The 60,948-nt window shown below is 34.9% G+C and overlaps 6 protein-coding genes across 6 annotated transcripts; 3 read left to right on the top strand and 3 right to left on the bottom strand.

The window, feature by feature from the left end:
* Nucleotides 1-11,206: 11,206 nt before the first annotated feature.
* On the top strand, nucleotides 11,207-15,698 carry LOC114268788 (cysteine protease RD19A). Its single transcript, XM_028210015.2, has 4 exons — nucleotides 11,207-11,865; nucleotides 12,031-12,150; nucleotides 14,320-14,566; nucleotides 15,314-15,698. Exons 1-4 carry the CDS (start codon nucleotides 11,413-11,415, stop codon nucleotides 15,592-15,594), a joined length of 1,101 nt encoding a protein of 366 aa, XP_028065816.2. The 5' UTR covers nucleotides 11,207-11,412; the 3' UTR covers nucleotides 15,595-15,698.
* Nucleotides 15,699-17,815: 2,117 nt separating this feature from the next.
* LOC145812066 (uncharacterized) lies at nucleotides 17,816-18,295 on the bottom strand. The gene has a single exon (XM_082907588.1). It carries the CDS (start codon nucleotides 18,293-18,295, stop codon nucleotides 17,816-17,818), a length of 480 nt encoding a protein of 159 aa, XP_082763714.1.
* Nucleotides 18,296-19,072: 777 nt separating this feature from the next.
* On the bottom strand, nucleotides 19,073-20,038 carry LOC145812053 (uncharacterized). Its single transcript, XM_082907587.1, has one exon. It carries the CDS (start codon nucleotides 20,036-20,038, stop codon nucleotides 19,073-19,075), a length of 966 nt encoding a protein of 321 aa, XP_082763713.1.
* A 10,414-nt stretch (nucleotides 20,039-30,452) lies between these two features.
* On the bottom strand, nucleotides 30,453-44,259 carry LOC114268789 (V-type proton ATPase subunit a3). Its single transcript, XM_028210016.2, has 18 exons — nucleotides 43,952-44,259; nucleotides 43,023-43,067; nucleotides 41,084-41,206; nucleotides 40,897-41,004; nucleotides 40,255-40,365; nucleotides 39,985-40,158; nucleotides 38,496-38,633; nucleotides 37,113-37,220; nucleotides 36,832-36,939; nucleotides 36,569-36,717; nucleotides 35,136-35,289; nucleotides 33,117-33,277; nucleotides 32,830-33,036; nucleotides 32,439-32,622; nucleotides 32,225-32,308; nucleotides 31,949-32,145; nucleotides 31,292-31,351; nucleotides 30,453-31,046 (listed from the first exon to the last, which is right to left on the bottom strand). Exons 1-18 carry the CDS (start codon nucleotides 44,102-44,104, stop codon nucleotides 30,842-30,844), a joined length of 2,469 nt encoding a protein of 822 aa, XP_028065817.2. The 5' UTR covers nucleotides 44,105-44,259; the 3' UTR covers nucleotides 30,453-30,841.
* A 6,538-nt stretch (nucleotides 44,260-50,797) lies between these two features.
* Nucleotides 50,798-51,504, top strand: LOC145812041 (uncharacterized). The gene is made up of 2 exons (XM_082907586.1): nucleotides 50,798-50,956; nucleotides 51,064-51,504. Exons 1-2 carry the CDS (start codon nucleotides 50,798-50,800, stop codon nucleotides 51,502-51,504), a joined length of 600 nt encoding a protein of 199 aa, XP_082763712.1.
* Nucleotides 51,505-52,369: 865 nt separating this feature from the next.
* LOC145812016 (uncharacterized) lies at nucleotides 52,370-52,753 on the top strand. Its single transcript, XM_082907585.1, has one exon. It carries the CDS (start codon nucleotides 52,370-52,372, stop codon nucleotides 52,751-52,753), a length of 384 nt encoding a protein of 127 aa, XP_082763711.1.
* The last annotated feature ends 8,195 nt before the right edge of the window (nucleotides 52,754-60,948 follow it).

Genomic DNA, 60,948 nt, shown 5'->3' with positions numbered 1-60,948 from the left:
CCTCCATATTGGTCATTTGATACACTAGGACGAGACACGGGAACATGTTCCCCGTGATGCACCCAAGTTAGATACGAAGATGCCATGCCTCTTCGGATCAAGTGCATCCACACAACTTGTCTGCTATATTTTGTGCCATTAATGCAATCGACACACGGACACCTAATTTCATCCTCTACGCCTAAATTTGCCGTAGCAAAATCAAGGAATGACTTCACCCCTTGTTGATACTCTTTACTTGTCAACCGATTATTTATCGTCATCCAACTCTTGTCCATTTTGTCACCTACAACTCACACAAACATTAACCGAGGAAGCCATGAGAACACGCATTTCAAGTTGAGATAGATTAGGTTGTTTTTCATTCACTGTTTGGCTTGTCACATAAATCTCTTTTAGGGTGGAACTTTATGACACGATTAGTTCTAAAACAAGTTAATTTAAGAAATGACCCGTAATTTTGGACCACTAGATAGCATAACTAGTAGAGCACTAGTACTAGTGAAACTATATGGTCAATGATAGAATGATATATCAAAATAATGAAAACCATGTCATGCTCTTCACAATGTGTGTGCATGACATGTTATTTGTTTAAAAAAAAAGTAAAGACAGAAACACATTTCCAACAGTTGGCTCTACATGGCAACTGTGCATGTACGCAAATGCATATTCACACATGAACATTTCAGAGTAGAAGCATATTAGATGTTATCAATGAGAGATGTATCTACAAAGTCATGCGAAAATCCAGAATAGAAGCATTGACAGTACTCATGAACATTTCATACGGCTTAAAGCACATTTTGCAGAAAAGAGAATAAATAAGCCAGACGATGTGGAGGCAAGTTTGCTGCAAGGTAGAATTTCCATGATATGACATACTCTTGAAAAAACTTGCTGATATGAGCATGCAATTTTGTCTCATGGCAAGTTAGTTAAGCACTCAAATTAACTGAAATTCACAGCATTGCCATTTTCGAAAGCTCTTCATGTGGCCTATTCTAGAGAATTAACATATTGAGCCTCTTTAACAATTAGATATGACGAATGCGTTACTCTGTGAAGACTTAGAGGAAGAAGTATTTATAGATGTTCCACCGGGCTTTGAGGATTTCTCAGTGGATGGGAGTGTGCATTATATGAGTTACAAAGTGTATTATATGAGTTACAAAGTGTGCTAGAGCATGATTTCGGAGGTTTACTTGTGCTATGCTTAGATGTGTTTATCTCACTAAGAACATATGTTTTCGACCTTCTTAAGGACAAAGTGTGCTTGGGTATAAAGCTATTGATACCATGTTGGAGCAGAATTGCATGTTAGGGGATGAAACTAAAGATTCATTTGACAGGGAGGGAGAGATATCAGAGGTTGGTTGGTAAGTTAATTTATCCATCTCATACTCACCTACATATAGATTATGTTGTTAGTTAGCCTAGTGAGCCACTATGCATAATCCTATTATATTAGTTTATAGACTAATCCAGTACTTCAAAATAAACAGTTCAAATTTTTTACAATATTTGCATAACTTTAACGGCAAATATCAGCATCCAGCCATGCAAACTGAGATTCAAGTAGCTTGGGTTACCAAATGAAAAATGATATGTTATTCAAATGAACAAAAACACAATGAGATGCATTCATATTTGTTATAATTCAGTTAGAAATAGATGATGTTGCACAATGGAAGAAATGCTCTACAAATTTACAAGAAAACTAAATGCAACTAACACATTGTAAATCAATATAATCAAAAAGCACTGTTATGCAAATTTGAAGTATATATTTGAAACAATTAACTAGTGAATACAAGTTCAAGAAGCATACATACAAATGCAAAGCAGAAAACACAAACTTCAAGAACAGGACATGTAATGTGTACCTGTTATTCTATTTCATTATGCAATATTTTGCATTCAGTTAATATGTCAAGTCTCTATTGAACTAAAATTCATACTACTTCAGAGGTTTATGCACTTGAAAGCTTAACAAACAACCCCTTTAACACCAAAACAATATGAAGATCACCCTTCAAACCTAGTAGCATGCAGAACATTTTAGAAAAATGAGAAAGTAGGAAAAGAACAAGCAAAGACAGCATGACTCTAATGTCAACCAAGCAACAAAACTGCGTTTCTTTTCCATCAAAACAACCAAAATGTTTCAATTTAATGGGACCCCAACACAAAACAAGATGGGAAGACAGAAAATCAAAATTCTCAGATATCTACTAAATTGTACTAAAAGACAATGAAACACACCAATAAAATGAGTTGTGTCAACCCCATCAGGCATCTTTTACATATGTTAGTTTCTATTTTTAGTTTCTGTACATACTTTCCAACCTACTGTATGTCATAGACACAAGTGATTACATGTGCCTTACAAATCAGCATATAGACCAACACGACTTCAAGGACCATGTGTACAGTCTACTTGGTCACCCATTTTCTAACAGCTTAGGCTTTTGGGAAAATTAGTAACTTAACATGAACATGGTTCGATTCGGTTAGGATTTTGGCAGATTTTCACACCAAACAAAACTTCTCAGTTTGTTGTTTCTATGGGCCAAACTGACCGCACAATGTAAACAACCAAACAGAACACTGGTTTTTGGGGCTGAATACCCATTGTATTGCCTTGTATAATTGAGAGCTATAATCCCTGGTAGTTACACCTTATACTAACTTAAATCACTGGTGATATTTGAACAAAAATAAAGCAATGCAAAATATAACATGCAAGCCCTTCAGGCACAGCACCTTCTGCCTAACTTTGCCTTAAGTAGTCGCGAACCTTAAGCACACCAAGAAATTTTTAATTAACAAAGTTAAAATCCCTCATCTTGTTGGACAGTACAGGTTTGTAGGAAAGACTTGGATGTGAAACAAAAGTAAGAGGATGTCAACTTCGGGTACAAATCAATTGAGCCAAAGAGTTGTTTGGTGCAGAAAATCCCTATTCATAAGTCCAAGATAAGCATCCCTTGTACAGTAATATGATTATATAAGTATATTTCAAATTACCACGTTGTCATGCAAAATGAAATGTTCCATTCTTCACACCTAACTGTTGGTATTAATATAAAAAACTACCCATGGTACATATCAGCGGTTCACCCCTAACTGTTAGTGTTAACATAAAAAATACCCAAGCTACATAATAGCAGCTGATCAGAGGATGACTGGATCTTCACTAGCAAACTATTTCCTTTAGCAATCAATATGCCTTAGTTAGTTGAAGAATTTATGTTAGAAAAGCAAACTAACCTCACATTGCCTACAACAGAAAACATTATTGTCATGTAAGATTGATGATCCACCATTTAACCAATAGAAAAATGCATTGCCACAGTCCAAACCAAATTAAAATTAAGGCTTGTATCCTATTCAAGTGAGATAGACTACATAAATCATTTTTCACTATTCTACTCTATCAATGTTTGTATACTTGATTAATTATACAAATTCACATGGATTACATAATATGCCAAAAGTACTCTTTCACTTGAGCTAACATATGTTAAAAAATGCCATATGTTAAAAAATGGGTAATACTAGAATGAAGATGCCAAAAGTACTCTTTGCCCTAGTTTATGTAGCAAATGGGTTGATTCACCCCAAGCATTGCCCTAATTTTTCATTTGAATCACATTTCAATAACAATGCCCTAATTGAGGGCATTTCGTACTTCATATTCTGTGTGTTTTGACACACACACACACACACACACATATATATATATATATATGTATGTATGTGTGTGTGTGTAAACAGAGACAGATAGAAACTGAGGCAAATCGAGAGGGAGATACAGAGAGAGGGAGAGACAGATGCGAAATTCAAACATACCTGGGAGGGAGTTCGGGGGATGATCCAGTTCGGGGGAGTTCGGGCGATGGAGACTATTCCTGTACAGAAAAGGGCAGAGGCGTGAGTGTACATATGATTTGGGAAAATAATCCAGTATATATGGAATCAATGTTGTGAATATATGATTCGTGTGTGTGTGTAAACAGAGAGAGAGAGAGAGAGAAAGAGGGAAACCGAAAGGCCGTATGAGATGTTTAAGAAATGGAGAGAAAGATACAGAGAGAGAGAGGGAGATACCTGTACAGCAACTCTTGCGATGGAGACAGAGCAGTGATAGAGGCGGGAGTGCGAGAGGGAGGGAACTGGGATCCTTTTGCAATGCAAATAGAAGAAGTAATATTCCCTCCACAATTTCGTGGGACGTTTGGCGACCAAAATGAAATTAGTCGCCGAAACTAATTAATTCTAAAACAACCTTTTGGCGACCAAAATTTTGGTCGCGAAAGGTATAAAAGTGAATTTTTTTTTTTTTTTCTTTTCATTCGACAAAACAAATCGAAAAATTATAATTTTGTTCTAAAATTTCAAAAAAAATTCAGTAAAGATAAAAAATAACAAAAAAAAATAGTAAATAAAAATAGTAAAATCGAACCAGTGAGCAAATCGAACCGTAACATAACAAATATATTAAAATTATATTTAAATAAAAATATAAGTAATAAAATTTTAAATTATAAATATTAAATTATCTTAAATATTTGTCCTAATATTTTTTTCAAAATACATAATTTCAAAATTTCAAAATTTTTTCAAATACATAATTTAAAAATTTTCCCTATAATTCAATATTGTAAATATTTTTTTAAAAGACTAATACTATACAAATAGAAAAATTTATTGTGAATTTCTTATTTTAAAATAAATTAATATAAAAAACAAATTTATTTATAATAATCATATTACCGCATTATTGTCAAAATTTATTTATTAATTTTAAATTTTTTTTGGGGGGGTATGAATTAGAATAGAGATGAGATTGAGAAGTTTTTTTTCTTCCACAGGACTAATAAAAAAATAAAAGAAATCAAACACAAACTCAAACACAGGGAAGCCTTCAAATTGGTCCCAGATTTGAAACAGTCAACTGTGATCAAGATCTTGTCTGCTTTTGTCTTTCCAACTCTGTAATTCACTTCTTTCCAATACATAGGTCGATTGATATATACATATATACATATATATATATATATACACATTTCCAGAGACACATGATTTTCATTTTTCTTCTTTTTTCTCTTCTCCAGGATCCCCAAATTCCTCATACATATACACACACATTTGCAGAGATATATTAATAGTGAAACTCACAACTGTTATGTTGCTGATAAAATCCACCCTTGTTCTGAGAGGATTTATGAAATGCTGCATGAACTCTTTCTACCGATGAAGGGAGACACTAATTTTACAGATTCTGAATATTTTATGTAATCAGTACACTGCATTGTGCCTAAGTTATGTGGTGGTGCAACGGACGGAGTGACTTCAAATATAAGAATATTTGAGATTAAAGAAAATTGACTTATTATCTTCTTTAATTCAAGCTGTCATCATCAAAATTAAGGTCAATTAACTGTCATAATATTATCATCAGGATTGCCTCTAGTCTATAAAAGTGGATCAGGCATGCAGTGTTGCTATAGACTAAATTTGTTTTGGTAGTCAAAACTGGTCGCCAAAAATGTGTTTTCTTGTAGTGTTGTTATATAACTATTTTCCCAACTTTGAAAATATTTGTAGAAATGGTGTGGTGCAACCACAGTAGTAGTAGTTGTGGTGGTGGTGATGTGATGATAGTTATGAGGTGGTTTGATGATGTGATGTGGTGATGGTGATAGGATAGTGGTGACATAGACGGTGGTAGCATTGGGAATGATAGTGAATCTTCATCTACTAAGGCCTCTTTTGTGAAGACTAAAAAAATCAAAAATTCAGTTTTTAATCTATTTTCGGTCACATCATTCTCTTTATTTTTAATCTACTAAGGCCTCACGGTAGTAGTAGTTGTGGTGGTGGTGATGTGATGATAAAAGTCAGATAAAGAAGAGAGATAGAGAGAGAGAGAGACAGAGTGATGAGCGAGATAGAGAGATAGACAACGTGGCTGCTAAAAGTGTATTTTCTTATAGTGGATTGATAAATCGAGAAGGAGCTCGATAAATTAAATTCATCAGACTGACCTGTAACTATGCCTTTAAATATTTGCAATGTAAAACTATCGACAAACAGCCAATAACAAGTTGCCCATTTTAGCATACCTTTCGCGTGAGGGCCCAATTATTAAAAGATGTGTTCAACCATCAAATGAAAGCCGACTACTTCTTCCATCTAAAAATAATAATCTATTTTCAGAATTTAATTTCTTTTTATAATACAATTATTACATTTTAGAAATATTAAATTTTCAAAATTACCTTTTGATAGTATGTTTTTTTAGACATATCAATTGTCATAATTGTACTTTTTGTATTATTAATGGATTTAAAAAAAGGACAAAATAAGAAATTCATATTATTTTAATAATTAATTTTTAAAAAAAATTTATATTTTGAGATAATAAAAAAAAAGATATTAATATTTTTGGATGGTGGGTATACAACCTCTTAATAAAAATAAAAAAAAATAATTAATTTTCTTATTTTCCTTCGGCTACTAAACAATTTAGTAGCCAAAAGTAGAGGTACAGCGACTAAAAGAAATTTTGTCGCTGAAACTTGACATTTGGCGACCAAAAGTTTGGTCGGGAAAGATTAAAAATCAATTTTTTTATTTTCATTCGGCTACCAAACAATTTAGTAGCCAAAAGTAGGTATACAGCGACTAAAATAAATTTTGTCACCGAAACTTGACATTTGGCGACCAAAAGTTTGGTCGGGAAAGATTAAAAATCAATGTTTTTATTTTCATTCGGCTACCAAACAATTTAGTAGCTAAAGGTACCTCTGCGGCTACTAAATTTTTATTTAGTCGCCAATTGTCATATGTTTAGCTACTAAAAATTGTTTTAGTCACCAATTGTAATATCTTTAGCTACTAAATATTTTTTAGTAGCCAATAATCAACATTCCCCTACTAAAAAAAATTAGTAGCTAAAAATCTGACTTTTGCCGACTAATATTATTTTTGGTAGCCAATTCCGTGACTTTTGGCGACTAAATTAGTTTTGGTAGCTAAAAGTGGTCGGCAAAAATGCTTTTTCTTGTAGTGACATAGTAAGCAAATAGAATTAAAATACCATTGTACAGAAGTAATCTCAACAAATCAAAGACATTATTATCATTTTTTCAGATATGTAAAATTCATATTAACCATCTGTGTTTTATTTCATGTGGGATCTATCTGACATTTTAAAATGTATACATACTGTCACTAGGCGCAAGAAAAGAAGCCATTTGACAGAAAGAGAGAAGAAAATTCATAGACACCAAGTGAGCCCTTTTCGATGGAAAAGTTTACCCTTGACGCAAGAAAAGAAGCCATTTGACAGAAGGAGAGAATGAAGTTTATGAATACCAAGTAAGGTTTTCACTTTTAATAATAATATAATAGATGCAACTCATATCACATTAAAATGCATTTTTGACGTGATGGATATAAGTGCATTTATTTAGAAAAGTGCACTTATTTGACTCACATCACCTCTCTATTTTTTTGTACATTTTTTTTGTAAAAAGTTAAAAAGTATATTTATTTAGATCGTCTCAAATAATCCTGACTGAGGGGTTATATTGGATGATCTAAATAAGTATACTTTTTAACTTTTTATGAAAAAATGTCTAGAAAAATAGAGAGGTGATGTGATAAAAAAAAGATAAAAAGATAAATTATGTAGTGGATGTCAAACCACTCCTAAGTTTCAAAAAAAAAATATTAAAATAAATAATTTTTTGTTTATCTGTCATATTAATTTTGATTTTATTAGCTTTATCCAAAGAAAAATTTATACAATTGTGTCAAAATTACTAGCGGTAACCCGTGCGATGCACGGAAAAATAGACTATATATATTTTGTGTGATAAATAAATCATCTTAATCTTAAATTATATCTTAATAGTGACAAGCCATAATATTAAGCCATCTAGGTAAATGTTAACAATAATTAACCCACAAAATTTTACAATAAAATTTGATATGCATAAGAAATTATTAATTATAAAAATTGTTGAGAATAATAGTATTACAATCGCTTGATAACATAAATAACTTGTATCAAACTAAACAAAACATTAAAAGAGAGAAATTCTATAAGCTCAGAAAAGTTATCATAAATTTACTTGAACTTTTGAATCAGTGGTGTATATTATTATTGTGGGATCAAATTATGAATAAATATCAACTTTTAATTATAATTTATAAGTAGTTTTTTAAAAAATTTAATCTAAGTTTGTTGCCTTGCTTATAAAAAGAACTTCTCAAACAAATCATTAATTAATTATATTAGCAACTCTCTATCTTTGATTTCCTCTATCAATGACACACTCATATCATATCAAAGTATAAATCATTCTCCATAGTTTGAATAATACTTGCATAGTTCCTACATCATTTTAAAAAAAATTAATCAAGATAAGAATGTCATAGTATTATAAAAATTATATAAGAGAATAGTTTTAATCCATTTTATTTATAAAAAAATGATAAAAAATTATTTGAATTGTACTTGAAAAAATATAACAAATGATAGCTTTAATCATTATATACCAAAAAAAAATTATATCGGTTACTCAACGAAAAAATGGTCAAATACAAATAGAGTCATGAACATTGAATTAAATTTTATGGGCTCTAAATTGATAGTATAATCTAGCAAATCAACTAATAATAACATAGAGATATTGACAAATGTGTAGTACTTCCCTATCATCTTTGTATTATATTCATTAATTTCATATATTATATGAAAGTTTTATTCGTCTCGATCCTTCAATAAAATAAGGATGAAGAAAATAAATTTGATAAGAAATTAATTCTAAACTTAATTATTGAAGAAACAAAAATTTCAAAGAGAGAATTTAGAGATGGGATTGAAGAAATATTATAACGAATGACAGCTTTATAAAAAAAAATTAAAAAAAAAACATAACAATGATCTAATGCAAATTATTTTTTAATAAATAATAGAAAGAATCTCAAATTATTACATTTTATAAATCTAGTGAAGAAAATTAATTTTGTGAGATTTTTGTGCTACCTTCTCCCATGTAGCCTTTATTATTTCATTATTAATACTATTCTCATTTAGAGCGATAAATTTTTTTTTTTTTTTTTTTTTTTATAATCTTTATCATTTGGTAGATAATAAGGAATAATAAAAATTACCAAGAGAAGGTTAAGAATTTAATAGGAGATAAGAAGTTATAGATAAGAGCATTTCATAAGAAAAAAAATTTAAAATAAAAAAAGATAATATGTGATAGGAGAAAAAAAAAAGAGTAAATCAAAATAAAGATTTAGATATATATGTTTTTGATAGATATATAGATTAACAAATCATATCTTTATCTAAATTTTATTATTTTAATTTTTTGAAAATCAATTATTTAATATTTATTTTTATCTGTAGGCCACGAAATTAATCTTTATAAATTATTTATCAATTTTTATATGTTTATTTATCTATAAGTCATGAAATTATTTTTTTTAAATAATTTTTAAAATCTTTATCTTTATCTATAAGTCATGTAATAAATTTTCATAAATTATTTATAAATTTTATATGTTTATCTATAATGAAATTAATTAAAGTACGAAATGAGGGGGGGAAGAGAGTAATTTTGTTTTTTTTTTTAATAAAAAAAATCAATTATTTAATCTTTATCTTTATTTGTAGACCATGAAATTAATTTTTATAAGTTATTTATCAACTTTTATTTGTTTATTTATGGGAAGAAATTTTAAATTATCTATACGTTATGAAATTAATTTTTTTAAATTAATTGTTTATTTTTTATCTTTATCTGTAGATTATAAAATTAATTTTCAATTTTTATATGTTTATCTATATGGAGGAATTTTAAAATTCAAATCTTTATCCATAAGTAATGAAATTAATTTTAATTTTAATTAATCAAACAAATAAAAAATGGAGAAAAATAGAAAACATGAAAGACAATCAAAGAAGGTTGCCACGTAGAAAAGAGAGTGTTTTAAAATTATGAGAATTTAGGAATAAATATTTGGAGACTTTTGACGAAACAACTACATTTGGTTATATATATAGTATAGATAGATATAGATAGATAGATAGATAGATAGATAGATAGATATAGATAACATTACTTGTATTTTTTTTAATAAAAATTTAAATTATTTATTTTAATGGGATAAAAACATGATGCCTTACCCTTCAGCTGAGCAGAATTATGGTTACCGTCCACGTCCTAGTTCCAAAACGGTTAGATAAAATTTGTCTGACGTCACAAATAAAAATTTCAAGTCTTAAGCACCGTTAAGTAGTGTCAAGAGTGTTGTGGCGAGTGAAAAGATGAAATTCATCAAATTTTATTATGTTAAGAGCTTTTTCAATGGTGACTCAAATTTTTCATTAAATTTGAGTCAAAAATGACCCATTTTACTAAATTGATACCACTCGCTCTAGCGGTTTACCTTTCACCAAATCTATCCTGGGACAACCGGGTGGTCGACCGGCCGGTTGACCGGTTAGGTAAAATTTTTTTTTTTTTTTTTTTCGAATTGTCTGAACTTTTTTTTTAACTTTCTGAACTTTTTCGGGACGACCGGGGTGGTCGACCAGCCGGTCGACCGGTTAGGCAAAATATTTTTTTTTTTTTTTTTTTAACGGTTTGAACTTTTTTTCCTGAACTGTTTAAATATTTGGTCAACCGGCCGGGTAACCGGCTGGTTGACTAGTGTACCTCTTTCAACGGTTAGTAACAGTGATTTGGTAAAATCTGTGTCTCGTTCTCAGTTTGATACTTTTTTTGCTGAAATCTTATTTTGATATCAATCTGGTGCAACGGTTAGAGCTTGAAAAAGTAAATTTTTCATCAAAATTTAAATTTAATGCTGGATTTGATTCACCGTTGGAGATGGACTAATATATTGCGATTGAAAGAATAAAATATAGGGTTTGGTTATGGTGTGCAACTTACACCTTACACCTTATACCTTACACTTACACCTTACACTTACACCTTTTGTAAAAAATTAAACCTTACACTTACACCTTTTTTGAGGTTGCACACCATATGCAACCCACTTACACCTTACACCTTACACTTACACCTTATACTTATACTTACACCTTACACTTACACTTTTTGTGTAAGTGGCACATGGTGTGCACTTGCACACTTAAAAAAACTCCTAAAATATATTGCGATTGGTTTCGAAAAAAAAGCAACTACCAGTCCTTTTACCATGCTTTCTTACAACGTGTCCACTTCTCATTGGCAAAACATCTCCACTCCTCGAAGCAACCTTCTAGCCGATACGACTGGTAGATAGATACAGACCTCCACACATCTATATATAGAGAATACATCGGTATCTAGGTCTCTCATCTCTCTCTCTCTAAACATGGATCACCGTTTCTCTCTCCTCTTCGTTTTCTCTCTCGTCATTGCGACGTCCTTCGCCTCAGCCGCCGATTCGGACGGCGATGACGTCATAATCCGGCAGGTCGTCGGCGAGGACCATCAGTTGAACTCCGACCACCACCACTTCAGCCTCTTCAAGAGCAAGTTCGGAAAGTCGTACGCCACCAAGGAGGAGCACGATCACAGGTTCTCGATCTTCAAGTCTAACCTACGCCGGGCTCGCCGCCACCAGCAGCTCGACCCCACGGCGGTCCACGGCGTCACTCAGTTCTCCGATCTGTCTCCGGCGGAGTTTCGCCAGAAACACCTCGGCTTGAGGAGGCGCCTCAAGCTTCCATCCGACGCTAACAAGGCTCCGATCCTTCCGACAAATGATCTCCCGACAGATTTCGATTGGAGAGATCACGGAGCCGTCGCGCCCGTAAAGAATCAGGTATTATATATATATACATATGTCTGTGTGTGTGTCGATTAATGAGGAATTAGGTTTAATTGGCTGTTGATTTTGCAATTTTGTGGTTAATTTGTGTTGATATTGTGTTTTTTGGGAATGATTGTGATGGTAATTGTGGTGTTATTGATAATGAATGGTAATTAGGGTTCCTGTGGATCATGCTGGTCGTTTAGTGCCACTGGGGCCTTGGAGGGTGCGAATTTCCTTGCAACAAGGAAGCTTGTGAGCCTTAGCGAGCAACAACTTGTGGATTGTGACCATGAGGTTTGCTGATTTTGCCCTTCCTTTATTTTATTGAATATATTATGTTATTTTATTGAATAAATTATGTGTGTGTGTGAGTGTTTGACTATGTTGTGATTGATTGTTTGGTTCTATTGGCAAATAGAATCATTCTGTAGATCAATTGTGGGCTTCAATTAAGCATTAGGGATGATTTATTTATTCATTTAAACTATATATATATATATATCATCTTGGATAGAAACTATTGCTTGGCACCATGGTTAAAGTTAGGGCTATAACAAGTAGGTTTTGATATGAGAGCCTCCACTTTGTGCATGTATTGCAAAGGTTAGGTGCTACAGAACGGAAGATGTGGACTCGAATCTTGCGTACACCTTTGGAAAATTGTGATAATAGTCATGAATTTTCTTTGATGTTGTGCTTTCTTGTTGTTAATGAGCTGGTTTTTCACCACAATCAAGCAAAAAGGTTTAGGAAAAAAATTATGAAAAAAAAGTCTTTTGCTTGACTTTTGTAACAAATTAAACTGTCAATTTTTATTTTTTGTAATCAATTTAAATCCTAATTTTTTGATTTATTTTCAATCTAAATTATTCGTCTATGTTCGTTAAGTAAAACCAATAAAAAAAATAGTATTTTAGTCATTAAACTCAATATAAGTGTACATAAAGTATCTAAAATACTTTTTTCTGTTAGGTTTAATGACTAAAATATTTTTTTTCTTCAATTTTACTTAACAAAAATGAGTAGACAAATTAAAAGATTAAAATTTAAATTGATAAAATTAAAAATTCACGATTTATTTTGTTACAAGGGTTAACTCAAGTTTTTTTGGTAATTTTTTTGAAGTTTAATAGATGATTCTTTGCCTAGTTTGAAAGCTAGGTTTTAGTTAAACCTAGATTTATTAATGTACTTTTATGGTGAATGTAGCTTTGTTATTGGTTATAATTCTAAGGACATTGATTACATATTAATCAATTCATCTATTTTAGTTAGCATGGTTGATGTGGGACAAGCCCTCTGTTTTTTCTTTAAGTTATATACCAAGGACGGGGGAAGTTAGCATGGTTGATGTGGGACAAGCCCTCTGTTTTTTCTTTAAGTTATATACCAAGGACGGGGGAAGTCGAAACGGTAGAGCCAAGACCTACAAGGTGCCATCACCCTTTCAAAAGTAAGACCCTTTTGGAGTGGTGCTTGAATTGTGCCTTATAACTCTTGGCTTTACCGTGTTGATTTTTCCTCCTTCCCTTCTATATAACTGAAGAAATCAATTTGTGAATTGGTGGAATACGGCTTAAACATTATAGAGTTACCATTAGGCTTTTCTACGTTTTCTATATGAGGAGATTCAATACTAATGTTGATTGAGGTTCAAGACAAATTTCTTTAGGGATGTTAAATAGTTGCTCTTTGCTCATTGACTTGATTTCCTTTGAAGTTTAACTGTCTTAGGCCTCATTTTGAGAATATGCTATTTTAGTAATTTTTTGACTAAAATATGAGGTAAAAAGATTAATATGTTTGGAATGACTTTTTGATTTTTTACGAAATGATGTGCAAAAAGTAAAAAAGAAAAATGAATTTTTGACTTTTTGGTGGTTGGTTTTTTGGTTTTTTTATTGACTTTTAGGCTAAAATATTGAGTTGCTAAATGAGGCCTTAATGTTCTGAAATGTTAATGGATGATATTTAGGAGTTATGGTTACATAATTACATGATTATGACTTTCACAGGAAAAAACCCTAATGTAAACTTACCCAACTGTCTGGAAAACAAAATGAAGATTGGGTCACATTGTTCTCCATTTCACCTTTTCTTGTTTTAAGCTACGGTTGAGAATAGAACATATCATACGTGTGTATCTCATGGATTATGCATATCATATGAATGCATCTAGTGAAAATTGATGAAATTATCTTATACTACATTTCACTACTAACATGAAAACCTCTTCAGTTTTGTGTCCATCTGATATACTAGTTTGGACCACGAATATGTATATGTTTATGACCTCCAGCTTTATGGACCAAATGGTTACCTTATTGGTCTCTCCCCTGATGTGTTGCTGACTTTTGAGTTTTTGTTTATTTATTTTTATTTTTTTGGACGTACACCATTAACTGGGTGGTTCATTGCAATAATACTCTTGTTTTCTTTCTATTAAACTTGTATCATCTGTAGTGTGATCCAGAGGAAGCTGATTCTTGCGACTCTGGTTGCAATGGTGGGCTGATGAATAGTGCCTTTGAGTACACACTCAAAGCTGGTGGACTTATGCGAGAAGAGGACTATCCTTACACCGGTACTGATCGTGGAACCTGCAAATTTGACAAGACCAAGATTGCTGCTTCAGTAGCTAACTTTAGTGTCATCTCCCTCGATGAAGACCAAATTGCCGCAAATCTCGTGAAAAATGGTCCTCTGGCAGGTTCGCGACATTCTCTTCCCACTTATTTTCTTCATATTTTTTTTCCTATGAATGAAATCTTGGGTCAATAACTTTGCATATTTAAAAACATTTTTAAAAAAAAATTAGTCATAAAAGTTAAAAACTCAACTCAATTCAACTTGTCATAATCCCAACTATTTGGGGTTGGCTACCTGCATCTGTCTTCCTCAGACAATGGTTTCTAGTAAATCGCTTTGCACCGAGTAATAATGAGTTGCTGGAAACATAGAATATTTGGCAACTCTCTTCTGCTGCGTTCAGTAGTTGCTGGAAAATATAGGTACCATCATAACTATTTTCTTGAAGGAAACACTTTCCCTCGAATACTTTCGTATAAAAAGTATGAGATTATGGATGGTGAGAAAGTTTAAATTGTTTTTGTATATAAACTTTCTTGTAAACTGAACAGTTATGAGGAAAGTAAAACCATTTCTATTAGCTTTTCCTTTCCTTTCTTTTAATTGGTGCATCAGGAAAGCATCGATAAGCCAATTTCAGCACCGAGGAGTCCTTGAATAGAGAGAGCACTAGGTCTTTACTAAATTTTGACTGTCAACAAAGTGAATAAATCCCTGAAGTAAATAAAAGTTGTGTTTATACTTTCTGCTAAATTTCATATGGTGCATCCTCAAAAAATGACAATAAAAAAATAAAAATATATGTATATGAAGGATGAATATGGTTTGTTAGGCAGTGATCCTGATATTCTGTGTTTTTTGGATGCAGTGGCTATAAATGCAGTTTACATGCAGACATATGTTGGGGGAGTTTCATGCCCATACATATGCTCGAAGCGCTTAGACCATGGGGTGTTGCTGGTAGGATATGGGTCAGCTGGCTATGCTCCGATCAGAATGAAGGAAAAGCCATACTGGATCATAAAGAACTCTTGGGGAGAGAATTGGGGCGAAAATGGATTCTACAAAATCTGTCAAGGCCGCAATATTTGTGGAGTGGACTCTATGGTGTCGACTGTTGCTGCTGTTCATATTGCCTCCTCTCATTAGTTACATGAATTCTAAAATGTATATAAGGAGTTTATATAGCAACTCCACATTGTCAGACAATCAACTTCTTTTTCTCAAGGCATACAGGACGACTTTCTAATGCATATTCACGTATGGCAAAATATTTCTGTTTATATATATACATACTAGTGGCCGGGCACGCGATGCGTGTGAAAACTTGTTTAAAATTATAATATGATTTTGATTCAATTTTTTCTAATAATATACATATAAACCATATGAATAATTATGTACAATGTAACATTTGATATTAACGTATTTGATAAATAAAATATATGCACATTATAATATGTACACGTCTTTTAAAAATTAAAATATTTACTAATCTTAACTAAAAAATTGTATAATAAAAATTCATATAAAATCTAAACTTAGTAACATAAGATCGGAGATCTTGCAAATTTTACAAAAAAAGAAAAAGAAAAAGAAAAGTATATAAGATATATTTATCATAAGATTGGTAATAGTATACATTGATTAAAATTAAATTTTACGCTCTTACAATGAGGCATAATTATACATAAATTTGGTTTTATAATTGGCTTATTATGTATAAAGACACAGAAGGTAATTATTGTGTTAATTTTTTATAAACAAAATCTAAAAATTAAAAACTTACATATTGACATAAATTGACATCGTCCATATCAAATGTCACGTTCAATGATCTCTTCAAATTGTTTTGATGCAATTTTTGCCATAGATCTATGACAATATTAAACTACAAAAAATAAGATGGAATTGACCAAAAATGAAGTACGTAACTTTAGTTATACATACAAACCTATAAGTAGATTACCTTGTAACAATGTTGTACATATATTTGTAAGCTTTCAATTTTTGTTGATGCAACTACCACATATATGTCCATATTGTCTTTGCTGCATATACTTGCTCTATCAGATATGATAGGATTTCTGCAAAAAGATTACAATAACTATTAGCAAATGTAACATATTGAAATTATTCGTATAAAATGCCGCAAACACATTATCATACTGATGTTGTCGTTACCTTAAAAGCTCTCGCACAATTAATTTTCCCAATTGCTTTTTATCAACTTTAATAGAGACCTTCCATCCAAGACTGTATATGGAGAACTGTTTGACCTACATTAATTTAAAAGGTATAGTCAAACTCAAAATATATTCGCATATTGTCAGATTAAAAAGCAAAAATTTTACAAACATTATTTTTTGAATATAAGTAAAGCCAATACCTGATTTGTAACTTTTTCAGCTGCAACCATATTTGACTCCTCTTGATAATTCTCCCAAAGCTGAAGTAGCTTTATTTTTTCAAGTATTCCTTCAATCAATAATTATACGAAGATATATTATAAGTATATTAAATGTAGATTTAAAAAATGACATAATATACGCTCAATAAGAATATATTTTGTACATACATCCTGTATCAATAATTTGGTAACAAAACGTCTTTATAGACTACATTGCGGGTATACACTCATTCTTCATTATTAACTGAACCCTTTTTAACCAAGACTTTCGTTGTCTGATCTGACACCCCTCAAGATAAAGCAGCATATAGTTGTCCATAACTAAACACATGATCCGGAAGGTAAATTCCCACATGTGGAATTGTTTGACCTTGTGATTTATTTATCGTCAAAGCAAAAACTAAGGCGAACTGGAAATTGTGTGCGAGTCATTTCAAATGGAAGTTTTAAGTTTTCCGGAGCCTTTAATGGAATGCGATGCAGGAAAACTCTCGTGCCTTTGAAATGTCCTGTTAAAATCTCTGAATCTATGAAATTATCGTTCAAAGCTCGACATAATAGCCTTGTGCCATTGCACAAACCAGAAGAAGGGTCAAGATTCCTCAAAAACATAATTGGGGCTCCAACTTTCAAATGCAATGCATGTGGGGGCATTCCTCCTGGTGAAATGGAATTTAAAAACTCTTGTTGATACAAATTTTGGGTATCATTTTCAACTTTATCAAATGAGTGGTACACTCTTGATTCTCCCGGAAATCTCTGAATGATTTTCTCATTGAGTTTGTCGACATCTTCATTGCGAGGAGTTATTATGCCCCTACTAACCATATACTCGGCGTCAGAAGAATGGTTTCTGATATTAGAATAAATTTCTTCTAATAGTCGAACTATTGATTCTTCGTCATTCCATGGTATTGCCATCGATGTTGGTATTTTGATCATTTCATCTATAATGGTAGGTTACACACCATCTCCAACGGATAAAAGAAACTCACCAAACCATTGGTCATTTATAGAGCGCATGTTTTGCTTTAAACGAATTATTTGAATGTGACTCCAGAGAGGTGATTTGATTATCGATACAGCAATAGTTTCAACTTTTGTACCTTTAGGAACAACTGGAAGTACTTGTCGAAAATCACCACCAAACACCATAATTTTGCCACCAAATGGATAATCAACACCAGTGATGTCTATGAGTGTTCGATTCAAAGCTTCAAAAGCATAAAGATTTGTCATTGTAGCTTCATCCCAAATGATGATTGTTGCACGTCTAATCAGTTCTGCCAAATCTGATTGTTTAGTAATGTAACACACGGACGAAGCCTCTGGATTTAGTGGGATCTTGAATCTTGAATGGGTTGTCCTTCCACCAGGTAAAAGTATAGCTGCAATTCCAGAAGTTGTTATTGCAATGGCAATTCGACCTTGACTTCTCATTGAGGCCAATAGTGCACGATATAAATATGTCTTTCCAGTTCCTCCTGGGCCATCCACAAAGAAGATTGCACCAGTATTGCATTCCACAGCCTCTATGATAGAATTAAATGCTAAGTGTTTATCACTATTTAATGTGGCAATAGAATTTAAGTCTTCTCAAGGAGTAACAATGGAAAGCTCATCTTGTATGACCTTTGGAACTGTTGAATTATCATCCAAATTTATTGCCATCTCAGGCAAATCGTATTCTGATATGTTCTTATTATGCTGTTGCAGGAGACGATTTATATCTTGCAGGGTTTTGTTAAGGATATACATATTATTCATACTGTTTGAAGATATGTAATCTTCAATCAAGTAAGGATAAATTTCATCCCACAAACTTCGCACCCCTATTGGCACACAGTAAACCAAAATTGTAATGAACAATCTCCTTAAAGTTGATGGCATGTGCATGGTTGCAGCTTCTAACAAACATTGTCGTATGCTATCATCATGCTCTAACAAACCATGATGTTCAGCTGCTTGTTTAAAAGTTGGGTACGCAATTCCATTAACCATCAACAAATGATCGAATGATTTTGGTCCTCGGATATGATTGAGTAAAATTCTCAAGTAAAATCTCTCCCCTTCTAATGGCGAAACTGTGTAAATTCTACCAATTACTCTTTGATGGTTCAATCTCAACCGCCACATCTTTGCACTGTTGCACCATCTATAATGTTGCGGGATCTCTCGATATAAGTACCGATTTGCAGTTTCATCATCAACATTTAATTAAAAGAATTGGGTAAGCATTGTTCTGGAGTAATACTCATCGCCTAAAACATTTGTGATGTCTTGGAACGTATAAAACCTCACTTGCTGCTTATTTGGTAAGTGTATTTGGAGGCGTTCTACGCTAGGAGTCATTTTGGTCATTAGGAATTTGAATATTTTCCACAATGCTTCTGGAGCACAAACCCATCTTCTATCTATGAACTGTTGTACTTCATCATAATTAGGACCTTGACGAACTTCTAGTGCAACACGGTCAGGGCCTTTATAAACATATTTGTACAAATACTTCACACTTGTAACACTATTGCAAATTTCAAGATTGATATGACAATCATATTTCAAGAGCAACCATGGGTTGTACGGAATGACCCAACTATTATCCACCAAGACACATGGGTTACTCTCTAAAGCAACTGACTCCACTTCTCTTCTTCGATAAATAGGATATGAATCGTTTCCAAGTGTAGTAATGGAAAAAAATGGCTTTAGGAAACGTCTTTTGCACCGACCATTTGTCATACACAGAGACCGTTCATTATACATTCCACATGGGCCATGTATCATGTGTTTGAGAACTACACTGTATAATCTAGGCTCTAATCTCTTGTCTGGAATTTCAGCTCTGACAATGTTATCATAATCGTCCGGAGTGCGTAACTTATCATTTTCATCCAAAATGATGACCATGTGGGCATGTGGTAAGCCTCTTTTTTGGTACTCAATAACATACGCATATGCTAGAACCTTCCCAAGTACATGTTTTGTAAGAATGTCAGTCTTCATCTCATCAAATTTTGAATGAAATATTCTTGTTAGCAAATCAGGACGATCATGCGGTGACTGTCCAAGTAGCAACTCAGTTTTAATTTCAGGCCAATTTGGATTGCAGGTCATTGTAAGGAAAAGATTAGGTTTTTCATACTTTTGGACCAGAGCCATTGCATCTTGATATCTCTGATACATGTCTCATGGGCTACCAACAAACGACGATGGTAATATTGTTCTACGACCAACATTACCTAAACAAATATTTCACAAAAGAGAAATATAGTTATATATATATGTATGAATATAAACAAACATGCGTACATGTAATTGTAATATCGTATGTGACAATTTGTACCTCCATAATTTTCACCAGCATGTACTGCATCTAGAAGACCTTGATAAAAATCTGCTTGAATATGATTCTGATGAGTACGTATCCATCTTAATTTGTTGGACTCAATCTTCACATAATTATCTACGACGTACTGCTGTAAGAGGCGACCTCCTTGAAGAAAAAGAGATTGATCACCAGGGCGAATCTGAATTGACAGTATTTGAATACTTATAAATAATTAAAAGTAAAGATTTTATACGAAATAATTATAGATTAAATAACTTTGACAAAGTAATTTTTTAATATTATGTATACGTCGTTACCTATAGCATATAATAATAGAAATCACAACATGTTACTTTTCTGCCATCATTACTTCTGGTACTTGCATCTCATCCATATGAACCATAGGGTAACAACAGAGGATACTGTAATGGATCATAGTATCCGACAATATCAGAAATATTTAGGAGGTGACCACTGGTTGATTGGACAATGATATCTCTTGGTTTTAAATTTCCAACTGCTTCGCCACCTACTAAAACAGCAGCAACTTCAAGAGTAGTAGGAAGATTGTATTGGGGCCTATTACATGGTTGCTCTTTGATTTGAAGTCTGCATTCATGTATGTCTGGACGCTGAGCCAATTGGCGAAACGTGTGTACAAATGGATTATGAGCATTTAAAATATTCTTTATCTTGTTAAGCAAATCCAAGTGCAATTCTTCATTTTCAGACATTCGATTCTCATTCTCATGGTCAGTATCATAAACATACAGTTGCAAATATCTCGGTCTGTCACTAGAATTTGGTAAGAGACTCCAAATCTTATGATATATGGCTCCTTGTGCACGAAACGTGTACACACCTCGAGTTCTTGTTGCTAAGTTTTCATCAACATGAACACCTATTGAAGTGAATGAGAAAACATGATTGTAGGCTCGAATATGTTGTCTGAAATGACGACCCTCGACTATTTGGTCAGAGAAAATATCAATCATCTCATTTGGAGCTGTTACTGGTGGCAAAACAATTATTCCATTATTACAACACATGGTAGATGTTTCACGGTGGAACAATCTTGCGTTGCAATGTCTACATGTAGTTGGAGCAGGGAACTGCATTGTTTGGAACCTTTCACTTTCATGAAAATTTCTTGCACAATTGTGATATCTCCTATGGATAAATAATCGATTATCTGGAATGTCTTCATCACTCAAAGCATCCTGATTGTGGTCGACATGAGGGATATTTCCTATGACAATACATGTATGATGTACTGGTTTATTAGTAACACGATAGTATTTATTTGAAAGTGTTTGAGCTGCATGTTCAATATTAAATGTAATTGTACTGCGTATCATATTTGCTTGTTCATCTTTTTTACATTTATTGTAAAGGTTGTTTGTTTTGTAAAAGTACTTAAACTAAATAATTTATTTTTACCTTCCATCTGAACTTCGCGAGGATCATCTTGTCTGTTGCCACTTGTGCTTCCCTGCTCATAAGTCGAATGAGTAGGTGCATATCAGGGTAAGTCAATACGTGAGAGTAGACTCATTCTACTTTCCCGTCTAAAAACATTAGTCGCAACCCAATTGCCTTCTTCGTGAATGGTTGGCAAAACTGTTGCTCGCGGCCTACGCCATCCTGTTCTATTTCTTCTTGGGATTGTATCGAAAAAGTTTAACACGCATCCTAACAGTTAAAATTATAAGTAATAAATTAATTGAATATTAATGTCAAACTTAGAAGTGTAAAAACTTACCAAAAAAATAATGTTTATAACATTTGAATACACCTACTTGTTTGTGCATTTGTCATATTATGTACTTGATCTGGATGAGAAGTTTGTTCGAGATTTTCAGATATTTCCCTTCTTTGTCGATAATTTGTTCGTCGCCTTGCTAGTTGTTGTTCGTCGCCTTGCCAGTTGTTGTTCGCGTTGTTCAGTAGTCAAAGCAGCCCTTCTTTGTCTGGCATAATTACGCCAACTTTCCCTTTCAATTTCTCTTTGTTGCACATTAGAGCTCGTAGTTTGTTCGCGAATCAACAATCTTCGCCTGCGCTAAGCAAGACGACGTTGCTCCAATCTTGCTGAGCGTTGTTCAGTGCTTAAGTTTTGAAGGCGTAAATGCTCGAATTCTCTTTGTGGTTGCTCAATTTGAGCATTTAGTTCTGAAGCTGAACGTTGCCTCCTCTATTGTAGGTATAAACGACGCCGTTCACGATTTTGTTGTTGTACATGTCTCAAATTTGATGTGTCAGGGTAATCGTGATTCATTTTTCCTAAGATTGTTAGCAAACTAACACTTACGTAGATGAAATCCGGCTATCTTTAAAATGTGCCTACATTGTATAAAATTATGTAAGAGGCAGTAATAATATATTATGAGATTGTTAACTACAACGCAACTCGTATACTCACAATACAATAAGCTTTATATTTTTATGTAAGTGTTTTCATATGTTTGTTTTTATATTTTTATAAGGCATATTAATTTAAGTACTAATCTCATTTTGTGGAGAATTAAATGAAATTGTAAGTAAAAGAGATTACCTGATAAGTACTAATAAATCACGACTGTAGAAGTTATTTGTTCTGACTATCACAAACTCATTACGTAATAAATATTAAAAAATCATATGAAATTTTGGGAGTACTGAATTATTTATTACCAAAAAAATACACTTCAAAACAAACAGATGAATAAACAAAGGGTTTTTTATTATAATAGTTACAATAAAAAAGATTAGATATAAACGAAGGAAAATAAGAAAAAACTTTTAAAAAACCCAAAAAAAAAATTTAAAAAAACCTGATAACACAACGAAACATTTCATTTTCTATAATTTTTTTTTGTTTTTTTTTTTTTGTATATAAAGTATAATTAACAATATTATAGGGAAAAAAATATAACACAAAAAAATGTATGATTTAGGTGTTCATATTTTGGTTGCTCAAGGTTCAAGCATAAATCCAACATTCATGTAGAATACTTACGCTCAAAATAGATAACTGTAGACACCTTGCTTGGAAGTATACAACAATCAACTATCACTTTAGAGACCTACAACTTTCTTTGAATTTTGGCCATCCGTGGATGTGTTAAGATTTCATGAGATTTAGCCAAACTTTGTATAATTTTAACTAAAAAATTATACAACAAATATTCATATAAATAAATTAAAATAAAAAATTAAATATAAATAAAACTAAAAATAAAAATAGAATTAAAAAAATTACATATTTTATTTTTTCAAGCATATATATAAAAATAAAAATAAATTACATATTTGATTTTTTCAAGCATAGAAAAAGAAATTATATATTTGAAGCATTACAAACTGAAGCAATAGAATACTTACATTCAGAGCAATTAGGTGTCAATAGAGAATAACCCGAAAAGTTTCTTTTGAACAATAGAAAGTTATAAAGCAACCTGCCAAAAATATAAACGAAGGAAAATAATAGTCAATTTTTGTCTCCAACAAATCGATTAACATACTTTTTTTTCTTTTACTTTTTAATGAAAAAAATAAAAAGTGTAAGTAATAATGGTACACACAAAATAACAAAACAAGAACCCATATTCTTGGAAAACTTGCAGTAAAAAATAAATAATAAACCAAAAAAAAAAAAGGACTACTATTTTTTTTAATTTTTTTGAAATAAAACAATTTTTATGAACATTGAATTGTTGTTAAGAAAAACACACACACAAAATTAAGCAATCAAACAACCTAATTTTTTGAAAACATAAATTGTAAACACATAAACACAAATGTTGATATCAAAATTGAGACCCCTCTCTGCAACCATATTTGACCCCTCTTGGTAACATGAGACCGGAGAATATGCTCCATATTGTCATAAAGTGCCATTTTGGGAGCATGGTAAAAAGCCACGTGGTTGCCAAAAATGCCAAAAAAGCCATTTGGCAAGTGCCAAAAACGCAGCCGTAAAATTACAAATTAGGGCCTATGAAAAAAAAATAAAAAAATAAATCTCTTATGTTAGGTAAGGGTATTTTGGTCATTTTAATTTGATTTGACATCATACATAAATATTAAACTAAAAAGCAAAAAGTCAACTTTTTACCAACTTCCCAAATCACTTCCAAAAAAGCCAAAAAGTTTGGTATAAAGCCAAAAGCCAGCTTTTTACCAACTTCCCAAAACAATCCAAAATCTAAATTGATAACCACTTGCATAAAATCCCCGGTCTCATGTTACCAAAATTCTTTCATGTTCACCCCCCTCTCTATGTACTATAAAATCTTCCCTTTTATTTGTTCAATGATTTTTTTTTCTTTTTTGTTGGGAGAAATACTATTCAAGAGCATTGCAATCTTATGATTCTCTTTATCCGAAATATATATATCTACTGCTTATCCTACATTGTAAGTGTAGTATTGTTCATTATATTTTTATTTTCTTCAATAAAAAGTTTCATTATGTAATTAGGTTCTGTGGAGAAAAAAATATATTGATTGAGAACACTATTATTGTTTTTTTTTTTTCTTCATTAAAAAGTTTCATTGTGTGTGTTTTTCGAAAAAAAAAATCAGTGCTCATAATTTTGTGTGTCTGTTTTTGAGAAAAATCGGTATTTTCGGTGTTTTCATTAAATTAATTTTTAGGTTCTTAATATTTATATGTGTTTTTAATTAAACAGTTTGACACCTACGTGCAATTTTTAAGAGAGTTAAATAGTTTTGGATTTTTTCCTCTTTCACTTTTTAAGCTATTGTTTCTTTTTGTGTATAAATTCAATTTTTTTAAAATTTGATTTGTTTGTTTGTTTACTTGTGTGAGAAGAGTATTGTGTATTTTTTTTCTTTATTAAAAAGTTTCATTGTGTGTGTGTTTTGGAAAAAATAAATAAATAAATTCAATGTTCTTAATTTTGTGTGTGTATTTTTGGAAAAAAAAAATTATGTGTTCTTTGTATTTCCATTAAATTAATTTTCAGGTTCTTAATTCATATTTATGCAGGTTTCTTTGAATAATTTGGCACCATGACGTAGTGTAAAAGAGACCCAGTAATGAAAGAAACACAAATATAAACTCAACCCAAACAACACAAATTCACATACATTATTTAGGATATATAGTTGATAGCTACTCACAGATCAACAAATCATTAAAAGCACATATGAAAAAACAAACATTTGAAAAAAGAGCACTGATAAAACCAAAAAAACACAGTTAATTAAAATTAGAAAATTTAAAAGAGGTGGTGGTGCTTATTTCCTCGTACACTTCAAAACAAACATATGAAAAAACGAAGGTTTTTTTTTTTAGAATAGTTACAAATATGATAAGGGACTTTACTGCCATGTCTTTTCCATTATCTCTTGTGTGAAAATAAAGAAAATGGCAGAAAGAAAGGAAGGGGTGGTGATTGAAAAAGAAAAGAAAAAATGGTTGTTGTGCCAATTAATTGGGTGGAGGAATGAAGACCCCACAACAGACGAACGAACCCAGAAACTGTTTTACTTCAATTGAACAGTGTTTGCATAGAAGAAGCCACAGAGTGTGAATCAAAGATACACAAAAGCAGTTGATAAATCACATGGGGATATCCACCCATGAATCTATGATAATTGAAAGTGAGAGAGGTTTGGGAAGAAAAGAAAATTACATTTCTCTTGGTTCATATAACCTGCTTGGATTAGCAAAAGATGAGAGAAATGGAATGAATTTGGGAAAAAAATTGAAAGAAACTCATTTCACTTATAACTTTTATTTTTAATCTCTCCAAAAGTGAATAAATTGGGAAAGGAAAATAAAAAATCAACAGAACAACTATTTTTTCATTTTTTCATAATATCAAAATTGCCCCTTTAAATATAGATAGAAGAAATAAAAAACAAACACCTAAAAATGTTATTTTGATACTATAAACCAAATAAGATAGGCGAGAAATCTTTCTCTTCTATTTCATTTCTATTTATCCAAACAAAAGGCCAAAGAGAGAGAAAACATAAACTTTTCTTTTACACTCACATACAAAGTGTAAAATAGAGTAGAAACCAACAAAGCTAAATCTAGGAATCAACCACTATGTCTAAAAATATAGATAGAAGAAATAACAAACAAACACCTAAAAATGTTATTTTGATAATATAAACCAAATAAGATAGGCGAGAAATCTTTCTCTTCTATTTCATTTCTATTTATCCAAACAAAAGGCCAAAGAGAGAGAAAACATAAACTTTTCTTTTCCACTCACATACAAAGTGTAAAACAGAGTAGAAACCAGCAGAGTAGAAACCAGCAAAAAAGAGCATAGTTTTTGGATATAGAAATGCTTACCAAATTAAAAAGGAAAGATCACATACACACTGCAACTGCAAGAAACCGTGCCTATGTATACCATCCAAAACAAAACTACATCATTCTGTTCTGGAGAGGTTGATAATGTGGGTGGTTGTTGTTGTTGTTGCGGCGGCAGTGGTGGTGGAGGTGTGCTGGTGTTGGGGAGAGGAAGCGAGGCAGAGGAACACTGCAGAGATCATGATATTCACAGAAGATGAGCAAGCTCCTTCGATATATGTTACTGTTTGAAATTGTCAAAAGAGAAAAGAAGAGAACTTACCAAGGAAGATGCAAAATGCAATTGAATGAAGAAGGTGTAATTGCTTCAGACGTGAACTTTGAGAACAGAACTTTCAGAAGACAACTTACCAAGGAAGATGCAAAATGCAATTGAAGGAAGATGGTGTAACTGCTTCAGACGTGGAGAGTGGGAAGTGGGAGGTGGAATTAGTGTTTGAATTTATCATTTTAACCCTAATTAAAATTGATTTAAGTGTAAGAAGTTAAGGTCATTTTAGGGAGAATTGAGAAAAGTTTTTTAGGAATGGCTTCATGACACCGAAGTTCTTGTTCTCTTTTAATAATAGAACTAGCAGTTGCCACACGCAATGCGTGTGCAATTCAAATAAATATAAATAAAATAAAGCATTTATCATATTTTGTGTGCTAGTTAAGTGGTAAGAGTCTTATTCATTTGACATAAGTCTAAGGTTCAAATCTCCTCCTCTCATTTATCTAATTTTTTTTTTATTTCAAATAAAAAAATAGACACGTGACAGCATAAGAAACAAAGGTTTCAAGCCACCATTAAGAAGTGTTCACTTTATAATAATATAGATAGATAGATAGAAGTATAGATAGATATATTTATATAATACATATATGCATATCTGTTTCTGGTGCAAGTTCTCCCGTATGTTCTTCGAATATTTTAAGATGGGGGTACGTAGAATGCTTTGAAAACAAATGATATCATTCCCATGCTCATGCATCCAATGTTTCTTGTGGTCTTCTTTGGAAATATGTTATTTTATTAATTTTTTGAGATTTTATGAAAAAAATATATAAAAAAATAAAGAAAGTAATGTGATAATTTGCAGTCATCTTTAAACTTGAAAGTTATCTTTTGTTCATGCTGTCAGAACTGGTCTCATTGCCCTTACAATTAAGGGTCATCACAAGGCCTGTGGGATTTTACCAAGCCTGAGCCCTGTACCTAAGGTGGGCTGTCTTAGCCAGACTTAGGCCCAAGAGCGGGATTTGAAGCCCAACCCATTTTACTGGCTGCGAGGCCTTTAAAAACTAAGCGGAAAAAAAAGGGGGGAAAACTCAAAAAAATATTCTTTAAATTTTGGCCCATTGGAACAGAAAGCCCAACTTATTGGGCAGTTGCTCATGAATTCAACTCAACCCACCAGCCTGTCTGGGCCAAGCTTGACCAACCTATTGGGCCCGAGCCCATTCATTCAACCCACCAGCCTGTCTGGGCCAAGCCTGCCCAATATTTTGGGCCAAAATCCGTTAATTCAGCCTACCGTGTCTGGGCCAAGTCTACATAAATTATTGGGCCGCCGTTGGCCCAAATTTGTACAACTTATTGGGCGCATCATCAATTCAGCCCGCCAGCCTATCCGAGTCAAGATTGTTGGGCTGAAATCAGGCCTAAAATTTTGGCCCACAGGCTGCTCAGGCCCAAGCCTGCCACATCGGAAAAAAAAAGAAAGAAAGGTCTTAACGTAAGGTTTTAATCTCCACAAACTTTCTATCAAATGTCTCATATAGATTTCCGTCTCCAATAAATGTTAAGGATTCCAAAAATTTTATCAAATTTTTTACTAAATATCTCACATAAATCCCACACCCATATAACTCATTGATAAAAAATAACTTAACTCTTCAATCTCCTCATTTTTATAGTTTCAGATGGATGTCAATGTCATATTAGCCACTACACAGAATACTTTATATATCTGTTGCTTAACACATCAAGCATTGATTCTGAGATTTACACATTCAAACCACTTCGATACGTGAGATAAAATAAAATAAACACTTCTACTAGTCCCATTTATTCTCTCCCCAGGTATAAATCCCCAGAACAAAAAAATTGATTAGATGATTTATACAAGGATGAATTTGATCAAAACTCTCTTACAAAAAAAATTTAATGCATTAATAACAAGCACATACTATTATTACCAAAAGAATAATGTCATATGCATCAATTGGTGTACCAACTAGTGTACCAATTGATGATATAACATAATTTAAGAAGTTTTTAATATTTATAATTTATATAATGAGTGAATCAATAATAATGTCATAATTAATATTGATACACTAATTAGCACACTAATGCATGTAATACCACCGTTATCAAAATATACTTAATAAGTAATTTAATATTTTAAACTTTAAAATAATATTACATTTTATATAAATGTCAGTTTTTAATAAAATTAATATTTTTAAAATCCTCTCATCAAGATCTATCAAATAAGTTCTATGTCGGCTAAAAAAAAAAAAACCGCCGAATTGACATAAATAGTAACATGATATTCTGATTCACAATAACATTTTACTATTGCAAAAAACAAAATATATACTACATGAACCAACTAAAAATATACATACACAACATTTTTAAACATGTATAAAATAAAATAAAATAAAATAAAATTATTCTCATCAAAAAAGTTCCATGATATATATATATAATATGCATAAACAATATTGTCTACGAAAAAATAAATACACTATGTCCTTACTCAATTATGTGCCTCCTTCTTAAAAAGTTTATGAAGTAAAATAAATTAAATTATCCTTTTCTTGTCACCAAACAAAGGTTCAATATAAGAGTTATGGCTAAATTTCCCTTTATCTAAATCACTTTTGCTTTCAAAGAAATTAACAAAAAAATTTCAAAATTATACCAGTCAATATTTTTTGAAAAATATTAATAACCATAATTATTAAATCAAATCTAATTTTGTATAAATAGCATACACAAGAACTCATAATTTTTTTTTGGTTTAGAAACTAATCATCTAAATATGGCCTCGGAGGACCCCCATGAGCAAGCTGTCCTTTTTGAAAGACTGGAGCATGGTTTTAAAAATCGGACCGGATCGGCCAATTCAACCGGTTGAACTGCAGACCGATCGAGATTTCAATTCGAGTACACCCACTAAACCAGTCATAGTAAAAAACCGACCTATTTTGAGAGAACCGAAAAAACCAAAGGTCGAACCGATCGACCCGATTCCAGTTCACCAAGTTGATAAAACAAATTTTTTATATTTTTTTCTTTGTTATTTATTCTTTCTTTCTTTTCTTTCTTTCTTATTTTATATATATATATATATATATATATATATATTATATTATATATAATAAAAATTTAATTGAAAACTCTCTTTTAAAGATCTCCTCGTGAGGAATCGTATTGAGAGCTTGAAATTATTATGAAAGTCCCTATCTATTTATAAAAAAAAAATTCTTCCAAAAAAACTTAAAAAATCTATATGAGATTCAATCAAATTTATTGGAAGAAAACTTAAAATTTTGATATCCCTCCAAAATTCTCTTTTCTTTCAATCAAATTATTTAAATTAAAATCATATGAAAAGAATATTGAATATTTGATTTCTTCCGCCAAAATTAAAATTAATAATATTTTTAAATATATTTTTATATTTTTTAATAAAAAAAGTATTAAGAGAAATATTTAAGATTATTAAAAATTTTAATTTATAATTTTATTACTTATATTTTTATTTAAATATAATTTTAATATGTTTATGACATCACGATTCAATTTCGGTTCAACCCGACGGTTGAACCGGTAACCCGTCCACCCGATCATTTTTTCGATTCACTCACCGGTCCGATTTTTAATACATTGGACTGGAGGAAAGGCAATTCTCCATAAACCAATCAATAGTTAAGGACTTTTTCCATGGAAATAAATATATGATCACATTGAAAGCTCATCACACAATCTCAACCAACCAACCGAAATAAAAAACAAAAAAGTGCGAAAATAGAAAGAAAGAAAGAAAACAACTAAATCACAATACATTGTATAGTCACCATAAATAGCTGCAAGCCTCGCTATGAGACTTGCTTATTGGGGGGCTAAATAAATAAGAGCAACAAATGCTAGGGTTGGGAAGGGGCTCTTGCAAAGGTTCCATCTGCCTTGCCTGCATGACTTTTAAGTTAATACTTGGCATTTTGCTTCCCAATACATATTTCTCCAAATGAAAGAATCAATAGAAGCCCGTACTTATGCACACTATGAACCCGACTTTCCAACAGCATTGTCAGGTTTCATAATCCTATTCCTCCTCAGTACTAAGTAACGCAAAAGAGAAGGGAAGGAACTTGTAACCATCTCCCTCATAAAACTTATTTTGGAACTCCACCCAATGAAGACGTAACGCATGTAGGAACGCACTGAGAGTTTCCATCACCAACAACACACCAACAGTTGCACTAATGAAAATAATGATGCCCACAATAAAGATGATTATATTGTTGTACCTGTTGTCATACAAAGTTAAATGTTAATAATTAGTCAGAGTAAAAAGTTCTTTCTTATCAGATAAGCAGTCTTCCCATCTGCTAAAGGAGATATATTTTTTTTATTTTATTTTCCGTGCCAACTGCTCTGTTTCCTACATCCCATGGGTTAATTGATAGAATATGTGAACACAACGGCCTGCTATAAATAAACCTTAACAATGGACTAAAGCAAAACCAATCAGCAGAATTAAATGGATACTCACCCCCAAGAAAGAAGAAGAACCTTCTCATAGAATACGGTGGACAACTCCGAGTGGGCAAGGCTAAACGAAGTCAAAAGAAAGATCATTTGCATGATTAGGCTCTGCTAATAAAATAAGACTAGCATATAAATGAAAACAAGAAGGTATAAAAGATGGTGATGATGGTATAAGGATTTGTCAGGAAGCACTTTCGTAGCATATATGTAGCAGTGTACAACTCACGGCTGTATGAAAATGTACACATCTTAGCCGGGCAAATAGAAAATGGTTAAGCAGTGTTTGGATTAAGGATTTGAGGGGTGATTTGTGAAGGGTTTTGTTCATTTTTCCTTTCCCATTTCTTTTCCCTACAGAATTATTGAACCAAACACACTCCCACGGGCAGGGAGCTCTCTTGCTGATGTTTTACTAGTAAAGGCATAATCAAACACATCTCTGGAATTGAATGAATACCAAGGAAATCACATAGCAAGGCAGATAAAAAAATGTAAGGCAGGGTCACATTCTGCAGGAAGGAAAGAATTATACTACTCTATGTCCATGATCCATTGAATTTACTGACTCTTTCGGGTTTCAACAGATTTCTCAATGTAAAGTTTCAAAATACCATTGAAATTTTGGATTGCTTTGATGTAATTTAAGTTTGTAGAAGCATACCTGAGGGCCCACAAACGAAGGTATGAAGCTGTATTTGAGACTGCTCCAAGTACAAACTCTATCGTATGTATAAGTTGATGGACGAAAATTTCACTAAACTCAAATTCCTCCCCATGAGAATGGGAATCATGACTTGCCTCCAATTGTAATGAATCTTCTGTGCCTTGAAGTGGCACGTAGGACTGACCGCGGTGTCTCTAAAGAAGCACAACATTTAGAGTGAGAAACAAAAAACTATGATTATCACAAATTATTTAGGAAAAAAAAGAAGCGTACATCTTCATGCTGTTTCTTCAAAAGAAGAGGCTTTGGGAGCAGCATCCACGGAACAGCAACGAGGGCCAGCAGCAGCAGTACAAGCTGATGACGAAACAATAGATGAATTGAGATTAATTTACACATCTTAGCTCCCATGCGAAGAGTTTATTTGGTTCAAAAACAGAAACAAATCATTAAAAAAATATAACTGTGGCTAGAAGCAAGTGTCAACCTGAACTGTTCTCTGGCCAGCAAAAAGCTCGTTTTCCCCAAGTTCGTCAGTGGGACTGAGGAACATATATATCATTACGTGATATAAATCAGCTTTTGAACCAGTGCACCATTTTACAATGATGAGGAGGGAAAGGTAACCGAACAGGCTATTTAAAAATATCAGCTGGGGAACAAATTGGAACCTAAAAAAACAAAGTGGTTAGTAGTTATCAGAACAAGCAATTGGGTACTGCAAGTGAAGAATGTCCAAAAACATGTGGATTTATACACATCTATTACTCTACAGATGCGTATATGTTGCTATGAAGGTTTTGAAAAGAACTTAACAAATGCCCAAAATATCACAGTACCCATTCCTCAAAAGATTGATATTAGCAGATGACACTCACCAGATATTCAGGCTATTGCGGAAGAACTTGGCATTGAAATAGCTCAAAAAGATTCCAAGGTTCATCTGGGCTACCCCGAGAAGTATTGACATTTTCATCTTTAACGAATTGAGGAATGGCAACTCACTGCGGGAACCATGCCAGACAGGGTCCACACCAAATGGATATGTGTCACCCACCTTAATCAAGCCTGCAGTAGTAGCATCCCTGAAACAATGCCGTTGAGTATGTAAAGAGCATAACAGATAAAAACATAAAACATGTCATCTAAGGTTTTCGCATTAGACCTGCAAGAAAGATCACGGCAAGCATAGGCTGAACGAGCAAATAGTTCAAACGGGACAGAGAAGAACTCATTATAGATCAAGCCTGTGTAGATTGAAAAGAGTGCCATCATCAAAATCACATAGCGACCACCAAAGGTCATTTCTGTGATGTCTCCAAGCTTCTGTATTTTGCACAGTAAAAATCTAATCAGTATTGGATCAAAATAGAAGATTCAGATGACAACTAGAAGAAAATAATGATTTGATATGACTATTTAAAACTCAGGACTCTGCTTGGAAGGGGAGGACTTGCAGATTCCTATTATTGGATAGCAGAAAGTAAACAGTCAATAATGAGAAATTCATCCCCAGTAAAGGCATGATTGTGTAATATAAAGCATGCAAATATGGTAGTATTCATGTACACTAGAGGACAGATCTAAATATACACTGATATGGAAGGATCACTTCATATGAATCCCGGGAATTGCTTTTCTACCAGTAACATTTCAAAAATAAATTATTGAACGGCAGCACAAATGCCATATTTCCAACTACGAAAAAAAAGGCATTCACAAGTTTAAAAATGAATTAATAAATAAATAATATCACACATATATCAGGTGAAATTGAAAATTTGGTCAACAACAACTATTCAGGTCAAATAAATAACGATAATTGAACACAATGAGTTTATTCATGTAGCGTTACTTGAATCAGTTAGTATAAAACACATCTCTGCGTGTTCTGATTATTAAAATTTCAAAATGGTATCTGAATATAACATGTTTGGCCAACATGGCATTAGAAAAAACTTAAACAAATCGCCTTCCTTTACATACAGAAGGTCAGCTGCATTGAACTCAATAGGTAAAGTGCCATGCTTTGGCAGAGGAATCCATAAACGTAGGACCTTATGGGGTCCAAAGAGATCAAACTGGGATGAGAGATGGGACAATATTCGGAGAGAAAGCGGGAGAGAGAGTAGATCACAGTGAAGTGCAAATAGTGCAGATTGACCTAGCAAAGAGGCACACGGGCCTATGTTTATAAAAGCCCATGCCTGAACGATTAACAAGGGATTGGACATTATGACACAAAAGAACACTTTAACAGGATAGATACCAGGCAAAGCAGGTCAAGTCTCTCAAAGGATAGCGAACAAGTTTATAGAAGCCCATGCATGAATGATTAACAAGGGATTAGACGTGATGACACAAAAGAACACTTTCACAGGGTAGATACCAGGCAAAGCACATGATGTCTCTCAAAGGATAGTGAACAAGTCCCACAGAACTCTCTCTCAGATACCAGCCAAAGCACGTCATGTCTCTCAAAGGATAACTGACTGACTGCAAAGATGCTACCTGCAGCGGAGGTCATGTGGATGGCACCACACCTCAGCCGACCTGCAATCCTTAGCCGCGAAAGCATGAAATTTCATAAATTATATAGCAATCCATAGACCGCATCACTGTGGTTACCAAGATTATGACACAAGCCTAAGGTCACATCATAATTGAGTTGCATCGTAATTGAGCCCAGTTCCCACCAGGTAAGTATCAATAGGCCTGGGTGCATCTGACCAGAGGAAGCTTGGCACGAGGTGATGAAGTCCCTCAAGAATCTCCAAACACCTAGGTCCAAAGCCAAGGCATGTATGGTTTACCATCTTTAAGGGACCGGATATGTTACATCCTGGAAAAGTGGCAAGTGGAGGTCTAGATTTCATCAAAGTACCGGGTCATGTCACCAACTGGATCTCCCACAAGTACATTCTAAAGATAGCAAGATAATAAGCCATGGCAAGCCAATAAATGGATACAAACTATAAGGTAGGTCTTGGCACATAATCATATAACATAAAACACATTACTTAATCACAATGCAAGAAAAAAGCACCTAATTTCTGATAGAAAATGTACACAGCAATGTAATAAACTCGGCAGATAAATGAGTTGACCATATGAGCATGGGTTGACGCTGTGCACAAAGATAGAAGTCTTATAGCCAGTTCCAAAGAAATAAAGTGGAAATTACCTGACCAGAGAGTTTCTTTTCCCTGATTATGAAATATAATGTCCCAAGTAACAAACATATACCATGCCCCCAATCACCAAACATGACAGCGAAAAGAAAGGGGAACGTGACAACAGTGAATACACCAGGATTTGCTTCTTGATATTTTGCCACCCTGCAGTTAGATGAACATAGCATCAACATCGGGTGAATATCGCTGTAATATATAATTAAATTTGGCAAATGAATAATGGGCAAGTAAAAAAGTAGCATATGTACATCCAAAGGACACAGGATTTCAGGCAACATAACACAGATTATGCCCTTTACAGTGTACCATAATATTAGGTAAATATTTCAGTTGAGAGGACTTGAATGACCAAATGTAGGTCTTGGAGCCTGACGGAAATCATCATCTTCTTTTTTTTTCGAACTTACTAATAAAGCAGAAAGACAACTTGGTTAAAGGAAATCTTCGCTACATTCCTTTTTGCTTCTCTTTTTCCTTTTCCTAGGTCTTTTTGTCAGAAATTTTGAAGTCACTCAGTAACACCATCACAACCCTTCTGCCCCTGCCTTATCCGACCACCATGAGAAAATGAACATAAACACACCCTTTCCTGGTGCTACTACTGCTACTTATAAACCATTTGGCTTGCCTAACCTTTTAAAATTAGTTTCTATAAACAAACATCCCACTCTACAATTTCTATACTTTTTTTCCTTTTTTTAATCTGGTCCCTACTGTAGAATTACTCAGCTACACAATGTACATTTTACCTAATGTCCTAAGCAATTAAAGACACATGCAGTCCAAATCATGTTGGGTCCATTACCATCCCATTCTGGAAGATGTTAGCCACAGTGGGCAGAGACACTAGTTTGATAGCAATAATACAGAGGAGGACCATAATGCTTTAATCCACCATCTTAAAAATCTAGTTTGCATTCTGGATATCCTCATTCTCATTCTGCATCTGGTCTCTCATTTCTATTGAAAGAGGTAAATATGAATATATATATATATATACCAAAGGACAACCCAAAGGGAAAAAAAAATTGTGAGGACAAAGTAAAGAAAAGAACTGAACAGAAAAACAAAAATTAAAGAAATGAACATTGACCGTCTGTTTGTTGTTATCCAATATCAAATTATGCTGAATAAAGAGATCAACGGAGAAAGGATAGTTTCTCTTCATGTAAATGTGCACGAGAGAAAACTAACTTCCTATTTAGCATACAATTTGTTTTGGGTGGGTGTATAAAATGAAGCTCTCACAACCTGGTAAAATCAAACCACTACCAAATAATATACCAAAAACTTACTGAACATTACAACTCCATTAGTCGTGCCTGTGTTTTGTAAGAAAACAGCATTGGCTTTACATATTACCTTCCTGATGATTATAATTACCATGTACTAAAAATATACAAAACCTCCCAGTAAAACTCACCCGTATGCATCAACAATCTCCTGAAAAGCAGAAGTGAATTTGTTTGTCTGAAAATAAGTAGGAGGTGACTCTTTTGTATGCAAAATCTGGAAAATGGCACCAACTTGAGAGTTGGCATCATATGATGCCCTCTGCAGTGCATCCTGAATCTGCACAAATTAAATCCAACTGTGTTCAGTAACTGTCCAATCCACAGTCAAACATTATAGGCAATTCAAAGTGAGCAATCCGATGCATCCTGAATTCAGTACAATTAAACACACCTGCTTTGCTGCAAAAGCAGGACTCCAACCTTCTCCCACGAGACACTTCTTTGTCACATCAATACTAAGCATATTTAGAGTATGGTAAATGGATTTCTCCCTCATCACCTTTATGAGAAAAAAATAAACAGATAATTTAATGGCTGAACAAAAAATTTTTGACATAGCAAGCAACAATGAATTAATTTTATGAATAAGCATCATATACAAATAATTAAATTCTATGTCCACATTAGATCAGCAATGCAAATGGAACTTGAAACAATAAGATTTCGACAGACCAAAAGCGCCCACTGCTCATATTGTTCACCAATTGTTTTCAACAAATTGCTGTGGTGCATTAGTCCAGCATCTATTGTAGTCTTTAGCTCTGACAGCCTTCCCGAGACCTGAAAGTTATTGGAGCTATAGATATCAGATTAAATGAGCAAGCACATAAATGTAAATGCTAGTGTTCAGCCCAGGCACAAGTGCAACCCAATTTTCTCCACAAATTGAAAAGCAAAATGGATAAAAAAATGTCCATGACCAATAAGAATAAAGACAATTGCCAAGACAATTAAAGAAAAAAATCAAATAATTTGAGCATCAAGAACGCTGGGTACTTTATCCAACTCTTTGATAGGAAGAGGCATCAGTAAAAAATGAAATTGCATCCCCCAGACCAGAACTAGCTAATAATACACAAACAGAAATAGAAAAACTATCTAATATATCACAATTAAAATGGCCAGACACACTTAAATAGGTTATGCTTGCACATGGTTGGTTAGAGAGGAAGTTTGATCCGGATATGTTTGCTTTTTTAAATTTTTTGGATGATGTTATTGGTTAGGAGTTGGTAATTTTCCCAATTGGGGGTTTTTGTATTCTTTGCAGGATCTTGATGCTCTCTTAATAAAGTTTGATTATTTATTTATCAAAAAAAAAAAAAGTCGGCACATGGGAAAGGGTTGTAATAGAATGGCCATTCTAGCTTCCATTTCCATTCTCATGTTTGGTAGGCCAAAAGAAAGTTGGGAACGGGGCATTCCTCGTCATGAGGAGATGAATGATCATTCTGTTACATCATTGAATCATAAAATTTGAAACATCTCTATCTCTCTATCCATCTCCAGTTATCTTCTTCTCCACCTCTCCTCTCCTCTACCAATTGGAACCATTGCCACTCACCACTTACCACACCCAAGGCAGATTACCTCACCTCACTGTTGATCACTACACATACCAATTGCTGACCGCCACATGCACCATCACCAACCACCACAACCTCCACCCTCCCACAACCAACCACTAGTCATATTACATTATATTCTAGCAGTTTTGAGTAGGCTAAATCAACATCAGAATGGGAATTACCATTATATTCCCCCATAATTCCATGTTGGCAACCAAAACTAAGGATGGGGATGAGGATTCCATTGTATTCTATGTTCCATTCCCATCCAATATGCATTCCATTCCAATTTGTTTAATTCCAGAATACCATATGTGGCCTTCATACAACGGCAAAAGTGACAAGACTCAACAAAACCATGACAACAGAAAGAACAGAAAGAATAAAACTGCAGCATGGACCAAGGGAGGAAAAAGAGAGATTTTAAAGGACAGTGATCTTCTCGTAGTTGTGACAACAAAAAATCAAAGGAAAACACAATGTGTACCTCAGTGAGCATCTGATTTTGTTTCCCCAAGTCCTCAGGAAAAGGGTAGCGATTTGCACCAAAAGTTTCACATATTTTAGTAACTTTGTTCTTTGCTCTCTCGCCAGAATAGAATGCCATGAATACATTTTTATCAACCTGCATGTTGATAATCACAAATCAGATCCAAAACACCAGTCCAAACACACGCACACACACACACAAACACAAATTGACTTATTCAAATAGAAGCTTATGCTTATGAATAACAAGTATAACCCAACTTATCTGGGAAACTGTTAGGGCTTGTTGGTTTGTTTTTGGGAGAGTTGTTTTTGAAAAAAATTTTGGGGAGAGAGTTTAGAATTTTTTTTGGTTTGTTTGGTTATATATTTTGGGAGAGTTGTTTTTTTTGGAGTTTGGGATGATTTGATGTTTTGGGAGAATTTGAGTAGATGTATGTGAGAAAAAAAGTGATTGAGAAGGAGAGAGGAGAGAGAAAAAGTGATTGATTGATGTGTAAGAGAGAGAAAGTGATTTTAGAAATTTTTTGAGAAAAACTCAAACCAAACAATTTTTTAGAAATTTTTTTCTAAAACTCATCTCCCAAATGCAAACCAAACATACCCTTAGTGTTGCTAAATTAAAAAGGATAGTCCTTGTGCTTGTAATGAACTAGAAAACAGACGGGAAAAAAAAATATATATATATATATATGAATTGTTGAGCATCTTAATTTGTATTTGGCTTTTTGAGATACAGATAAAGGCCTTCAAACAGACAACATGCACATTTAATGTGGCATGAGATGGGGCTTTAGTTTATCATCTAATGAGGGTAGACATCAAACCACTTTCTTGTAAAATTTTACACAACTTATAGTGTACAAATAAGAGCCCATGCTTCAAACCCATGGGAGTGTACACAAATCCAGGAGTACCACCTGGTTTTCTTACAGCCTTGGCAATGAGCGTAGCATGATAGAGGCCTATCTCCATGACTTTGCAATTTGAAAGAACCGTGCAAAACACAACTCAAAGACCATGTCAAATAAGTGCCTTGTGAATGTATATGCCAACCCACATAGATATCATTCAAAAAACACAATCAAGTTTGTAACAAATGGAACCCACATAAAATGAGGAGATTATGCCAACCGAAAAAGAAAATTGCATCACTAATGCATAAATTATGGAAGAGAAACAAACTCCATTATTAATTAATTGTAGGTGCCAATGGTATTAGCCGTCACATATTCCACCAATAAGCAAGCCACTATTATTTAGTTGACTCTTCAATACCCATAATGCAAAGACACGGCTAGAAACCAGATAATACAACAAAGAAACTAAGAACAGAATATGAGAAGGTGATTTGCATACATTTCAACTGTGACAACTCAATCAACATCCTTATGTAAAATGAAAACAATAATGTATGAGGCACTTGCCCCAACATCTTCTCAAGAATTAAACAATAAAACTACAAAATGTTGGTATTAAGTATTAACCTTTTCCCCAGTCACAGGATCAATAACAGAGTCCTCAAGGACAATTTGCTTCGTGAACACATTACCCCTGGTAGCACGAAATATAATCCGTTCAAATGCCATTGATTTTTCCCTAGGAACAAGGCCAGTGAGAAAACCCAACTTAACTTGCTTGGATGAATCAGCTGTCATTTCCTACACCAAATAACACACCATGAAGACATATTTTCTCTAAGGAAAACAAATTTTTCACTCAATACTAAAAACAAAAAAATATCAGCTCAAGTTTACTTGCTCCAATAGCAGAGGAGTGTCTAAGGACTCTTCACCAATCTGCTGTGATCCGAATTCTCTCTGCCGAGCCGTAGCACTATTTTGGGCTGAGTAGAAAAATTCACCAGCCTGAAGAAAACAATAGAATCTCATTTTATATGTAGGGACAATCAAAAGGATATTCCACAACCAAAGCATGCATAGAATCAGTATCAATAAATGTGGCAACAGAGTGAACATGGACAAAATCAACAATCGAAACTACCACAACGTTAAGATCTTTAAAATCCGTCAAAACACATCACAAGGGATGCGCTTGGTTCCTTAATTCCCAAGAACTTATTGCTGCATTAGTAAGCCAAAAAATGGCTTCGTTAATGCTTGCACTGTCAATGTCACAAGCAGGAAAATCAGATGATGGTGTACCGCCACCAAAGGACAAGTATCATAAGTCTTTAGTGCCTAAATAGACCCCTATATGACTACAACAAGAACTTGACAACTTATCAGTCACTCAATAAATCAGACCCCAAAAGCTTACTAGCAGTTTTGTTATTATTGATTCACATCATAGAATATTAATTTTTTCACACATATCTAACATGTTGCAATGGTACTGCTCTAATGAACTGTAAGTCACATCATCATGAGAAGCCATACCTTCTGCAGAACAATCTTATATTCTAAAAGTTCACTGTAGGAACGCTGCAACTTGTCTCCGTTTGCATTCATTTCAATTAGCTCAGCTTCAAGTACTCCAAGTTTTACCTAATATATGCACATAAGACTAGTCTATACATAAGATAACAAATGAAAATCACTAGCAGTAATAAACATTTCCATTTACCTCCAAGTCATCCATATCAATATCAGCTCGTCCCACAGGCTTTGTTGCAGGTGACCAACCTGCCCTCGACATCTCTTCCCTGAAATATCGCAACTTCCGCGCCATCTCAGCGCATCTTTTAATCTTTAAAGAGAAAATAAACTTCACGTCAGGATGGAGATATCAAGAAAAGAAATACAACAGTGTTGTTGTATGATGGATATTGCATGGCTATGTATCATATTGATGGTTTCAGTATAATCAAGAGATGAATGATAAATCCCTTGCCTACGGGGTGAACCTTTGAAGTTAGCATTGTCCCAACCAGATTGTCCCAAATTAATATTAGGTCTAAAACAATTCAACCAGGGCACTTTTTTCATCACATCTTTAAAACACAGCCGCACACACGCGAGCGCGTGCACACACATGGAACTCAAGAAAAGTTTTTGTGCATTTTGCAACCAACGACAATCCAGTAACTTCATAGGCTAAAAAAATTATAAATAAATAAAAGCAGACTTTTACAGTGGTTCTTCCTAGTCCAGTTTTTTTTTTTTTTTTTTTTTTTAAAGATTAAACCAAAAGAAAATGCAGTGGAATCAGTCTCTCTTGATCATCCCCACATTGCAAAAATATGTAGCCCCAATCTCAGTCCAAATTTATAACACAAAAAACATAGGAAAACTAAAAGTAAAAAAAATAATAAAAATAAAATTAAAAAAACTACTTTCTCTAAGGCTGTCATTTTTGGGGGGTAAATCAGAGTGGGAGGGGCAGTCAAACTCATAACCTCTATGACTGGAGTGAGCATTGCCTCCTAAAGTTATTGAGCTTCTTCATAGTTGGAGAAGGGCAAGAGTGATGAAAATGCTGCATTTGATTCCCTTATGCTTAGTGTGGATGATCTAGAGTGAGCTAAATTGTAGATCTTTTAATGGTATAGAAGTACCTTTGCATAGGCCAAAGAATAAATTTATAAGCATTTTGTATAGTCAAGAGTCGAGAGTCGTTAAACCCACTCTTGACCACTTCTTGAATTTTATAGAGTTGTTTTATTCACAAGGAGTTGTATAGTTTCTTGCTTTCTATTCATTTCTTTTAATATACGGGTGGCATCACCATTGATGATGTATGTCAACAAAAAATTCAGAGGTATCAAAATAATAAAATAAAACATAAAAGCAGTTTAAACACTGTTGGTCACAACAATGTTGGCAACAACCATAACAGAATTTATGTTTATTCTATATGAATCTAAACCAATCAATGATTAATTATTTTCTTCACCAGAACCTTCTTAAATGTCAGCAAAACCATATTCCACTAAATGCTGGCATGTTAAAAGCCTTTCTGATCAGAAACAGAATAGAAAAATTTACACAAGTATAAAAGTGCAAGGGTTGGCAAGATGGTCCACACTCTACCACCAATAAAGTAGAAGCAATTACTGTTTGCAGTGAAGTTAACACAAGTCCTAATCTTTAAAGACCAATTATACTTGATTTGTGAAAATAAAAAGCTAGTTAAACCTGCACTAACAATCTCTCGGGAAAAAATAGATAACATTTGGAGATTACAACGTATCAATGCATATTAACAACCAAAATCCAGATTCTAAACAGGGCCCGTTTAATCATCAGATTAGCCCAAAATGTTTCACCAGGCATCTCAATTATCCACCAGATCACCAGAGAAGACCAAGGAATGGAAAAGTTTATACACTCGATGAAAAAACTTAACTTAATGCTCTTATTATCAAAGTTTTGTGCACATATATATAAAGTTTCTCAAAAGTACTGGCAGCAAGAGGCGTCAAAAGAACTTAATTCTTATTCAGATGTTAAAACGCTGATTGATTTTTACATGCAGAAAGCAAAGGTACTTGACACAAAGCCATGATGATGTAAAGTAAACAAAAGTTGGGCTTGCTAGTTAAAAAGGAGAAACAAAAATGAACCTGAGTGGCATAAGTTCTCTGGAAAGGACTCTTTTCTGCATTCAGCTGAAACAAACATAAGATAAAAAGATTATATATACTATATGTTAAAAAAGTTCCAGGAAAAGAGCACATTGTTAATAGAGCAGAAATAAATATATTTGTGAAATGATAAGAGTAGCACGAATTAAAAATAAATTGAGAGACAACAAACTAAATTGGTTTGGTTATGTACAAGAAATACCAATAAATTCAACTGTAATAAAGAGAATATGATCACTCTAAATAAAGATGTTAAAGAGACGAGAGGGCCTAAACTAACATTGGATGTCATAGTAAAAACAATAAATGAATTTGTTTAATTTAATGTAGCATGTAGCGCCCTTAACAGCACATAATAACAAAAAGGGTTCATATAGAATACCCTATTTGATTCGGACACGTGATTCAATTTGGTCATCTAGTGTTGACAATTGTCCCTATGAATCTTGTAGAACCAAATTATCTTACATCTCATTCACTTCTTCTAATCAATGAAAGCCAATATAAATCCAAATCTATTTCAGTCAGTTGCTAGAAATTCAGTTTAGATTTACAATTACATAACCTGGAACTCCGCAAAAACTAAAAACATATAAATTAAAAAGTTTAATAACCAATATGAACTACTATTTCAATATGCCTCTCACAATTGAAGTCCAAATAAATTGGAATTAGCTTCTTCTACCACTGATCGACTGACAATCGATCGCGCAAAGTACAATTCATATACAAATAAATTTCGCAAAAAAAAAACCTAATTGCAATACATAACGAAAACATGCGATTTCTATCAAATAATTCGTAACCTAGGGTTTCACTGTGTCAAATCCAAGACACCTAACTCAAGCGAACTATCAAAACGAAGAATTGACATATATGAAGAGAGAGAGAGAGAGAGAGAGAGAGACATCTTTGAACTGGATGAGGCCGAGGTCACCGAGATAAGCGACGGTCTGGTGAGCCGACTCGATGGGGATGATGAGTTGAACCAGTTGCATCGGCTCTGCCCGTAACAGATCCATCGGCGGGCAACACCCTCCTCCGCCACCCCGCTCTGCCATCTTCTCTTCCTAACCCTTCTCTCTCTCTCTCTCCTCCTGTGTGTTGCCGTGATGTGTTATGGATCACTGTCTGATTACTAGGATTTACCTCTTTACCTCCCTCTACAATAATACACCTATCAATCTTTTCTATATATATATTACCATCGAAAAATAAAAATAAAAATAAAAAAAGAGAGCCTTGTCATTACATTGACTGACGGTTTAAATTTTATTTTTTATTCTTTATTTAAATACAAAAATATTTGTATAGAAAATATATATATTGATGAGTTTATTTTTAGGGATTTTTATTGATAAATTCAATTTAGAAGTATTTTAACTTAAAAAGTCTATGAAGAAATTTATTAACCCATTTAGTTCCATATATGTATAGTTTTATTCCATAAAGTTATTTTTCTTGATTTACATTCTTTTTTTTAGACTCTTATACCCTTATATTTAATTTTGATATCCTTACAAATTTTTTTTGAACGGTTAGCTATTTTATGATATAAATATTCATATTTTAACATTCACATTGGTAAGAATGTAAAATTGACCCGTGGCCCGTGGGCGGTCCGAAGATCGCCCCCAAATCGGGGCAGACCCGGTCCTTTGATAATGTGAATATTCACATTGACATGTTAACATTCATATTGATAGAAGTGTAAAATTGGCCCGCGGCCCGTGGGCGGCCCGAAACTCGCCCGCGGCCTGTGGGCTGCCTAAGGCAGGCCAGGCCAAGCCCGGTCCGGCCCGGCCCGTTGACAATATGAATATTCACATTAACATATTAGCATTCACGTTGATAGTAGTGTAAAATTGACCCGCGGCCCGTAGGCGGCCCGAAACCCGCCTGCGAGCCCTGCCCGGCCCGGCCCGTTTACAATGTGAATATTTACATTGACATGTTAACATTCATATTTATAGGAGTGTAAAATTGGCCCGCAGCCCGTGGGCAGTCGGAAACCCGTCCGCGGGCCCGACCCGGCCCGTTTAGAATGTGAATATTCATATTGACATGTTAACATTCACATTGATAGCAGTGTAAAATTGGCCCGTGGCCCGTAAGCGGCCCGAAGCCCGCCCTTTGCCCGGGGCGAGGCGGGCTGTAAATATTCATATTTTAACATTCACATTAGTAAAAATGTAAAATTGGCCCATGGCCCGTGGGCGGTCCGAAGCTCTCCCCTGGGCCGGGGCGAGCCCAGTCCGTTGACAATGTGAATATTCACATTGACATGTTAACATTCACATTGATAGAAGTGTAAAATTGGCCTGCAGCCCTGTGGGCGGCTTGAAATCCGCCCGCAGCCCGTGGGCTACCCGGGGCGGGCCGGCTCGGCCTGGCCCATTGACAATGTGAATATTCACATTAACATATTAACATTCACGTTGATAGGAGTGTAAAATTGACCAGCGGCCCGTAAGCGACCCGAAACCCGCCCGCAGGCCCGGCCCGACCCGGCCATTTACAATGTGAATATTCACATTGACATGTTAACATTAACATTGATAGGAGTGTAAAATTAGCCCGCGGTCCGGAGCGGGTTCGACCTGTTGACAATGTGAATATTCACATTGACATGTTAATATTCACATTAATAGGAGTGTAAAATTAGCCCGCAGCCCGTGGGCCACCCGAAGCCCTCCCGCGGCCCGGGGCAAGCTCGTTTGGGCCCGGGCCCAAGCCCAGCCCGAGAACTTGGGCTAGGACCTGGGCTATCACTTTGAAGCTCGGCCCGCATAAGGCCCATTTAAAACTCAGCCCGAGGCCCGCCCCGCCAGAGGCCCAGTGTCTTTTTTGTGAAAAATAATAAAATTTTGGGGGTAAAAATTAAAAAGAATTTAAAAAAAATGGCGAGACTCACCTAAGCCTGACCCAAGCCCAAGTCTAGGCCCAAGCCCCTTGGCTCGACCCACCGGGGCACCCAAAGCCTGAATACCTTTGTGCCAAGGCTAGGGCCTAGGCCTAATTTTTTGGCCCGTAGGCCTGTCCGGCCCGACCCGAATTTTGGCAAGCACCCACGAGGTTTTACATGGGTTGGCCCCGGCCCAAGCTGGGCTGAGCCCCTACACATTGATGACATGAACATTTACATTGACAGTGTAAACATTCACATTGACGATGTGAACATTCACATTAGGGGTATTTTGATAATTATGTCACCCATAGGATATGAACATTCACATTAGGGGTATTTTGGTAATTATGTCACCCATAGGACTTATTGAAACATAAAAAATAATGTGGACTAAATGGAACATAAGTAGATGAAAAGGGTATTTTGGTCTTCTTACCTCAAATAGGAACATTCACATTGACAGTGTGAACATTCACATTAGGGGTATTTTGGTAATTATGTCACCCATAAGACTTATTGAAACATATGAAAATAATGTAAAATAAATGGAACATAAGTAAATGAAAAGGATATTTTGGTCTTCTTACCTCAAATAGGAACATTTACATTGACGGTGTGAACATTCACATTATGGGTATTTTGGTAATTATGTCACCCATAGGATGTGAACATTCACATTAGGGGTATTTTAGTAATTATGTCAACCATAGGACTTATTGAAACATAAGAAAATAATGTGGACTAAATGGAACATAAGTAGATGAAAATGGTATTTTGGCCTTCTTACCTCAAATAGGAACATTCACATTGACAGTGTGAACATTCATATTGACGGTGTGAACATTTACATTGACAGTGTGAACATTCACAGTGACGATATGAGCATTCACATTAGGGGTATTTTGGTAATTATGTCACCCATAGGATGTGAACATTCACGTTAGTGGTATTTTGGTAATTATGTCACCCATACGACTTATTGAAACATAAGAAATAATGTGGACTAAATGGAACATAAGTAGATGAAAAGGATATTTTGGTCTTCTTACCTTAAATAAGAACATTCACATTGACGGTGTAAACATTCACATTGACGGTGTAAACATTCACATTAGGGGTATTTTGGTAATTATGTCACCCATAGAACTTATTGAAACATAAGAAAATAATGTGGACTAAATAGAACATAAATAGATGAAAAGGGTATTTTGATATTCTTACCTCAAATAGGACCTAATAAAATAGTCAAAAAGAATATGGGTTTGATGGAATAAAGCTCTTAGAAAAAAGATTTATCAAAAAAGCTCCCTTATTTTAATATATATATTGATGAGTTTATTTTGATTTTTATTCACTAAATAAACTACTTTTTAAAATTAAAATATCAAACCGACCAAGGTGATTGTGATTATAATTTTGCATTTTAAACCCCTACCTGTGTTTGCTTTGCTCTCATTCCCTAATGTTTCTATATTTTGTGTTTTACCCCCCTCTTATGTACTTTCTCGATTCCCATCCCCCAAGTTCTTTTCATCTTAATCCACCCTCGCACATACTAGAAAATTAATTTGTGTTTTACCTCTCTCTTATGTACTTTCTTCATTCCCACCCCCAAGTTGTTTTTATCTTTATCTAAACCTTACGCATGCTAGAAAATTATAGAAATAATCTCTTTTATGATTTGTGCCTTGAAGCATTTAAGAATTATCTTAATAAGCACTTACGATTAGTTCAGCGTAGGGCTATCAATGGATCAAATTTAATCCAAATCTAACCAGAGTTTGTTTTGAAAATTCAAATCCATGTACAAAAAATCTGATCTGGTAGTCCGATAATTCAAATCTGTTTAATCCATTTATTAAACAGATCGAATTTGCAAAAATTCGATCCGATCCAATTATTCTCAATTTGAAAAAAGAAAACAGAAAAATGGAAAGAAAAAAAAAAAAACTCAAATTATATAAAATTGTAGCTTAATAAATAAATGAATGGACCCCGATCGGGTCCGATATCGGGTCGAATATTGGAAATCATCGGATCTAGATGATCTATAATTGGATATTGGCTAAATAGATTTGGATCATATTCAAATTTGTCTTAATCAGATTAGATTTAGATTTTGACATATCTGAGCCAAATCCGATCTATTTATTGGCCTAGTCCAACAGTTAGAAGATTAAAAATGAGAGCCTTACTATAAGGTTGTGTTTGGTTATGGTATTTCGAGAGTGATTTAGAAAATTAAAGGAAAAAAGTGCGTGAAATTAGATAAAATGTAAGTATATTTTATTCATATTTTACTTACCTATTTTCTTTCATTTTCTAAATCGCTTCTCAAATACCCCAACCAAATATAGCCTAAGTAATTTATGAAAACATCATGGTTGATTTCTATGGAGAAAGAATACTTAGAATTGAATTTGATAAATTTGATTTTGCTAATGATTGCATGTATTTAAATTTTATTCATTGCATCTTATACTCAAAATTGGATGGGTCCACCGAAGCTATTTATCACAAAAAAATATATATCTAACAATCTCATTTGTCAAGTCAGTCCTCAAAATATTCTCTCCTCTTGTAGGAGTCCTCTCTTGTCATGTACAAGGATAACTCTCCTGGTGTGGGGGTTCTTTGATTACAAGTGTGGTAGGAAGTTCTAGATCGTGCTAATGGCGGAGTCTCTCTCTGATCTAGCGAGGAGACTCGTATTGACGGAGGAGGAGGAAGTGGAAGTCGTGGTGGAGGATGTCCATCTTCAACCCACGGAGGCGAAAGCGGGGCTTTGTCTGGTGGGTAAACTTATTACTACGCGCCCATTCAATTTTGAGGCGCTACGGACTACATTGACTGCGGTTTGGAGAGCATCTAAAGGGATCGAGTTCAAGACATTGGGTGCTAACTTATTTTTGATCCAGTTTGGTCATATTGTTGATAAGAAGAGAGTGCTGCTAAATGGCCCATGGAATTTTGATAACCAGTTAGTTATGTTGAAAGAGTTTAATGGGGATTTACAACCGCTGGACATCACCTTCTCTACTATGGCGTTTTGGGTTCATGTATCCAATCTTCCTCTTATTAGCATGACGCGGGATGTGGGAATTTTGCTGGGCAATCAAATCAGGAGTTTTGTCGATATGGAGTATGGAGATGGTGGTATTGCTTGGGGACGAACTCTCCGCCTTCGGGTAGAGATCAATATTGCCAAACCACTTAGGCGGGGTTTGAAATTGACCTTACCTGGGCAACAGTCGGTGTGGGTTACACTCACATATGAGAAGCTCCCAAATTTTTGTTTTCATTGTGGTTTGCTTGGTCACAGTGTTCGTAACTGTGCGAACAAGATATTGGGAGGTGAGAAAGAGGATGGGGCACCGTTGCAGTATGGGACTTGGCTCCGGGCAGAGCCCATACGAGGACGAAATCAAAGGGACCACCATTTTACACAGGGGAGGAGGAGAAAGGATGAAGAGAGCTCCAAAATGGTATCGGAGGATGTGAAGGTGCAACAGCGTGGTCACGGGGAGGGCTCGACTCATAGCTTTGTTCCGGTGACGGCTGAGAACCGGCGATCGGAGCAGGCCACTCTGGGTAAAGTCAAATATAACAAGGTTCAATCTGCTCCCCCAAACATAGGGATTGCTAGTATTTCGGGGAATTTGGTGACCTTATTGGGCGGTATGGGGGGGGTGATCATTCTTTGGCGCCAAGGTCAGATATTCAAATTACGGAGGGCTGGGGTGGGAGGGACTTTGACTTGAATGAGCCTGATATGAGGAAGGGTTTGGAGGTGGGGTATATTAGGAAGATGGGGGAAAGGCTTGAGGGGCCAACGCTTGGGGGCTTAGAGGATCAGGATGGGCCCAAGCATTGTGGGTTGGTAAGGCCAATTATGGACGCTTTTGTGAGCCCTGAGATTAATATGGGTACATCTTCTAAGGGCCCAATAAAGATGGGGAAAAAGTGAAAAAAACTGGCACGTAATATTACACCACCGGTGGAGCAGAGGGCGTTACCCGCTGGTTGTACGATGAAGCCTGTGAGGAAGAGGGAGAGGGGGTTCTGTAATGAGTCCTCGAGTTCTTCCAATGTCCGCAAACGGGTAAAGATTATTGAGGATATGCTACAACATGGTTCATCTCTCCAATTAATGGTGGAGGCTGCTGGGCAGCCCCGCCGATCACGATGAAATGCCTCAGTTAGAACTTTCGTGGGCTTGGGAACCCGCGAACAGTTCGAAATCTTCAGCTTTTGCTGAAGGAACAAGCGCTTGATATGGTCTTTCTTATGGAGACAAAGTGTGTGTCGAGCAAGATGGAGTGGCTTCGCTATAAACTTGGTTTGGCTGGGGGTTTGTTTGTCGATAAGATGGGTTTGTCTACGGGGGCTAGCATTGTTCTGGAGGACGGGAGTGTCGGTGTCTATTCGTAGCTACTCTAGTGGGCATGTCGATGCTGTTGTGGAGTCGGACGGGGGGATTGAAAACTGGCGTTTTACGGGGTTCTATGGTCATCCGGAAGTCGTGAAAAGACGGGATTCGTGGGAGTTGCTTCGTCGCTTGGGTGGCTTAGATGATCTACCTTGGTTGGTGGTGGGAGATTTCAACGAGATTTTGTTACCTTAAGAGAAGTTGGGTTTGGAAGACCGAAGCAGAGCCCAGATTGACGCCTTCCAACATGCTCTTTCGGATTGTTCGTTAGCTGATTTAGGATTTTTCGGGCCCTGTTTTACGTGGTGTAATAATCGGCCATCTGGGTTGGTATGTGAACGATTAGATCGTGGAGTGGCTAACGATGCTTGGCTCGCCATTTTTCCGAAGGCTAGGGTGGTTCATCTCACTTGTACGATGTCGGACCACATGCCAATTCTGGTTGACTTTTGGCGCCGCAAGTGTGTCCGAGTGGGCAGAGGTGGCAACAACGTATCTATCGTTTTGAGGCGATGTGGCTCTGTGATGGTAGATGCGAGGAGATGGTCGAAACTAATTGGGTTTCTGCTCAAGAAGGTAGTATGGCTCAAGAGGGAAGTATGGCTGGATTACGGCTTACTATGGAGAAGATGGGTTCTTGCTTAGCCTAGTGGGGGAGGACTACGTATGGTCATGTCCAACAGTTATTGCGGTCTAAGTTGAATGAGGTGCGGCGCTTGGAAGGTCTGTCCGTGCTCTCTTGGGACGAGTATGGAAAGCGCATCCAGCTATGTAGTGAGATTGATGAACTCTTGGAGAGAGAGGAGACTTTGTGGTGCCAAAGAGCGAGAGCGAATTGGCTGAAAGAAGGCGATCGGAATACCTCTTTCTTCCACTCCAAAACGTCACAAAGGCATAAGAAGAAGAGGATTGATAGGCTTCAAGATGATCGTGATAGATGGTGGTCTACACCGGAAGATTTGGAGCGAATTGTCGTGGGGTATTTTGCGGAGCTGTTTGATGCAGGGCAACAGTGTGATATTGGGAAAGTTTTGGCTTCCATTCACGTTGTCGTTCCACCCGAGAGGAATGTCGAGCTAGCTCGACCATATACCGTAGAGGAGGTGTCATACGCTTTATTTTAGATGCATCCTACGAAAGCCCGGGCCCGGATGGCAAACCAGCGTTATTCTATCAACGGTTTTGGCCGATAGTCGGGGCACAAGTCACACGGGCGGTGTTAGGTGTTCTTAATGAAGGCAAGGCGGTGACGGCTATGAATGACACATTTATTGTGTTAATTCCAAAAGTGAAGTCACCCAAACGGATGGCTCAATTTCGGCCAATAAGCCTTTGTAACGTGGTCTACAAGCTAGTAAGCAAGGTGTTAGCCAATCGAATGAGGAAAATATTACCTGATATTATTTCGATGAACCAAAGTGCTTTTGTGGCGGGGCGGCTCATTAGTGATAATGTGCTTGCCTCATTTGAGATATTTCATTTTTTCAAGAATAAAAGGCATGGAAAAGATGGACATTTCGCCCTAAAGCTCGATATGAGCAAAGCATACAATCGGGTTGAATGGAGTTTCTTACGAGGGGTCATGGAGAGGATGGGTTTCAATCAACTTTTTGTGGATACAATAGTACATTGTATCTCCTCTGTGTCATATTCGGTCCTTGTGAACGGGAGTCCGACAAAGAAATTTGTTCCTCCAAGGGGGCTGCAACAAAGGGACCCGCTCTCTCCGTATTTGTTTGTGTTGTGCACGGAAGGTCTTTCTGCTTTAATTAAAAGAGCTGAAAGAGAGGGTAAGCTTACGAGGGTGGCGGTGTGTCGAGGTAGTCCACGGGTGTCTCATCTTTTATTTGCGGATGATAGCTTGTTGTTTGGAGCTGCGAACATGCAAGAATTAGCGGTGGTTCAAGATATTTTAGAAAATATGAGTTAGTTTCAGGCCAGAAAATTAATTTTCAGAAATCGGCTATCTGTTTTAGTAAGAATGTGGGGATGGATATTCAGGCGGGGTTGCGGAATGCGATAGGGGTTGGTAATTTGGTGGACTCTGGAAAATATCTCGGGTTGCCTTACATTGTGGACCGCTCTAAACGAGGCATATTTAATTCTGTTAAAGATAGAGTTTGGACTATGGGTGGAAGGAAAAGTTTCTATCCGTGGCTGGTAGGGAGATATTGCTTAAATCGGTGGCACAAGCTATCCCAACGTATATTATGTCCTGCTTCCAGTTGCCTGATGGAATTTGTGAGGATATTGATTCTATGGTGCGTAACTATTGGTGGGGTGAGAGGGAGAACAAGCGGAAAATTCATTGGAAAAATTGGTGATCATTGTATGACCCAAAATGGGTGGGTGGGATGGGGTTTCGTAGCTTGAAGGCCTTTAACAAAGCATTGTTGGCCAAACAGGGGTGGAGGTTGATTTCGATGCCGGATTCTTTGGTGGCCAAAATTTTGAAGGCTAAGTATTACCCTCACACAACGTTTCTTCAAGCTACTGTTGGGTCGAATCCCTCGTTCACATGGAGGAGCATTTTTAATGCAAGACCGCTTTTGGAAGCCGGGTTGAGATGGCGAGTGGGGGATGGTCGATCAATTCAGATTTGGGGTGATAAGTGGGTGCCGCGGCCTCATTCTTTTCGGGTTTGTTCACCACCTTCACCACAGTTATAGGGTGCTTTGGTTAGCGACCTCATCGATGAGGATAGGCATTGTTAGGACGTCAATGTATTGCAAGAGAATCTCTTGGAGATGGACGTGGAGGCAATCCGGCAAATCCCTCTTTGCTGTTATGGCATTCCTGATAAGTTGGTTTGGCACTATACGAGGAATAGGCTGTTTTCAGTTCACTCGGCGTATCATTTGCAAATGAATATTAGTGGTCGGGAGGTGTGCGGGTCTGGGTCTGATGTGCAGAATGTGAGTTGGTTTTGGAAGCAAGTATGGAGCCTTCGCATTCCCAATAAGATTAAGGTCTTTGCGTGGAAGTGTTGTTCCAATATTCTACCGGTTAAATCAGTTCTTCGGCAGCGGCTTATATTGCAGGAGGATAGGTGTGATGGATGTGGGGATGCAGCAGAAACGGTAATGCACGTTTTATGGAAATGTATGAGGGCACGGGAGGTCTGGCTTCAAAGTCCGATACCGTTTGTGCTTGATCATGGTGTTAGTGGCGATTTTATGGGATGGGCATATGGTGTTGGACGTCGGACGGATAGTGTCACACTGGGTTTGTTTTTCGCTCTTTGTTGGGGGTTGTGGTCATCGCGAAATCAAGCTCTTTTTAGTAATACCATTCACTCGGCTGCCGTGATAGTTCAGATGGTGTGTGATTTAATGCGAGATTTTGAGCGGGTTCATTCCAACGTGAGTGGGATTCCAGTGGCTCATGGAATTGCGAAGTGGAGACTGCTGATTGGGGAGATTCTTAAAGTGAACTTCGATAGGGCCATGTTTATGCGGCAGAAGGTCTGTGGGGTAGGGGTGGTGATTCGGGATCTCAATGGCGTTCCTGTTGCAGCTTTATCGGAGCAAATTCCACAATGGATGGAGAGTGATTGTATTGAAGCTATTGCTGCTATCAAGGCTTTGGATTTTGCAACAGAATTGGGATTAACAAACATTCATTTGTAAGGTGATTCCCTTACTGTGGTCAAGGCTATGCGAGAGGATGGTTATCTTAATGCTTCGTTTGGTCATTTTTTACAATATGCCATTGATCGTAGTAAGCAATTTGTGAGCTTCTGTGTTTCGCACACGCACCGGAGTGGCAATGTAATGGCTCACCATTTGGCTCAAATGGCTAAGGAGGATCCGGAGAAACGAGTTTGGATGGCTGGGGTTCCTGAGCATTTAGTGCAGGTTTTGTTGAGTGATGTTCTTGTTTTGTAGGGGCTCATGACTTCCACTTTCTAAAAAAAAAAAAAAAAAAATCTCATTTGTCCTTAAAAATATTTTTTAAATTAAAATATATAATAAATGGGTCAATTTAAGCTACAGTGCAAGCAATTTAAAAAAATAAAAAAGAAAAAGAAGGTTGATATGGAAATTTACCCAATAAAACTGATATGGAATATTTATTTGACAAATTGTAGTTGAAAAGCTTTTTCCAGAAAGTTTTATTGAACACTTTTTTTAAGAAGTACTACTCCGGCGCGTGAGGTTTAGCTAAATTACAGATACCCTCCTGAGGTTTCGAAAATTATAGATACCCCCTGAGGTTTATATTTTCATAACAAATTGCCTCATGAGATTTATATTTTCATAACAATTTGCCCCCTAATTTGTTATGCAAATAGTACCTTCAGGGGGTATCTGTAATTTCTCAAATCTCAGGGGGTATCTGTAATTTTGCTAAATCTCGAGGGGGTATATGTAATTTGCCCCAAAAAGTAATATGAAAATGATAGGCATTTTGGAATTTTCGGATGGGCTACTAATATACTATGGCCTCTTTTGAGAAGTAAGTTAAAAGTCATTTCTTAACTTTTTAACTCATATATTATCTCTTACATTTTTTGCACATTTTTTAAAAAAAGTCAAAAAAAATAAAAAAAACAGCTTTTAACCATGTGGACAATATTGCCTGGAATGACCAATTTGGACGTCCAAATGGATAGGCCCATAATTGTGGGCTTATTGGGCTCTCCTCCTTTAGTTAATTAGCCCAAAGTAGTTTTGGCCTTAACATTGGATAATTAATCCAGATGATTGGGCTTTCCTTCAAATAGATGGGCCCAGAGTAGTAAGCAAGAGACTGAAGTGAACTCCTAATCTTGAACACACCAACTCCCCCCCCCCCAAAAAAAAAGAAAAAAAGAAAAGAAAGTGAAGTACCCATTCATTGGATCCAAACAACTAAATTCTCTAGCCCAGGGTTGCATTAAAATATTATTTTCAAAAAAATACAAAACAACTGCACTACTTTCTTTAAAAAATTTAAAAAATACAAAAGTTTGGAATATGGTGCATGTTGTGCTTTAAGGCGCATGAGAGAGTGTTGCCCCTTTCGGTGGGATCCATTCCGGATTCACTTTGGTGATCTAAATAATTTATTTTGTACAACTTGATAAGAAAATCATTTATATACAAAGAAATTAAATTGATTGTCTATTGATGACCTCATAAACGAATTATGTTTTTAGTATAATTTCCAGTATGAATTTAGATTATTTTGCAAAGAATTATATCATATCTGTTAGCACCATAAATCTATGATTTTTATTATTATTTATTATTTATATAATTGCAGGACATGTGGCATCCTCCTACTCATTTGGAGTTTTGTGGCATTATGGGAATGAAGATGGAAGAGTGGGTAGTTTTAGGTGGTTATTGGGTAGTTATTGCTGAAAGTTTTTTTCTACAAATATTTGTCTATAAATAGCCATTCATGGCTACATTGTAAAGGATCTAGAATTCATAATCAAAGACAATTGATTTCAATATTTTCTTGTCATTTTCCTTATCTTAGGAGTAGTTTAACATAGATTTATATTTCGAAGCATTTATTTCAAGTATTTCCTTTTCGAAGCATTTTATGCACTTCCTTTTCGAAGCATAGGAGTAGAGGTAAGTAATTATTACTTTGATTGTTTACTCAATCGTCTTTCTCTGTCCCTCTTTCTTCTTTTACCTTTTCTTTTCTCTACACTTAACAATTTTGAAGTCCTCTTCGTTGAGGCAAAAGAACCGTCAATACAATCGCTTGATAATTGGCTTAAATTTAATCTGTAAGGATTTTTCAATCTTTGCTGGCACGTTCGCAATTACAAAAATAACTTTCGAAAGCCAAAAAGCCAACATATATTTTTGGCACGCCCGGTGGGACGCCAAGTGTAATAAATGAAAAATAAATTGGATTTGTCCATTTCAAATAGCCTAGATGAAATTTATTGGCGTAAACAAGAAATTTTGGATCTTCAAGAAGAGATTCATTTTCTTGATGAAATAAATTTTCATCCCTTACAATATTATTTGGTGGAAGAAAAAAGACACCATTTTATTGGAGAAATTCATCAACTTGATATGGAAATTCGCCAATGGAATGATGAGTTATCGATTCTCACTACCAAGTCTTTAACTGAGGCCTTAATGGCCGGAATTGGTGAATTTTTTCAGAATTTTTCCATGGTTAAAAATAGCAAAAGTAAAGAGTTGATTTCATCAATGGCTCGGGGGTTCAAGAGTCCATTTTTAAAGAGCCAAATTATGAAATTAACATAACAAAAGAGCATGTTCTTGAGCCAAATTTGGCTAAGAATGATGTTCCATGCATGGCTCAAGGGGTCTCAAAACCAATTTTTAGAGAGTCAAGTTATGAAAATAACATATCTATGGGTGATTTTCATAAGCCATTAATGGCTAACATGGAAAAACAACCCACTTTGCCAAATAATTATGAAAATTTATTCGTCAAAAGTCATGTTTTTAAAACAAACATGGTCAAAAATAATGAACAAGCCACTGTTCATGAATTCAAATTTTTGGACATTTTTCAAAATGTCAAAAAGTATAAATTTTTATGGTCACACTATACCATGACTTTTGTTGTTCGAAATCCATTTTGGATTTGTGGATCACATCAAACGTTGACTTTGATGGAATGGCCAACAAATAATATTTTGTTATTGCAATATATTGAGCTAAAAATGTTGTTATTAGTTGATCCATAAAACCATCACCATTTGGTTTTGTGGTTACCTTCGAAGCATGTCTCAAGACACTTCGAAATAGATTATTCATTGAAATATCATTTTATAGCCATTAATGGCTAGTTAAAATGCCAAACTAATTTCATAATAATCCAACTCTTTGGATTTAGTTCGAAGAGATGTCGTGAGCACTTTCGAAGGACGACTTTGATCTTATAGTAACATATGTGACTTTCGAATGGTGGTTTTGTTATCAATAAACACCTTCGAAATGTAACATGGGGCAAGAAAACTTTCGAAATGTGTATATCTCTTCAAATATATGTAAAATGGCAATTAATTAGTTGTCGAATAATGCCTATTTTGGCATGATAAGTTGGTTCGAAGAACAACAGCTTTGGTGTCTTCGAAGAATTAATAATTAGTTCAAAACACAAAATTAATAGTTTCATGAATTATGTATGAACCAGAACATACAAAATTTGAATAACCACAATGTTAGCCAAAAGTTGCTTCGAAGGCCCTTTTGCCATAATTTTGTAAGTTTCGAAGCACTCCATCTTGCATTAACAGCTTCGAAGAAACAATAATGGTGGTTGTGAACCTTCGAAGCTTTACCGAGTATTTCCAAGGATGTAATTTGTCCTTTGTCGGCATTTTCAACCTTCGAAAGATGATTTTGGTCCTTTATACCACCTTCGAAACTTGTTACTAGTCCATAATAGCTAGCATTCGAGACATCTAGTCATAATTTCATACTCATTCGAAGCACTTTATTGGTGCTATTATATCATTCGAAGCACTTTATTGACATTATTCGAAGCACTTTATTGCTTAGATTAGTCATGTGCTTGGTTCGGCCCTTCAAAAATTCAAGTAAACATCATTTTTAAGGGCTGCGGGGGGTAATGTTAGCACCATAAATCTGTGATTTTTATTATTATTTATTATTTATATAATTGCAGGACATGTGGCATCCTCCTACTCATTTGGAGGTTATGAGAAGTTATGAAGACATGGAGGGTTATGTGGCATTATGGGAATGAAGATGGAAGAGTGGGTAGTTTTAGGTGGTTATTGGGTAGTTATTGCTGGAAGTTTTTTCCTACAAATATTTGTCTATAAATAGCCATTCATGGCTACATTGTAAAGGATCCAGAATTCATAATCAAAGACAATTGATTTCAATATTTTCTTGTCATTTTCCTTATCTTAGGAGTAGTTTAACATAGATTTATATTTCGAAGCATATATTTTAAGTATTTCATTTTCAAAGCATTTTATGCATTTCCTTTTCGAAGCATAGAAGTAGAGGTAAGTAATTATTACTTTGATTGTTTACTCAATCGTCTTTCTCTGTCCCTCTTTCTTCTTTTACTTTTTCTTTTCTCTACACTTGACAATTTTGAAGTCCTCTTCGTTAAGGCAAAAGAACCGTCAACACAATCGCTTGATAATTGGCTTAAATTTAATCTGTAAGGATTTTTCAATCTTTGCTAGCATGCTCGCAATTACAAAAATAACTTTCGAAAGTCAAAAAGCCAACAATATCGCTCTCATATTGCAAAATAATCTAAATTCAAAATAACTGCAGATTATGTTTCTAAATTCATCAATAACATGCATAATAGCTACAAAGAAAAATATATTCTCAACTCTTTCAACTGAATGAATTGGAATTGAATCAACTCATGATAATCCCAACATTCACTTAAACGAAACAGTCTTGACAATCATACACGTAAATTTATGCTCCTCATAAAGAACGTTGTTCATATGTATACATGCTCAGTTTATTCACACAAGTTATTGGCTCAAGAAGCAAAAAATTACTACTCATGTATCACCTGGTAGGTTTAGATTTGGATTTTGACATATCTGAGCCGAATCCAATCCATTTATTAGCATAGTCGAACAGTTAGATGATTAAAAATGAGAGCTTTACTAGAAGGCTGTGTTTGGTTATGGTATTTGGGGAGTGATTTATAAAATGAAAGGAGAAGAGTGCGTGAAACTAAGTAAAATGTAAGTATATTTTATTCACATTTTACTTACCTTTTTTCTTTCTCTTTCTAAATCGTTTCTCAAATACCCAGCCAAATACAGCCTAAGTAATTTATGAAAACATCATGGTTGATTTCTACGAGGAAAGAATACTTAGAATTGAATTTGATACATTTGATTTTGCTAATGATTGCATGTATTTAAATTTTAATCGTAACATCTTATACTCAAAATTGGATGGGTTCACTGAAGTTATCTATCACAAAACACTACGTCAAAATTGGGCTTTAGCGACAATTTTTTACCGCTGTTAAAGGATGTAAAACCGTCGTTAAAGCCTTCAACGGCAGTTTCGTTACCGCCGTTTATACTCGTGTCGGAAAAGGTACGACCGTCGTAAAAAGGTAAATTGTTGTTGTTAAAAGTCGACCAAAAACGACAGTAATATAGGACCAAAAACGGCGGTTCTTTACCGCCGTAAATAGGTTCAAATTTTTTAAAAAATAATTCTCTCCTCTTGCACCCCCTATGTTTTGAAACCTTGACCTCTAATCTATACACACCAACCACTCCACCACAACCACTCTGTGTGATATATATTCCCTAAATAAATATTTAAACATTACTTTTGCTTTATTGTAGATGGTCATGTTCAACCTCTGGCCGTGCGTGGTCACCACTCGCCGGAGTTTCGCCGGCAAAGACCACCGTCATTAACGGCGGTAATGAGAGGGCTTTGGCGGCGATTTCGTTATAGCCGTTAAAAGAGGGCTTTAGTGGCAGTTTTTAACGGCCGTTTCATTACCACCGTTAAAGGTACTTTAGCGACAGTTTTTTTTACGGTGGTAACGAAACTGCCGTTAAAGATACATTAACGGCGGTATTAACGGCGGTTTCGTTACCGCCGTTAATAGTATCATTAACGGCAGTAATGAAAACCACCGTTAAAAAAATCGCCGTTAATACCTTGTTTTGGCGTTAGGAAAAATATATATATCTAACAATCTCATTTGTTCTTAAAAATATTGTTTAAATTAAAATATATAATAAATGGGTCAATTTAAGCTACAATGCAAGCAATTTAAAAAAAGAAAAAAGTAAAAGAAGGTTGATATGGAAATTTACTCTGTAAAACTGATATGGAACATTTATTTGACAAATTGTAGTTGAAAAGCTTTTTCAAGAAAGTATTATGAAACACTTTTTTTTAGAAGTACTACTGAGGGGATTTTTTTTTAAGGTCCCTGGTATTAAAATTTTATAACATAAAAGACACTTAATATTTTCATAATGTCTAAGGTCTCTCAATATGGATCCAGAGAAAATTCGATCCAGAGAATTTCTCTGGACAAATGACAGAGAAAATTCCAAATTTCTCTGGACACATCACAGAGAAAATCTCACTGAGAATTTCTCTAGATTCAACCCAGAGAAATTTCCCTCTCCCACCCCAGAGAAATTTACTTAACTCCAGAGAAAATCCCTTCCACCTAGAGAAATTCACTTGTGTTGTCTGCAGTTTGATAGCTTCAATGATTTGAATGCATATTCACAGAGAAAATCTCACTAGAAAATTTCTCTGAATTCAACCCAGAGAAATTTCCCCCTCCACCCACTACAACAAATTTGGGATTTAAAGACGAAACAAATTTGTCCCAAAATATATATATTTCGTCACCCAAACTAATTACGACGAAAATTTTTCGTCACCCGTTTTGTCACCAAAGCCTCGTCGCTAAAGGGTCGTAGAGACGAAAAAACAATTTCGTCATTGAAAATGATAAATTTGTGACGAATTTTTTTGTCTCCAATACGCTCTGTTGGGAACATACTTGTAAGTAATTAGTGACAAAATATTTTGTCATTAAAAGAAGAAATTAGAGACAAAAGTATTTCGTCATAAATATAAGAAATA

The sequence above is a fragment of the Camellia sinensis genome, chromosome 2 (genome assembly GCF_055761805.1).
Source record: "Camellia sinensis isolate YWXY chromosome 2, ASM5576180v1, whole genome shotgun sequence".
Lineage (NCBI taxonomy): Eukaryota > Viridiplantae > Streptophyta > Magnoliopsida > Ericales > Theaceae > Camellia > Camellia sinensis.
This window is presented reverse-complemented; position numbering and strand designations above follow the sequence as displayed.

What these genes read in the sequence shown, in the direction of transcription:
- LOC114268788 (XM_028210015.2), top strand. Translation starts at nt 11,413, where the DNA reads ATGGATCACCGTTTCTCTCTCCTCTTCGTTTTCTCTCTCGTCATTGCG. An exon ending in TCGCGCCCGTAAAGAATCAG is followed by an intron (nt 11,866 to 12,030) that starts GTATTATATATA and finishes AATGGTAATTAG; the next exon opens with GGTTCCTGTGGATCATGCTG. An exon ending in TTGTGGATTGTGACCATGAG is followed by an intron (nt 12,151 to 14,319) that starts GTTTGCTGATTT and finishes TATCATCTGTAG; the next exon opens with TGTGATCCAGAGGAAGCTGA.
- LOC145812066 (XM_082907588.1), bottom strand. Translation starts at nt 18,295, where the DNA reads ATGAGAAGTCAAGGTCGAATTGCCATTGCAATAACAACTTCTGGAATT.
- LOC145812053 (XM_082907587.1), bottom strand. Translation starts at nt 20,038, where the DNA reads ATGTATCAGAGATATCAAGATGCAATGGCTCTGGTCCAAAAGTATGAA.
- LOC114268789 (XM_028210016.2), bottom strand. Translation starts at nt 44,104, where the DNA reads ATGGCAGAGCGGGGTGGCGGAGGAGGGTGTTGCCCGCCGATGGATCTG. An exon ending in ATCCTGTGACTGGGGAAAAG is followed by an intron (nt 38,634 to 39,984) that starts GTTAATACTTAA and finishes ATCAACATGCAG; the next exon opens with GTTGATAAAAATGTATTCAT. An exon ending in GTTCTTCTTCTTTCTTGGGG is followed by an intron (nt 31,047 to 31,291) that starts GTGAGTATCCAT and finishes GTATGACAACAG; the next exon opens with GTACAACAATATAATCATCT.
- LOC145812041 (XM_082907586.1), top strand. Translation starts at nt 50,798, where the DNA reads ATGTCGGACCACATGCCAATTCTGGTTGACTTTTGGCGCCGCAAGTGT. An exon ending in TTGGGTTTCTGCTCAAGAAG is followed by an intron (nt 50,957 to 51,063) that starts GTAGTATGGCTC and finishes CATGTCCAACAG; the next exon opens with TTATTGCGGTCTAAGTTGAA.
- LOC145812016 (XM_082907585.1), top strand. Translation starts at nt 52,370, where the DNA reads ATGGATATTCAGGCGGGGTTGCGGAATGCGATAGGGGTTGGTAATTTG.